Source organism: Rhineura floridana, chromosome 2, assembly GCF_030035675.1.
Source record: "Rhineura floridana isolate rRhiFlo1 chromosome 2, rRhiFlo1.hap2, whole genome shotgun sequence".
Taxonomy (NCBI): Eukaryota; Metazoa; Chordata; class Lepidosauria; order Squamata; family Rhineuridae; genus Rhineura; species Rhineura floridana.
Genome location: NC_084481.1, coordinates 95,045,001 through 95,097,905, shown reverse-complemented (window position 1 = coordinate 95,097,905; position 52,905 = coordinate 95,045,001). Strand labels below are relative to the sequence as shown.

At 41.1% G+C, this 52,905-nt stretch overlaps 1 protein-coding gene across 3 annotated transcripts; it reads right to left on the bottom strand.

The window, feature by feature from the left end:
• Positions 1-3,446: 3,446 nt before the first annotated feature.
• Positions 3,447-37,330, bottom strand: ALDH3B1 (aldehyde dehydrogenase 3 family member B1). Of its 3 annotated transcripts, XM_061609509.1 has the most exons (11): positions 37,224-37,330; positions 23,725-24,073; positions 12,831-12,993; positions 12,575-12,685; positions 11,483-11,603; positions 11,223-11,308; positions 9,297-9,378; positions 8,541-8,927; positions 7,683-7,849; positions 6,384-6,483; positions 3,447-4,677 (listed from the first exon to the last, which is right to left on the bottom strand). In XM_061609509.1, exons 1-11 carry the CDS (start codon positions 37,231-37,233, stop codon positions 4,484-4,486), a joined length of 1,770 nt encoding a protein of 589 aa, XP_061465493.1. In that variant the 5' UTR covers positions 37,234-37,330; the 3' UTR covers positions 3,447-4,483. The 3 variants fall into 3 exon arrangements, with proteins under 3 accessions (XP_061465493.1, XP_061465495.1, XP_061465494.1); XM_061609511.1 differs by lacking the exon at positions 23,725-24,073 and having other exon boundaries at positions 37,224-37,321; XM_061609510.1 differs by lacking the exons at positions 23,725-24,073; positions 37,224-37,330 and adding an exon at positions 14,261-14,408.
• Between the last annotated feature and the right edge of the window lie 15,575 nt (positions 37,331-52,905).

Sequence of the window (52,905 nt, the reverse complement as noted above, 5' to 3'; positions counted from 1 at the left end):
TATAAATATTTATTTATTTATTGGATTTATATTCCTCCCTCCCAGTAGGAGCCCACGATGGCAAATACTTGGGAATATCATAAACAGTGAGGTTAGAAGGAAAGGAAATGTAGAAATTAAAGTTGCTAATATTATATGATTACCGTAGCTGTTCATAAAAAACAACATCTTGGCATTGGTAAACCAATTAATCTGTATAATAAAAGTCCAGTGGCCAATTCAGTGCACAATAGTATTGAACCTCTTGATGAATTGTAAATCAAAGGTTTCACGTTTTAGTTCCTCTTTCAAGTTCCATTATTTCAGTATGACTACCTTGAGGTCAATTACAGGGTGGAAATGTTTTCTGGATATTAGATTTGTAATAGATTTGCAGATTTGTACCCATTTATACTTTTGCATAAAGGCTGGCCTGTTTGTCTTATGTACAAAGGAGAAGGGCATTGTTGGTAGATGATGGCATAGATCACATTGAAAAACAGGTCAGTGAATTCTGATGTTGTGGATGACATTATTAGGTCCTGTGAGTATTGCCAGAGTAGGTGTACACATGCCACATAAGGCCCGTGAGAGGAAGGTGTCATTGTTTAGGATGGACTGTAGATCATTGATAACACTTGAGTGGTTTTAACTGGGAGCAGTTCATGACAAGTGGTGGTCTTGAGTTGTCACTTTCTCTTCTAGGTCTGTCCCATAGTAGATTATTCCTGTGGCTTTATTGACCTATATTTTTTTACTTCATTTGGGTGGGCATTGTACGTAGCTAATCTAACTGAACACAGCTACTGATTTGTAGTGTCGGGGAATTAGGTCTTACCAATGAACCCAAAGCCACTCCTGGGTGATCAAGCCAGGAAATAGCGGGAATGAGCAGAAGGATTGTTGGGACCACACCAAGAAAAAAAAGTTTTAAAAGATTTATTGAAAGATGTCCAATTGACACAGCCAGAGGTGCTCTTGAGAGTCATCCATTGCAAGAATGGTAAAATGCAAAATTAGATATGCCCAATAGTCCTGATCTTTCACAGTCACGCACTCACTCAAGTAGCTGGTGGCCAACCAGTACTGTAGCGAGGAAGACGAGACTTGGAGAAGGAGGTGCACTCATGGTAGGCTGTGGTAGAAAACTTCTCAAATCTTTTGGGGAAGCTGGTATGTGTTTAAGGTCAGATAATGTTGTGATGTTCTTTTGATACCTTCACTGAGTCCTGGTATCTCATCCATCGGTTAGCTGGCGCTTGTAGTGATGTCAGTGTTTTGGCACATCCATGTTCTCAGGACTGCATTTCCTCTTTCTCATACCAACTTGGTGCCTATCAAGGGCGCTGGTCATGGGATCTCTTTTAAGGTGCTCAAGACTTACATTAGAATTATAGCATTTGTTTATGGTTGATGTATTCCAGACACCCTCCAGTTGTTGCTGCCTAATAGCCTTGGGTGCCTCCAAGGCTCCAGTTTCAACCATAAAGAGAAATTCATTCATACCCACACATCCTCTACATGTTATCATAACATAGGCCACTCTATTATCAGTGGCCTTGGGTAACTAGATTTTCCGTAGTACATACATGCAATGCAAGAGACACTGTGCTTTGTTTTGCAAACAAGATGGACAAAGTTATAAACATTCCTGGCTTTAATCTCAAACACTGTAAATCTGACATTTTCATTGCTAAGATAATTTCTTATATATATTTTAAGCATACAATTATAAATGTGTATACAATGATAGAATAACATTTATAGTAAATGCATACCAGAGCAAAAGCATACAGAAATATTCCAATAGCAGTATCAATAATAAATGGGATGAATATAGAAGTGTATAGAGATGTTCACATGTTGATACATATAGGTAATATACAGTAAATATACTTTCATTTGTGTCACTGCCTCTCTGAAAACTTGTAAGGTTAGGCTGAGAGATTGTGACTGGCCCAAGGTCATCCAGTGAGCTTCATGACCGAGTGGGAATTTGAACCCAGGTCTCCCAGATCCTAGTACAACATTCTAATATCTAACCACTACCTGTCTGGCACTAAGTAAGGCCAAATTTGAATGAATGGTTTGAACAAACACTTTTGCTTTCTGCAACATCAAGTGGTGACTTGCATATATGAATAAGCCATCATAGACTTGAGAATATTGGCAGAGCATTTGTATCTTAACAAATACTCAAGACACAATACTGTTCAGTAGAGTTAGTTTACACATTAAGTAGTGAGTCATCAATGGCATGTGTGATCAGTGTATTTGTGATTAGATAGATTAGAAAGGTTTTCATATCCACGCACACACACATACTTTCACTGAATGCATAATAGAGTGTGAGATTGTGCCCAATAGCCACACTTCCCGACAACCACACATTCAGTGTTAGAGTGTATATATGTACAGGTGCATTTTATTGTTTTTGTTGATGTTCTTAATTTTAAGTTGTATTTTAATGTTTTATTATTTGCTCTGTAAGCCTCCCAGGAAGCATGTGTTGATGAGTGGCCATATCAGTCGAGTAATAAATAAATAAATATGCACCTAGAAACTCCTCTGTGCAAATGAGAATCCTAGGTGTAATCGGGGTTCATTCATGTTTATGAAAAGTGTCCTTTCACACTAATGCTAAATGCATAACTTCAAGGGGGTTAGCTAGTAGGCAAACAATCACACTTTTGCACACATTCAGTGAATATGTTTGGGGAGTGTGCGTGTGTTTGAACACCCTGCGGTAAAGTGAGCAGGGAGCACAAATTAAAGACAGTACTAGATGGTTACCCTGTCTCCAGAGCTAAAGGATACCAGGAAAGCCATTGCTCACTCACTCTCTTATACACACAATCAGAATACAGCCCATTCTTTGATGGCTGAGCACTGGTATTGAGGTTACAGCATGGTTAATGTCACAGGTACCCATGAAGCTGCAGAATCACATTTCAGAATACAGAGGAAAAAATAGTATTTTCTTAATAACTATATAGCCATTTGAGTGCTGGAAGAATATGATAACTCTATAACATAAATACTTCCTTAAATGAACACATTTAGTTCCTATGCCACAACTGAGTAACAGCTGCACATTTTTTGTTCTACAGACCAACTATCTGGAAGGGCCCGAACAAGCTTCAGCACATTATTGCATTGCTCTACGAGGGTATCCGTGTGGTAATTTGGTTACCATCTGGCAGCCATTTTTGGACTGCTTTGCTGGAGTAAGTCTGACTTATATCCCAGTGTTCTAGCTGCTCTTGATGAGCCCTTTGTTTTGTGTTTTCCAACACTTTGTTCTCTCCTTATCCCTTTTAAGATTGTAAATATGGATGGAATGGAAATGCTAGGAACCATTTATGATTTCTTTACTCAGTACTGTTTTTTCTGATCTTTGGGGTAGGAAATGACTCTTTAATATGCTAAGTCTATGAATGGCACCATGTAAATAATACAACAATTGGTTAGACTTGATCAAGATCTTTATTACAGAAGCAAACATGTACCTGTAAAATGTTGGGCTATCCAAGTAATGTCAGTCAGGCTGCAATCGTTAAGGCTAATTACTACAAAATAAGCCCATTTGAATTTGGTATGACCCAGAAGTTGAGTACTCATGCTTAGGATTGCCTAGTGCAAATATATTATTATTATTATTATTATTATTATTATTATTATTATTATTATTATATCCTGCCTTTCCTCCCAGCAGGATCCCAGTGCACCATTTATGGTTGGGATGAGGAGTTTGAGTTAAGGATATGACTACAGTACAGAAATAGATGTTAGACAAATTGTGGCTTGTCAGAAGGGGCATATCTGAGGGATTGCACATGGCTGCATGTAGAGTACCAAACTGACAGAAGACTTACCTGTACAAGTTGCATGGATTTAACTTTGAATCTCCTTGGAATTAAATCGGTTTAAGCACCAGCCTCTACATTCACCCATAAATACTTCTATCACAACTTAGAGATTGGTGTACATATATATTTGTGAGGATAACTATTCCAGTGGAACTTGTGCCAGCTTTTACAAAGAAGCTGGTGATCATGGATGTTAAATCAGTAATTGGCTTCATAAAACTATGTTAAAAAGGAAATTAAACCCTGATCTTAACCTAGTGCAAAAGCCTTACAAATACTTGTACTTAGTTAATTGAACTAGGTAGTCCTAACTGGAAAGAAAATCTGTTATAGGAATAGAGATTTGGTGCTGTGCAACCAACAAGTGGTCAAAGAGAGCATTCTAACCACTATCTAAGTATTGGGCCTACCAAGACTGAGACCAAAAGGGAGGCAGGGGTGGGAGAACATGTGGTAAGGAATCAAGATAATGGAGCAAGTTTTTCCCCCAGAAACTAAGAGTTTTTGCAAGTGCCTTTTTAGGAGGTGAGAAGAGATCCAAAATCCAGCAGATGATGAAACAATTTCCCTGTCTTCAGCAGTTAAATTCTTCCTAACAGCTCCTGGGAGCAGGAAGCATATGTGGTTCAGGGAGTTCACAGCAAGGTGCACAGGCCCTTGCGCTTGACTTCGACAAAGGAGAGCAACATTCCCAAGTTTTTCTCAGCATAGGGTGGGTACCGCAGGCAGTTGAGTGTCTCAAAACCGATGCAGCGGGAGAGGCAGCCACGCTGGTTAGTGAACGTGTCAAAACTGAACTTGCCGTGATACTTGCCAAACCCACTGCATCCTGCAAAAGAAAAAGAAAGCATACAGATCAAATCTTGTTCTCTTCCAGTTTGCCACACAGCCTGGGTATAGCCCTTCTATCCATTCATCTAAACAGGGTTGCAGCAGGTGTGCCCATAAAGTGCTCCCTTTTCACAACCTTTGACAGTAATCTGCAAGCCATTTTCAGGGTTTTGTACCTCCTGGGCACTGCAAGACTACCTAAATGGAGTGACTAAAGATAATGGTTGAAGCACACTAAACTCTTGGCCCGGAATAAGAGCAGTCTACCTTTAGCAAAAGGGTACAGCTACCACATACACAGTACGTACTTGGACACTTTGTTTTGATGTTTGGCCAGACTTCTCACTTTATTGTTACCAGTGAAATGGATTCACAGCTTGGAATGTAAAAGCAACTAAGGCTGCAGTCCTATACACCTTTGCCTGGGAGTAAGCCTGCTAGATATATTGGGACTAATGTATGAGTAAGGATGCATATGATTGTGCTGGACATGTGAGACTGACATTCCTTTTGATTAAGTGTGCCATATATGAATATGGAAAGGAAGGAGATGTTACATTCTGGCAGATTTTATTACAAAAATCAAAAACTTGCACCATTCCTATGGAGATGGATGGCTGTCCTGGTATATATGCTGCAAAAGTGTAATGTGAATGTACTTCTGAAACTAGAAGTGGTGGGACCTGCCCTGAACTGAACAGTGACTTTGCCACAATTAGGGCCTCCAAGGAATCATGGACAAAGGTGGGTCATAAGCCAAAATAAACAGATATCCCGGAAGCTAGAAGGGATCAACCAGTTCTAATGGTTATCAGGTGAATACACTTTTCCAAGCACAAACATAGGAGTTCTTGCATCAACCAGTCACCCATGCAGCATTCTGAACTTTGCATATTTAATTTCTGCCCTGGTGGCTGGGACTTGGGGTGTGTCCTCTTAAGCTTTTGGCACCACTTTCTGGGATTTGTCACTAACAAATGAGTGCTAAAGAGATATTCACCTTCCCCCCTCAATGACCTTCATGATGTTTAGGGAAACATCAGCTAGAGATCCTGCTTCCAATAAGCTTGTTGCTTGAAATGGCAAGCTAGGTACTGATTCATACACAGGACTCCTCATACGTAGGCAACCAACAAACATGCCATTTCATGTGAAAAGTCAGATGAACTCTTCCACACTAGGGGATGCGCTGATGAGAGAGGATTCTAGCCTATGAAGGCTTTAATCCTTCCTCCCAAGCATCTCCTGGTTCTGACTGCTGCTACTTCTAAAGTTAAACAGTGAACCTTCTGCCCCCATCCCACCAACAATTAAGTTAGTTACACCAGAAGATTGCTATAATTTGGTTCAGGAAGGCTTCCAAGCCTGCTGCATCGAGCAGCAGGCTGGAGCCTTTCCTGCCAACAAATCTATTCACAAATAAGCAACCCAGACGGCAGGCTGATATGGCATGCTAGGATACTTGTTGGCAGTTAATTCCTTTTTTACATCATGTGCATGGAATCAGCAAATGCACCAAGAGCAATATGGAAACCTTCAAGGACTTTGCCCCTCACCCCAGAAACAATTTAAAGACAAAGAGAGAGGCGGTATATAGAGAGAGCCTTACATGCTACCTCTGGGAAAGGGAGTACCAGATTGGGAGGATGAATGTGCAGAGGTAGGGGACAGAGATAGCAGAGGGGATAGAGGTCTTATTCATACCAATGCCACCAAATGGTAAGGAGGTCAACGTTGCCTGCATCAAGGTATCATTGCCACAGAAGCCACCGCTGCTGGTACAACCCAATACCTGGTTCACAACCTATAGAGAGAAAAACAGCAGAAGAATATCATGAGTCCTGCCCCTGGTAGCTCCAAGCTTAGGGTTCAACAGGGTCCAGTTGTGTAATAAGGGACACTTGCAACAATTTCTGTTCTTCAGAGTTTTTTTTTTAAAAGTAGCTCTCTCATAGGGAGAGAAAATGGTGGGAATACTGGGCAGTGATACCTAGCCACTTTGGCTTGTATGTCCAAGCCCACTTCGCTTATCTAAGGCAAAATGGTACACTCTGGAGCAGTGCTGACATATGAGCTTTTAATTTAAAAAATGTAAGAAAAGCTGAGATTAAAATCAAGTAACATTAAATTTGGATTGGAAAAATTAAAAATCAAATCTTAACAGTTCAGGCCAGGAAGCTCAAAAAGCTTCCTGTTTTCTTACACTGGCATGGCAAGAACTAAAATCTGAAACTCTATTGGAATTGTTTTTAGATGTTTTAAATGTTTTATCATTTGTTTGCCACCCTGGGCTCCTTTAGAATTTATTTGATAAAATAGATTTATTTGATAAATAAATAAAATACTTTTCAAACTGCATACTGGATTACTTATAGCACCACTTCATAGTCCTGTTTGTATACCTGGATTTTTGGTGCATAATGAAAAGCCTGATTGGGCATGTATTCACATCTTCATCTATCACAACCTCATGTTCTATGTCTGCAGTTCAGAGCAAATTCACTCCTGTTTGAATACAGTGCTGACTGGTATGTGGTCACTGACTTTCATGGGACAGATATACTCTAGCTTCCTCCATGCTCAGGCTGCAATCCTATGCATACTTACTTGGAGAATAACACTGCAACCCTCTATGAAAGGCAGCCTTGTACTCAAAGGGACTTATTTCTGCATATATATGTATTGGATTATGCTGCAACTAAGTCTCCTTCAACTCAATGGGATTCACTTCTGAACAAACAATAGGCTGTACATCTATCATATACAAATCTGTCATACGGCACACAAACGCAGGAGGTCCTGCACAAGATCCTACTGCAATCCCTAATGCCGCCGGTGCACTGTTTAAACACTACGGACATGCAGAGAAGTGATGTCTGGAGCTTTTCCATGCATACTAAATGAAAGTTCTTCCAAGGTTTCTAAGTGTTGGCCAGCATTGGTAGAATGACTGCAACTATCCTGACCTTCCTGGATAGGGTGTGCTACAAGCCTAAAACATACCTTGCAGTCGCAGGAGAAGGCATAGACAGCCAGTGGGCGTGGCCTGCAGTTGATGAACTGGATGGCCTCATCCAAGTCTGCTACAGTGACAATGGGCAAGATGGGCCCAAAGACCTCTTCTTGCATGACTGGCTCCCATTCCTTCACATCAGCCAGTACGGTGGGAGCTGTAGGCAGGAGATTACACCACAACATGTTATACTCATATACTGCTCCCATGCCCTTCCATTTAACCAGGGCCTTAGTTTTCTCCAAGGCTCCATTTCCCAATGTGCAAGTCCACAAATGTAGGGCTTTCTTCCTCCTCTGTTAAAATCCTTGCCCAAATAGATTAAGCGCTTTATAGGAACCTTCCTAAAAACATCGTGTTTTTATATTTGTTTTAAACATTTTAGCATGTTTAATTGTTTTTAGATGTTTTTAGTTTTTAATTGGACAAATTCATGGAGAATAAGGCTATCAATGACTACTAGCCACAGTAGCTGTGTTCTAACGCCACCATCAAAGGCAGCATGCCTTTGGATACCAATTGCTGGGAATCACAAGTGGGGAGAATGCTGTTGCACTTGGGTTCTGCTTGCTGACTTCTCATAGGCATCTGGTTGACCACTATGAGAACAGGATGCTGGACTGGATGGGCCTTTGGACCAATCCAGCAGGTCTCTTCTTCAGTTCTTAAATGTTTTAAATAGGTTTTAAGTTTAACTGTATTGTTTTATTGCTAATGTGTTTGCAACCCTGGGCTCCTTTGGGAAGAAGGGCAAGATATACATTTTATAAAGAAATAAAATAAAAATCAAAGAGGGCCTCTCAGTCTTTTTCGCATTCCAGGCCCCCATCACCAAGCCACTTGCTCACCAATGTAACGTTCACACTCATCAGAGTCTCCACCAATGGCTACTCGGCCACATTCCAAGAATGCTCGGACACGCCGGAAGTGCTTATCGTTGATCAGGCGGCCGAAGTCAGGCGATCCCTGGGGGCAGTCACCATAAAATTCACGGATAGCCTGGCGCAGGCAGGGCATCAGCCTCTCCTGTGTTTCAATGGTACAGATCACATAGTCTGGTGCAATGCAAGTCTGGCCAGCATTGAAGAACTTTCCCCAGACTATTCGGTTGGCTGCATTCTGGAAATTGCAGCACTTATCCACATAGCAGGGATTTTTGCCCCCCAGTTCCAAGGTCAATGGTGTCAGGTTTTTGGCCGCTGCAGACATGATAATCTTTCCCACACAGGTACTCCCTGTAGAGGTATGGCAAGATTTAAGGAAGTCACAGAGAGATACAGACCACATACTCTGCACCAAGAAAACCCAAATTCTGTGCTTGAAAAAGAATTATGGAAATAAGTAAATTAGCCTGTATTTCTTTTGTATACTTTATTGCAGTTCCAAGATTAAGGTTTTTAAAAAATGTGGAAATCTAACATTTTAAAACAGGCAACAGAAGTGAGAAAGGGGAAGGACTCGTATTTTGGAACAGGGAGACAGGACCTATAATGACATTGTTTGCTGCAAATTATACGTTTTGCTGTGGTTATTGGGAGTTTTGTGGGTCTTTATGAACTGCATGTTTACATAAGTTAATATATGTTTATGCTGTTAAAGGTCACCTGTAAAGAAAATGTAATCAAACTTGTTCTCCAGTAGTTTGGTTGTTTCTTCAGCACCACCTGTCACTACTGCAAAGGTTTCCTGTGAAATAAGAGAAGTGCCATGTTTCCATTACTCCAACTAGGCCTGTCCACCATCCATAGCAATCACCACCCACAATTCACACTTCTGGTCACTTAGGGGATTGCCATATTAAGTGCAAATGCATAGCCATTAGACATTTTAAAAAAGAAAAGCCACTTTGCAATGGGAATATTTAGAGAACAGAAGAGATGGAGGCAGGGAATGCTGAACCCTTTCCACACCTAATGCTTCTCTATTCTGGATTGCGTACATGTAAACAGACGTTTCCCTGCAGGAGGAAAAACAATTTGTAGTAAGGAAATGGCAACTGTTTGATCCCGTCTAATTTTTTCCCTCCAAAAGCTGCTTTTCATTTTAAAAAAGCCCAATATCAGGGCTTAGCTTTACATACATGTATGCAACATGTCGTTCATTAAAACACGCTTGGATTTTAAGAGGAAAAAGAATGTAGTGTCTGGTCTTCATCTGGTGAATATTTATATCACATTATTCCATAGTGATCTCTTCCCCTTTACATGCAATTCCACAGAGCTCCTAATGTCATAGACATGCATGTCATCTATCACTAACTTTTCTACAGCATTAAATCCAGGAAGCGAGGTGCATTTTTTACTTCAGATAAATGAATTAGCAGTAACTATAACTCCCTACTTAAAATTACTGTGACGTTGAAGCCACACATATCTATGAGAATGCAAAAGGGGAGCAGGGTCAAACCATGTTAAGGGATAAAAAATCTGCAATGAGTGTTCTTGTGTATGTGACCCTTGCTGGCATACCTTCCTCTTTCAACAAGCCTTTTAAGTTGAGACCTTACCCCAGTCTGTGTCTGTGTTGGAATTGCTTTTTAATATGTTTTAAACCTTTTTTTAAAAAAATATTTTAACCTTTTTTAAGGTGTTTTGAATGCTTTAAAAATGTTTTAAAGATGTTTGTTTTAATGTATTTTAAAGTCTGTTTTTAAGATGTTTTAAAGTTTTAGTGCATTTGTTTGCTGTTCCTGCTGGGAGGAAGGGCGGGATATAAATCAAATAATAAATAAATATAATAAATAAATACACATGCCCCAAACTACAAAGGGCAATCAAAATGATCAGGGAGCTGGAGCAACTCCTCTACATGGAAAGGTTGTAACATTTCAGGCTATTGAATTGGGGGGAGGGGGAAGCAAGTAAGAGGAAACATGATAGAGATACATAAAATTAGGCATGGTATAGCAAAAGTGGATAGAAAGAAGCTTTTCTCTCATAATGCTAGAAACCAGGGTCATCCAATAAAATTGAATGGTGAGTGATTCAAAGTACTCATGCATACTCATGCCGCCCTGGGCTCCTGCTGGAAGGGCGGGGTATAAATAAAATAATAAATAAATAAATGTAAACTATGGAATTGGCTTCCACAAAACTGTGGTGATAATGACCAACACAGATAGCTTTAAAAGAGGATTTGAAAAATTCACGGCAGATAACGTTATCAATAGCTACTAGCCATGATGGCTACATATTATATCCAAGTTCAGAGATAGCAGGCCTCTGAATACCAGTTGCTGGAGAACAGCAGCAGGAAAGAGCTTGGAGGTTGGCCACTGTGGAAAACAGGGCTTTGATAAGGCTTTGGTCTGATCCAGCAGAGCTCTTCTTATGTAATGCAGTTTCCCACCATGATCCTCCTGAGAGGTGAGATAAATGTTGACTGCTACACATGCTAACTTTACAGTACCCATCACACCAGGATAGTGAGACAACTGTAATTTTCAGAAGCAGGAAGAACGCGTGTAAGTTGACATCAGTTGTGTTTCGGTGACAAAATAAGACGGATTTGGAAGGGATCGAGGAACTCACCGGGTCAAGATAGCAAGGCAGTGCTTCAGCAAGAAGCCTTTCAGTGTGGCTGGCTAGCTCTGCAGGTTTGACAATTACACAGTTCCCTAGTGGGAGAGAAGAATACATTACCATGATGACACACGATACAAATCTATGATGTGCCTGGATACAAGCAGCTGCAGCAGCCACTCTAAAGAGACCAGTGGAAGAAGAGAAATGGCAGCGGGGATACTGCCAAGAGGTACTAGGTGGAAGACCTCAGGTAGCTTTTCACTCACCAGCTGCAATGGCCCCCACAAGAGGCACCAAGAGAAGGTTGACTGGGTAGTTATAGGCTGCAATGATGAGTACCACACCCAAGGGGTCCTTGCGGATGAAAGCACAGTCGAGCTTGGTGGCCTACAGGAAAAAAAAGACGGGAAAAGTCTGTGGAGCAGAATGAAATATAACAAAGCAGGTTATAGAAATAAAAATGCTTGGTTGGCCTCAGGGTACAGGCCTATTGGTTGTGTGCTTTCCAAATTAATATAGGGACTTGCTAATATGGTTAGCCTGGCTTGCCCTCTCTTTTCTCTATTTTACAAAGGTGCTGCAAAGGCCAAATAGCATTGGAGATGAAAAGCGGTTATATTACAGGGTTATAATACCTTGCTGATTTTTTTTTTTAGTGGCCATGTCTTAATGGCATTATTTCGTGCCTAGCCTAGCAAGACTAGGAAGTATGTGCATCAGATACATCTGATGTAAAAAGGAGCTTCCATTGTTTAGTTGGGATTTGGCAAGGCAGAAGCTGACATCCCTTAAAATCTATGGCTTAGATGACAAGCCTATGTAATATTTAAAGATGTCTTCACACATGACACTAAAAGCATTTTTGAATCTCTTGCACTATATGTGCACAGATGAGAATGCTGGATACAAAAGCAGTAGCTGCTGCTAACAACAGCATATTTTAAATCTGATTGTACATTTTAGCCATTGCAGATTTTACATTCACATTGCAGACTAAGGAAAACAAAGGGTAGTTTTAGTATAATGTGTGGAAATGCACTATAACAGCATAGCTTAAATGGGTTTAAATTGGGGCTTATCTTACTAAACCAGTTGAAAACCTGAGTGCTGGTGGCCCAGGAAGTAAAACGCTGGAGGCTAACTGCTGTATGCCCACTCCAGTACCTTACAAATAAAGTTAACAATACTAAACCAGTTGAAGACTCCTGCCCTTCAAAGTGAGCATCCATAAAACAGTTTTGAAAGAGCACAGCATAGATAAAAGATCTATCTTGAGGTTAATAAGATATCCCCATCAACACAGAACCACCCATTTCCCATATGTTACATTTCCTCTTCTTTCAGCCTGGTCTCCTTACCAAGTTCTTGGAAGTATTTTCATCCTTCATCCAGCAGCACAGGTTGTTAAGGGCATTGTTCACCTCATTCCTAGTGAAGGAAATCTCAGAGAGCTCCGATTCGAAAACGGGCTGTGGAGAGGACACAAAAAAGACGTCAGTGATGTTTGTGCTAGGCTCAAGAGCCACACCACAGAGCAACAGTTTCGATTTCTTTGACCTAGATGAGAGCTGAGGATAGTTCAGTCAGAACCTCTGGCTGGATGATCACACTCACCTTGCACAAGTCTTCATGCAGAGCATGTAGGAGATCTGTCTTCCTCTCATCCAAGAAGCGACCCAGTGCCTCCAGCTGTTCTTTCCGATAGTCCATGGAACGTGTCCTTCCCGACAGCCAGGTGGCACGCAGGCTATCCACGAGGCCAGTGTAGGGGTTCATACTGGGGAGACAGCAGTTCTTATTTATTTATTTGAGGCTCTTGTATACCACTTTTAACTGTATTATCCCAAAGATGATCCAAAGGCTCCAAAATATCCCATCCATGGATCATTTATGTTAACACTGTCGCTTTAGACAACATGCCACATAACTATGTCATCCTTGATGGATGTTTTCCCTTTCTTTGATCGTAGAGCCCACCTAGGGAGATTCATCTCTTGCTCTACAGCTTCTCAGCCTATTATCACAGGAGGAACAAGGTTCACAAAACACTATTGTACCTCAGGAAATGCTCAATGAACCATTTTCCCTTCATGCTGTTGGAGAGGTGTGTATGCACATTGGGCCAGAGGTACAAACAGCTAACCTGGGCTGCAAAAGAGCAACTGGTTTTTAGGAGATACCTCCACACTTTCCTCACAACTGATAGGGAAGAGGAGGAAACAACCAAACAAAGCTACACCAAGGTAGTGTGGGTGCACTGAAAAAGGAAATGTGAGGTTGTGTAGTATAGTGGGAAAAGCAACTACCAGGAGGGCTGAAACCAGACTTAAATGTGCTTTTTATTATGAGAACATTTTGCAAGCTGCTTTCAGAATCTCTCAGGGCTATAAAACTGGATAGAAGTATTATAAATAAATGAAAATAATCAGATCACATTAATTTAATTACTTTTATATCCCGTCTTTTCTCTAATGAGTCCAAGACAGTACACAAAGTTCCACCTCACTTTATCATCATAGGTAAGGTTAGGCTGAGAGTTGGTGACTGGCCCCTAATCAGTGAATTTCAAGGCCCAGCTTTGTTTTGAATCCAGTCTGACCACTATACTAAACTAGCTCTCAAATCCCTTTCCATCCCAACCACCAACATGATTTAGCTGACTCTTTTCACCTTATAAGCACAAATCTTATGGGTAAAAACAGCTACCCCGTTTCACAACTGCACATGTAGGTAAAGGGTCTAAAAGACGGACTAGAATCTACCCAGGTGTAGATTACTCTACCTAGTATAGTATGAGGAAATGAAAAGAGATGTGACACAAGCCTCTTTGTGGAAGAACTGGAAGAAAGGATGTCAGAAAACTGGAAAAGTAACAAGCATAAGGAGAACTTTATGGGTGGGAAGCGGTTAAGCAAAAAGTTTAGAATGCCGCGATCCCGGATCAGGCGTCATTTTGAAGAGGAATAACATAACCTCAGTGAATAACAGATGTTAACCAGCCTCAATAAACGAGCCCTGCAGTCGGAATATCAACCCGATCCTACCCTCTCAATTTCCAAATGCACAACTTTTTCTAAGGACAAGTCCTGTTTCCTCAGCTATCTCCCAAGCCTCCCTTTGAAAAGTCTCCGCCCAAAACCCAGCCAGGCATCTGCGGAAACGTCTTGTCAGACATGCACTGCGAGCGGTTCTCTACGGCTGTCGTGTAATTCTGACGTGCTGTCCTTTCACAGCTCTCCGGCAGCTGATTGGATAGTTCTTGCTGGCAGTAGCCCTGTAACTGGCCATTTTGAACACGCACAAAAGGCGGAAGCGAAAGAGGAATTTCTCCGTCCAAGTTTTCTCCTCTGATTATCTCGACAACCCTTTTGCAATGCAATTTTGCTTCACAGGCTATGAGATAGGATTACTGGGGATTCCCAGAATTTTGGAGGTAGGGTCTGGTGTAGACTGAGAGCTCCTGCATGGACATTGGGATCTCACAGAACTCAATTTCTTAAGTTCTGGAAAGAAGAATGACATGGTTAGAGAAAGCTATTTCCTCTAGATTCCTGGTTCAACTTTTATTATTATTATTATTTAAAGCATCATATTGATTTTCTGGGGTTTTGTTTCTCTTTCAGATTGTGGCTGATTTCTTCTTGTTTATTCAGAAACTAGTTTTGCTGGTTGCCTTCGCTCTGCCAAGTGTGAGCAGCTGAGCTAGCAGTTTTGACCTGCCCTGTTGTTCTTTTTAATGTCTTCTGACCAAACACCTGCTATAATCTCTCTCTGGGATGGAAGCAACTTCTGCAGTTTGTGTTTACATTTAAATCAGGCTTGAGATTGCCTTATCTCCCCTGGAAACCCTTCCTTGACACTCACTCAGTACAAAGAGAAAAAGACCCTTTGTACCTGTTTACATCTGCTCACTAGTTTATTACTGTTTAATTTATTCTAAGGATGTGTCCATGATCAAATGAAACCATGCCCTGATCAACACATATTGTACGTATGGAAGCAGATCAGCTGACTGAGGCATATAGAGCCTGGTAGACCTAGGTAAGGCACATGCAACACAATTGCTGAGTAAACTGCAGGATCTGTTCCTCTTGTGAATCTTTGGTTGCTTAAACCCTTTGGGTTTTTCATGATAGTTGTGGAGAAAAACAAAATGCATTGGAAGAGGTCTGCATGAACAACCATGTCATAACTGCCAAACAGAATGGTTGTGGAGACCAGTTGAAGCAACTGGAACAGTGTGCCTGAGTAGATAAGTAGTGTGGCTTCTTCGCTTAAGGTCCTGGATGCCAACATTTGTTGTGACATTTGCAATCCTGTTGTTGGTTTACTTGTATGTAATAGGAAGGCAGCAGCTTTTCATGCTTCTTGAACAGAATTGGAGTAATGGATGTGGACAGAAAAGAATGGGAAGTTATATAAAATGTACATACCGTGATAATAAGCTTTATAAAATGTACTTCCTTCAAGTCGATTCCGACTTATGGCGACTCTATGAATAGGGTTTTCATGAGGCTGAGAGGCAGTGACAGGCCCAAGGTTACCCAGTGAGCTTCATGGCTATGTGAGGATTCGAACACTGTCGTAGTCCAACATCTTCACCACTACACCACACTGGCTCTAAGCTTTATACATGCCAAAATGACCTGTAGAGAGACTATTTCCTGATGCTACATAAATAAATGTAAGACTGGGTGTACATTGCAACAGAAACTCAACATTTAAAAAGAATGGTTAAACTTCCATACTGTATTCTGACAGCAGCATTCTAAAGGATTCACATGCACACATCCATTAGACATATTTTGGTATGAATTGGATGGTTCAGGCAGGGGCGGCCTGCCTATATAGATGAACTAGGTGGTCACCAAGTTAAGGGGGTGCCAAATTTGAGGGGGTGCCAAAAATACAACAAAAAATACAAATAAAATAATGAAGATGTCATTCTTTCAGTTCTATGTAGCACTAATGAGATTGCTCTGTCCATGCAATCATTTCTGCTTGCCTGATGGAGCAATCTCCTCAGTGTGCTGTGGGGCCAATTGCAGGTGTGTGTGCAAGGGGAGGAGGGGGAAGCCATGTTCTGCTAGAGGGAATCCTTGCAATGACTCCTGCTAGTGGGACAATTAGTTGCATCTATCAGTATTTCAATTCTCATGCACGTGCAATAGGAATATGAATTAAAATTATCATAAAGAAGGTGGTCCATAAAAGAAAGGTAACAGCATTAACCAGGGCCTTTTAAAGGGAGAGCACAGAGGGCAATTTCCCTGGGCCTCACATGTGAGGGGGGCCTCACACATACACTGGACCACATGAACAGTGGCATTGCTGCATTGTTGCCAACTCTTTCTTTCAGAATCCCACTAACTTGAGCACCATAAATCTAATTTTAAGAAATCACAAAACAAACTCTACTGGTGGTCATGTCCTTTTGTCATGACAGCAAGAGCAAGATGGTTGCAGCCACACGCAGGGCTAATAGTAGCAACATTTTTAAAATTATTATATTTGTATCTTGACTTTTTTCCTCCAAGGAAGCCAAGGCAATTAACACTATTCTCCTCCTCTTCTCCATTTTATCCTCACAACAACCTGTCCAGTAGGTTAGTCTGAGAGTCAATGACTGGCCCAAAGTCGCCTAGTAAGCTTCATGGCCAAGCAGGGACTAGAACCTGGATTTCCCCATTCCAAGGCTCTACCCACTACACCACACTGATCTCACATACACTACAGGCCCAGGGTCCTCAAAGCAGAGCCTAAAGGCACCAGTGTGCTCACAGAGACCTACCAAAGTGCCCTCAAGGATCTTTGCTTCATTCACAATGATAAACTATTATGGCCAACAACTTTTCTTTGGCCCTCTACCATTATAACTGGCCACAGAATCGGAAATGGACACTACCAGCAGAGAGAAGAAAGACCATTTAAAACTGTTCCCTTTCTTCTCAAATGAGAACACTAATTAGAACTGAGAGAACAGTTCTAACTGGACAGGACCAGCAAATAGAAGAGACATAATAGTTTTAACTGGACATTATTGGCAGGAGAGCAAGTGGATTCCAAGAAGAGGAGTGGAGATGGCAAGTGAGCAGCTGTACCTGTGCCTCTGTGGAAGAAGGTAGTTACTGTGAGAAAAGAAGAAAATGGAGGATCTAGGCCAAGGGCTGGGGGAGAAAGAAAAATATAAGAGGGGAAGTATGTGCATGTGGGTATGGGTGGTGTACTTTATTTAGAGGTGATTTGGGGAAATGGCATGCCTTCTGGGCAATACATGTTATGTTGGAGTAGAAGACTGTGGATTCAAAGGAGTGGCTTTATGTTTTGGAGCATACATGCCCCATCTCAGCCTTTTACTAAAGTTCTTGGAAAAGTTATTTGTCTTTAGGCCTCCTGTGAAATGAATGTTTTATTTGCAGTAGTAAATTTTCACACACGCCATGGCAGCCATTTTGTGACTGGCTGTATCCTGGCTATGGCAGCACTTTTGTGGCAGTGTCCATGGCATTTCCTCAAAATTCCAGATGTGCCCATGGGTGCACAAAGGTGGAGACCCCATACATAGCTATTAACTTAATTATTGCTTTTACTGTAAAGGCATATATAGAATTCAACTACTCATTCACCTTGTGAATAAGTCACTCCCTCTCTAAATGTGTGCCTTTAAGAGAGATGGTTGATTATTAGTTTTAAAATCTTAACATGAGAGTGACTAGGTGTGAAAGGTTTATATTTGAATGTGTGGCAGTTTGACAATTAGGGATTGTTAGGAGAGTTGGCATTGGATTGCTTGGGTTTGTTCAGTGGTAGAGAGTGTAGGGTCAACGTTGGTTTATTATTTTGGATTTAGATGGTGAAAGGGTGGAGTTAGAGTAGGGTATATTTTAGGTGGGTAGGTCAAGCAGGATCTTAAATTATAAAGCACACAGTAACAAGAAAAGGAACAAAAAACCTGTTTTAAAATCATATGCTTATGAACACAAAGTAATTTGCTCATTTTAAAAGATACATCTCTTATTAAATGTTGTTTTATTTCACACATGGGCTTCATTATGTGGCTATGCCAAAGGTTGATTCAGATCCATGGTATCTATGGTGGCAACATATACCTGAAGGGGCGTTATAGTAACAGGTTACAGGGGCTCAACTCATACCTGTAAACTTTAAAAAGACACAATGTCACAGGGAGTTGAGGCTTGCCTATTTACCTGAATCATTATAGCAACAGAGCTAAGGGAATATAGAGAGGAATCCCTAACAGCATTGCTATATTGGATGGTATATAAGTAGTAGCGAAACTATGTCCCCATCTGCTAACAAGTAAAGTGGATTGGTGAGGGGTGGGGGTGTGACAGGTTCCACTCTACATTCTAGCTGTTGTGTATAAATCTATTCTGAAAATGTTGTGTCTCTGTTTTATCTGATCTCAGAAACATTGGTAGGATGGATGGACAAACTGAATAATTATGCCTCTGTTTAAATAAATACACTATAAAAACTTAAACAGAATACAGGGGCAAAATAATTCCCAGTTTACAAGAAAATGCAGCCTAGATCTGTCCTTGAGGTTTGAGGATAGGGCGCCAATTTCATGGTTTGCCTAGGGCAGCTTGTCTAGGGCCGCCCCTGGGTTCAGGACAAGGAAAGAAGAAATATATTGGCGGAGACAGCAAGTAAAAAACATAGGGGGAAGGGAACTCAGTAAGACATAGTGAATGCGCCTCTGAAAGTCCCCCCCTTTTTTAGAAACAAAACAAAAACTGAGACTTTGATGGACATTGATTGTACATTTTCAAATCATAAATTGCAGATCATAAAGATTAAAAACTTGCCTTTAAAAAAAAGTTAAGCTTTCCAGGGAGGGAAATTCTATTGTAGGGTCTAGAATAGATTTCATCCTGCATGGTATATGTTACCTATGCACAGCCCTGCATATGTTACTGTTTTATTTATAATTAGAGTGCATTAGATGGCCTTTGTAGGATTGGACTATAAGAGTTCTTTCTCAGAAGTAATTCCCATTCAGTTTAGTGGGACTTAAGTTCACATTAGCAATAGAGTTGTATTCAGTTGTAGTCTTACTCAGAGTTAACCATGTGAAGTTTATGAATCTACTCTTAGTAGGATTCCTATTGGATACAACCAACACTTAGGACTGCACCTTTAAAATGTGAAGTACTTGTTATATTACTCATTCTCGCAACCACCCTATGAAGGCAATCATTTTTATTCCCATTTTACAGATGGGAAAATAAGGCTGAAAGAGAGGCACTTCCCCAGGGCTATTTCAGTAAGTGTCTAGCTGAGTGACAGGGCTGCTATGCTTTTCCTGGCAAAAGTTATGTTATGGGTCTGTGGGTTGAGATAGATGACTTCTATGAGTCCCCTTCCAGCCTCAGGTTTGGAATCCTGCACCTGGAGGTGGGCTCTGCAGTGGAGAAACATGCTCCACTGCTCAGATGAGTCTCCTTTGTTAGTCTGATAGAGTGGCCAGGTGGGCTAATGGGCCTATCAAGTTCCCATTAACTGGCGAATGAGCCAGGGAGAACCTATTGTTATTGAAACTCTTCAGGTGAGCCTTCCCCTTCCTGGGGCAAAGAGAGGTTTGTGTTTTGAGTTGAGTCTGAGAAAAGGCTGGGAACTGGAGACACGCAGAGAGGCTGGCTCTCTGCGCCATGGCTTTAGGGTGCCTCCTGTAAGCCTGCTAGAAAATGCAAGATGTATTGGACTGCTGATGCTTTGAATCCCTCCATCTTAAGCTCAGGTTGGAATGCGTGTAAATAAATAAACTATATTTCATAAAGACACCACAGTCTCCGCTGACCTTCTTTCCAAGGAAACCAAATCTTGGGTAAGTGCAGGGACTCCTGGAGATCTCTCGCTGCTCAGAGATTGGGGTGGCGCACAACAGTTATGTGTTTTTTGTATGTCAGGCAGAAGCTAAGTATGAACAACTTTTCCAGTAACAGATATACAATGATGGGAGGAAGTTGCATATGTTGTTGATGATGATGATGATGTTTGCCCCTTACATCACTGTTACAGAACCTCTTTTGGGAGAGGGGACTACATTAACTGTCTGAATCCAACACTTGGCTCTCTTCCTCTTCCCCACTTCCATGAGGGCTACAGGGCTAAGTACCTTTTATTAGAGTCCTATTTAATGTAAGTGGACATCACCAATGGTCAGTATAGGAATCAAATTGCTTTTATAATTGGTAGCAGAAGATGGAGAAGCTCCATACTTTCTGCAAAAACAAGGCCAGGAGCAGACTGTGGTACAGATCATGAACTGGTAATATAAAAAATCAGAGTAAGGCTAAAGAAGAAGAACAAACCAATCATAATGCCAAAATACAATTTAAATGACATCCCAGAAGAATATAAAATTCAAATAAGGAACAGATTTGAGGCTTCAAACTTAGTTGACAGAGAGCCAGAAGAACTATGGAGTGAAGTCAGAGACATTATCAGGGAAGAATGCAAAAAGACAATACCTCTAGTTAAAAAGAGAGCAAGACCTCAACGGATGACTGAAGAAACTCTTAAAATGGTTAAAGAGAGAAGGAAAGCAAAAGGAGATAGAAACACAGTTAGAACCCTAAATGCAACAATACAGTGACCAGTATGTAGGGAAAAGAAAACTATTACAATACTTATTGTATAGAAATAGAAGAGGACAACAAAAAGGGTAGAACAAGAGCCCTATTCCAAAAGATTAGAGAAATTAAAGGGAAATTTAAACCTAGAGTAGGGATGTTGAATAATCAACAGGAGAACACACTGACTGACCAAGATGAAATAAAGGAAGATGGAAGCAATACATTGAAGAACTCTATGAAAGAGAGGCAAGTATGACAGATTCATTCATGGAGGAACCATATGATGAAAAACCAGAAATTTTAGAATATGAGGTGAAAGCTACACTTAAAATACTTGGAAGAAACAAATCACCAGGAATAGATGGCATACCAATAGAGTTGCTACAAGTTACTGAGATGGAATCTGTCCAAATTTTAACAAAAATTTGTCAAGAAATATGGAAAACTAAACAACGGTCTACAGATTGGAAGTGTTCAATATATATATACCAATTCCAAAGAAAGGGGACCCCAGAGAATGCAGTAATGATCAAACGCCTTAATATCCCATGCAAGTAAAGTAATGCTCAAGATTCTACTGTCAAGAATAGCTAACTCTGGTTAAGCTGAAATGGGTCAACCAGAGAGAATTCTGGGAACCTGTGGATCCCTGGGACACCCTACTGGGGGAGATCCACGGCTCAGTGTCAGACAGACAATTTGCAACCTTGCAAGAAGATGCAACTGAACCTTAACTGTTATCCCTTATCGGCTTCCTGAGATCAAAAGTCAGGAAGAGGGGGTGTTGTAGATCAGGACCCCTGGGTGATGCTGTCTAGCCCCCTTATCTTCAAAGGCTTCAAAGGAGTGGATCACGGCAGGGGCGGAATATGGCTATTTGCCACCCTCCTCCCTGTGGACCTAGTAACTCCATAAAAATGAAGGATATTCCTTCAGTTGTTGTTCCCTATTTCCATCTACTAGACTCACTAGAAGCTTTACAGAAAAGAAAAGCTGTTTGGGAACTAGGCTATTCTGCTGTGAGTATATGATCTTAGCTTAGCAAGCTCTTTGTTATATGTTTTGGCTGTATTGAACCTCTCAGCTTTGTTATGCCAACGTATCTCGTGTAGCCCGCCTGAGGGTGATTAGCTTTGAGGAAACTATACCTTTCTTTTCTTTTAAATAAACTACTCTTTTATAAATGGTGTTACTGGCTTGAAACTAATGATTCTAAATATAGTCCTTGATCGCTGAACGCTACTGATTACTGATAATTAGTGTGGGTTAATACCCTTAGAACTCACTTAGCTCTCTGAGATCCCCTTGCTCAGAGAAGGAAGCTGGAAAAGGGTGGTGGCAGTCCTACCATGTAGCTAATCCTAAGGAGGGAGAGTTTGCCTGGAAAGCAGAGACCCAAGGGAGTTGGGACTGTTCTCGGAAGCAAAGAATCTTCCTTGGGGCGCTGAGGACAAGGGACTCCAGGGGGACAATTCTTTGACATCTACAATAAAGGCTGTTACCATATATGGAATGAGAAATGCCAGATGTCCAAGCTGGATTTAGAAAGGGAAGAGGTACCAGAGATCATGTCACAAACATACGTTGGATAATGGAACGGATCAAGGAATTTCCAAAGGAAATCACCCTGTGCTTTATAGATTACAGCAAAGCCTTTGTGTAGATCATGAAAAACTATGGAATGCTTTAAAAGAAATGGGAGTGCCACACATCTGATTGTCCTGATGCACAACCTACACTCTGGACAAGAGGCTGCTGTAAGGACAGAATATGGAGAAACGGATTGGTTCCCAATCAGAAAGGATGTGAGACGGGTGTATTTTATCACCCTATTTGTTTAATCTATATCCAGAACATATCATACGGAAAGTGGGATTGGACCAAGATGAATGGGGTTTGACAAGTGGAGGGAGAAATATCTATAATTTAAGATATGCAGACAATACCATACTCTTAGCAGAAACCAGTAATGATTTGAAACGAATGCTGATGAAAGTTAAAGAGGGAAGCACAAAAACAGGGCTACAGATGAACTTCAAGAAGACTAAAGTAATGACAACAGAAGATTTATGTAACTTTACAGTTGACAATGAGGATATTCAACTTTTTAAGGATTATCAATACCTTGGCACAGTTATTAACCAAAATGGAGACAATAGTCAAGAAATCAAAAGAAGGCTAGGACTGGCGAGGGCAGCTATGAGAGAACTAGAAAAGGTCCTCAAATGCAAAGATGTATCACTGAACACTAAAGTCAGGATCATTCAGACCATGGTATTCCCGATCTCTATGTATGGATGTAAAAGTTGGACAGTGAAAAAAGCGGATAAGAGAAAAATCAACTCCTTTGAAATGTGGTGTTGGAGGAGAGCTTTGCGCATACCATGGACTGCGGAAAAAATAAATAATTGGGTGTTAGAACAAATTAAACCAGAACTATCATGAGAAGCTAAAATGATGAAACTGAGGTTATCATCCTTTGGACACATAATAAGGAGACATGATTCACTAGAAAAGACCATAATGCTGGGAAAAACAGAAGGGAGTAGGAAAAGAGGAAGACCAAATAAGAGATGGATTGATTCCATAAAGGAAGCCACAGACCGGAACTTACAAGATCTGAACAGGGTGGTTCATGACAGATGCTCTTGGAGGTCACTGATTCATAGGGTCGCCCTGAGTCATAATCGACTTGAAGGCACATAACAACAACAACAAACTGAACCATCTGACTGTAAAGTAAATATGCATAGAATTCAGGTGCATGTGTGACTTATTCATATATCTTCTTCAGACTTTGCAGTTTTAACTAAGTACTGAAGACATATTTGAATTGAACCGAAAAAAATGGTCAAGTAATCCTGAGAGATCTTTCCTAACCTGACCACTCAGTGCCTATACCTTACCTAGATAAGTCATCGTCCTGGTTGCCTTGACTTTGGCAAGGAATTTGTTGAATATTATGTTGTTGTCTTGTATTCCATTGTCTTGCAGAGCTATTCTGCTGCTTGTCATCACTTTGGCTAGGTATGTCGGGAAGCTTGTGTTGTTGTCTTGTACTTTGCTCTCTTGCTGAGGTACCGTTCTGCTTGTCTTCATTTTGGAGGGGAACTTCCTGGAGTTTGTGTTGCATTGTTTGCTCCCCTGCATCGGTAATGTTCTGCATATTTTCACATTCTTTGGAAACTTCCTGAACTTTGCGTTGTTGTCTTAGGTCCCACTGTCCTGAGAATACACTTTGCATTATTTCTCCAGCTAGAAAGAGATAAGAAAGTACAGTAAATCAAGTATGCTCTCTGGCTTCTGGACATTCCTTTGGTTTCGGATTACCTGATCCTCTGGAAAAGGGGAAGGTGTTCTATTCTTGCAAGGGGCTGGCTTAAGTAGATCTTGGTTTGTATTGGTGCTACATGTATGGATACAAAATAATCCCAAATTCTCAGGAGACAGTTGCAGCTTCCCCTGCTTGGTGTCTTTTTATTTACTGTGTTTCTGAGTCACCCCATAATCAGGGTTATGCATATTTTAAACAAATAAAAACTGTCATAAAAATAAACTGAAACAATTTAGTAATAGTTAATAATTAATAGTTAATAATTACAAATATAATTACAGCACAACACTAAAATCCTGAAAACTAGTTCATGAAAACTATAGTGCAGCATGTTAAGACACCTCATAGGGCAAAATACAGTAATCAGGTTAATAGCAGAGACTCAAAACATGAATATCAAGATGGACAAATGATGTTAAAACAACATTAAAAACAAGGAGAAATTAAAGGGTTTCACCAAACAGACATTAATATGGACACTAGATGAGCTTCTCCAGGGAGAGAAGGCAGATTTCACAATTGGGGGGTGGGCATCTTCTCTCTATCATTACCCAAAAGCCAACAGTGTATGTTTGGGTGGCAAAAAAACAGGGCTGGCAAGTGGACCTAGCATTACCATGCTGGCTAACAACCTTGCTTACTGGAATATCCTGCACTGCACTTTTCTGCCCCTCATCTCTTCACATGTACTGTCAGTCACATTCTCGTCTAACCCTGATGTTCTTCCACCAAGCAACTAGGTGTGGCTCCTGCCTGTGAGAGAATTTGACATGGCGTGTGTGCGCTCTGCCTCCTTTTCCACAGGCCAATTAACATCCAGTTCCAAATGTATGACATATTCTCAACCTCACAAAAACTGTAGTCAGTGCAGACATTTATTCTGGATTGACCAACCAAAGTATTTAAAAATCGGATCAAGGATGGTAAATGAATGTGCTGCCTTCAAGTCAATTCCGACTTATGGCGACCCTATGAATAGGGTTTTCATGAGGCTAAGAGGCAGTGACTGGCCCAAGGTCTCCCAGTGAGCTTCATGGCTATGTGGGGATTTGAACCCAGGTCACCCAGGTCGTGGTCCAACAACTTAACCACTACACCACACTGGCTCTCAGCTCAAGGATGGTACTCGTGGTAAAAATGTGTCAAGCAGATGTCAAAATGGCTGCATTTGAGGGGCAATGTAGCAGATATTCAGGAGTGCACAAAGTTTTCCAGGGGAAGCCAGATCCCCCCCCCCCCGTCTATAGGAGGCCAGCTATGTGGACTGCTGAGTTTAAACATGTTCCTCTCAGCAGTACAGAGGAGCTACATTTGGAATGGGCACAAGCGCCATCTAGGGCCACATTCACACCATACATTTATTCCACTATTATGCCACTTAAAACACCTTCCCCCAAAGAATCCTGGGAAGTGTAGTTTGTGAAAGGTGCTGAAAGTTGTTAGGAGACTCCTGTTCTCCTCACAGAGCTACAGTTGTCAGAGTGGCTTAACAGTCAGCCCCTCTTCCCAGAGAACTCTGAGAATTGTAGCTCAATGAGGGGAATAGGGATCTCCTAACATCTCTCAGCAGCCTTCACACATTACACTTCCCAGGATTCTTTGACGGAAGCCATGACTGTTTACAGGGCTGGCAGCAGGCATTACTGGATCCCTGGGACTAGTCCCAGGCCTGCATCATCATGCTGCCCAACACCCCAACACTTGAAATTCTTCCAAGCGACACAGAAAGTGGATTAGATTGTGAAAGACCAACCCAAATTGTGTTTGCATTTTTACAAATTTATAGGGCAGTACAATATCTCAGAGAGGCTGTCAGGTCTCCTGCTCCACTGGTGCATTCACTATGGCTGCCCAATTTCCCTGCTTTTTAAAGTTTGATGGAAATATCTGTTGGCTATAGGTACGTTCTTAAACCGCAAGCGTTTTTTGCCTATTAGTGAATTTCTCTGCTTTTTGATCCGGGAGGTAAGAAATGGGATCCTGTGCAAGTTTGCTGAGAATGGATTGATCATTTGCATGCTTGTTGAGTTCAGTGGCATTTACTCCCCTGCAATCATGCTTAGGATAGGTGAAACTGACCACGTGGGGATGGGGAGAGACTGCTGTTGTAGAAGAGATCATGATTGTTGTGGCAAGTATTTGACTATTTTCCAAATATTATGTGCTATTTCCTTTTTTACATGTGTCTCTTTATTACTGAATTGTTAGGGGGTGTTTTATGGCAGATTATTCTTTTGTATTTATATATGAAATCAAGGCAAATTACCAAATTTAAACTTTAAAAAAATGAGATAGAAATTCAGCAAAGAAATAAAGAAGATACCAAAGGAGGCCTGAATTCTACGAGGAAATTCAGAGATAATGAGTGAGTCAATGGAGAGGAGAGACATGTCATCTCCCACAAAGCTAGAAGAGAGGAATGGGTAAGAAGTGGAATCCAGATTAATAAACAACTTTTAAACTGAGCTGCACATAGCATCTGAGATAAACAGGTATCATGCCCCCCTCAGAAGACTCAACAGATGAAGGGGAATGAGAGACTTCAGACCCAGGGAAAGGGATGAGCCAAGAGGCAGATCAAGACCCTTCACTTTCAGACAAGGAGTAGGTCCCTGTTGGAGCCATCCTGTCAGATTCAGAGAGTGACCAGAAAGCTATGCTGATCCCAGCAAACAGGAGATGCCAACAGGTGTTGGAACAACAGAGGCAGTTGACCCATTTAAGAACCACAAGCTCTCGAAAGAGGGAAGGCTGATTGCAAACACATGGCCTCAGACCCTGAGCTTAAAAGGCTGTGAGTGGCTTGGAGCTCTTGCTGGAAACAACATTGACCTTCCGTGTCACCTTGTAGCCAGCCTGGTTTGTGATTCCATGTCTTTGACCCTGCCCTGCCTAATTGGATCTGCGGTACTTGACTTTGGACTCCTAAGGACTTGTCTGTTCTACACTCTCTTGGCTCTTCCCACCCGGTATTTATGCCTGTTGTAGTTGCCGGCCTCTTTTCCTCAACACAAGCAGATTTACAGCCTGGCTGCTGGCCGTTATCTGCTAATTACTATAGCCATAAACTATTTCACTTGGTGGGCAGAGACTGACAACAGGATTTGCGTGTGTATTTACTGGGGTTTTTAATGGCAACACAATTCTAACCATGTCTACTCAGACATAAATTCAATTGAATTCATTGGGACTTATTCCCAGATAAGTGAGGTTTAGACTACCGCCTAAGGCAACATCCACACCATACATTTAAAGCACTTTTATACCACTTTAACAGTCATGGTTCCTCTAAAGGGAATCAACCTCCAGGCTGGATTACTGTAATGCGCTCTGTGTGGGGCTGCCCCTGAGGTTGGTCTGGAAGCTGCAGCTGGTGCAAAATGCAGTGGCAAGACTGCTCACCGGGGCAAGGTATCGCCAACATGTCATCCCACTGCTGAAAGAATTGCACTGACTGCCCATTTGCTACCAGGCCAAGTTCAAGCAAGGTTCTACTTTTGGTGTGCAAAGCCCTATACAGCTTAGAACCAGGATACCTGAAAGACCGTCTTATCCCATATATATCCAGTCAATCACTGTGCTCTGCAGGTGAGCGCCTCCTGCAGATACCATCTTATCAGGAGGTCCATTCTGCACAACATAGGAGACGGACCTTTAGTGTGGTGGCACCTACCCTGTGGAATTCCCTCTCCTTAAATTTTAGACAGGCGCCATCTCTGTTATCTTTTCGGATCCTATTGAAGACTTTTCTCTTTCAACAAGCCTTTTAAGTTGAGACCTATCCCAGTCTGCGTCTGTTGGTATTGCTTTTAATACGTTTTTAAATCTTTTTTTAAAAAACAATATATTTTTAACATTTTCTTTTAAGATGTATTCAAAGCTTTAAAAAATTTTTTTTTAAATTATTTTGTTTTAATGTATTTTAAGGTTTGTTTTTTATGATGTTTTAAAGTGTTTTTAGTGCTTTTGTTTGCCACCCTGGGCTCCTGCTGGGAGGAAGGGCCGGGATATAAATCAAATAATAAATAAATAAATAAAATAAAGAACCCTGAGAACTGTCATTTGTCAAAAGTGCGGAGAGTTGCTAGGAGACCCTTCACAGAGCTACAGTTCCCAGGGTTCTTTGGGGGAAGCCATAACGGTGAAAAGTGGCATATAAGAGTGCTTTAGATGTATGGTGTGGATGTGATCTTAGTCACGCTTAGATCAGAGCCATTAACTTAAGTCCAGTTGATTTCGATGGTTTTACACCAATGGGGAAAGTCTGGATTCAACCCTTTGTCATTTCAAGTGTTTTCTAAAAAGACAAGCTTGAGTTTCCTTCAAAAACTAGCTTTTTTTCCATTATGACTTCACAAAGAGTTTGGAAGCTGACATGTAGTGTATTTCCATAACAGCTCAAAAATCAAAGAACAAGTAAAATATGAGCCAATTTCTGTCGTCGTCATCTCCTCCATCCCCTAATGCTGACTTGTGAGCTGATCTGCTCTCTGTGATCTATGTTTTGATTTGGCATTCCCAGCCGGTCTCTGTTTTCCTGCCCTGCAGTTTTATTTCTACAAGAAAGAAGTGTGCCGGCTATACTGGTTGCTAGTTAAATATAGGGAACACACAGAATGGTCATTTGAAGGAAGTCTTGAAATGTGTGAGCCCTATGGTAAAGTCCCTTGTATGAGTCAGCATGCCTGGCTAATCAGAGTTTACTGGAATTTGTTCTAGGCTAATTACAGTAGGCTCACAATTTGGCACTCTGCCCTTCCATCTCCTTACAGTTGGAGCATGGAGATGTGGGACTTGGATCCTGACTCCATGGTCCCTTAGTGGAGGCTTGATCTCTAAATTCTGAGACTCTTGACTTCTACAAGGAACTATTTACTTGTACACATAACAGCAATGTGCAAAGGACCCTTATCTGAAAACCAGCATCCTGCCTGAAGGGAATGGAAAAGGGTGAGGCCTTAGTAAGCCTTCAGGCATCTGCTTGTTAATTAGACTGGCAGCAAACAGTCCTAGCTCTGTGTTTAAAACAAGATCACTGTCCACATTATGTGTCACACGGACACTAGCCTGCTCAGATTTTCAGATTCTTATAACCATATCTGCCATAGAACTGGCCAAACTAGTCTTCCTGAGGCAACAAAGCATGTATGAAGGAAGTGCCTAGCTGGGTCCCTCCCCAATTCTTGGACTTCTAAGGCCCACAAATTGGTGTTGACTCCTTCCATTCCATCTCTCTCACATGCAGTCATAATCATGTCACTCCTTCCTTTTCAAGATCTACTGTTTCTTCTCTGAATCTACTGATAAGGACCTTGTCCATCCTTCTGGTAATCTCTCCCCTAGATCAATGGTTCTCAGTGTAGTTGAACACTGCTTCTGATAACCTGAAAACACCACCTTCCTACTATATCTTCCTCTGTAGTCAGTTGTGAATGCCATGTTTTTCTTCTGTCACCATGACCCTGTCATCTCTGGTTGTTGAACCACAGTTCCCAGCCTCCCTGATCATTGGGTGTGCTAGATAGGGGAACAATAGACAGTGTAACCCAATAACATCTGGAGGATCACAGGTTCCCCATCCCTGCCTTAAACTGTTCCCCTTAACAATATCAAGGCTCTAGTCCTTACTTTTAAAGTTCTCTATGAAGTAATGCATACATTTATCATTATTGTATTGAAAATGCCTCTGGGTTGCCCTTCATCTGCAAAGATTCTAGGGTGGTGTACAAAAGTAAAGGAACATAAGCATCCAATATGCACGTTCATCACTCAGTTATTTAACTAAACACATTAACTGTCTTCACTGAAATTGAGAGTTCTGTCTCTGATTATCAATCTAGGGTGGCTGATTCACACATGGAAGTGAGTAATCACCTGCTGTTACAAAACAAACGGAAGAAAACAATGCATAATTAACTTATGGAATTCATTGTCACAAGATACTATGATGGCTCCTACTTTGGATGGCTTAAAAAAGGACTAAGCAAATTTGTGGAGGTCTGGTCTATTAATGGTTGTTAGTTATGTTAGCTAAATGGAGCTATGATGTTCAAAGGCAGTATATCTCTGCTGTATACCAGAGGCTGGAGACACTGATGCTAAACAGGCAGCGATATCACCGCTATGCTCCTTTCGTGCTAGCTTCTTTGCGTGTTTGATTAGTATTGGAAGCAGAGTATCAGACCAGATAGACTTTGATCTGATCCAGCAAGGCAATACTCAGCAGGCCATGAAAACGCCTGGATGACCTTTTCCTCCAATCTCATTTGCTACTGCCCCCTTTGTTTCCTTCTCATGCAGTGCTTTTGGCATACTATTCTTTATGGAATCTAGTTGGTACTTTTGTACTTACAGAAGGACCCAGCAGAAGTTTCTGCTAATGAAAGATGAAGGGAGATGATTTTTTGCTGGTTCACGGTTCCCTTTTCAGCCCACCACCACCACCTTCTACCCTATTCTGGAGGGTCACCCAACCCTCTGAGACTGCTTTTCAGAGGGCACTGTGGACTGTAGAAAGAGGGGGAAATAAGCCAAAATTGCCTCTCCTCTTCTTCCCTTAGCAGAAGCACCCATTGGATCAAGCATCTTGCTGTATAGATGTAGGAAGCTGCCTTATACTGAATCGGGCTAGTGGTCCATCTAACTCAGTATTGTCAGTACAGACTGGCAGTATCTCTTCAGGTTTCAGACAGGGTTCACTCCCAGCCTTACCTGGAGATGCTGGGAATTGAACCCAGGACTTCTTCTGCATGCAAAGTAAATGCTTTGCTACTAAGCTATAGTCTTTCTGTGGGTGCAAAGGCACCAAATGGATTTTACACCAAAAACCTGGCAGTTTTCCAGTGTTTTTAGAGGTCTTCCTTGGGTCTGCTCCCCGAGATCCTTTTAACTGAAGATGCCAAGGTTAAACTTGGAACCTCCTGCATGCCAAGATGTTCATCCAGTGAGCTTCATCGCCCCAAACTGTGTTCCTTAATATATCATATAATGATACACAAAGTTGATGCTAAACATTAAAAAGCAGTACTAATGTTTAGCTGATTCTCTGCTTCATGCAGAAACCAATGTCCTCTAATGTTGTTGCCTCTTAGCAGGGAACAGCAATTGCTCCAAAGTGTGTGAGCAAAATAAGAGGAAGAAAGATCTGATGGAGAGCAACATCCAAGCTGAAAAAAACAAGCCTTCTCCTAACAACTTGGCTTTATCATCATTACCCAACCATCTAAAAGGAAGAGAGATGCTAAGCAGAGCTTTTTTAAAAAAAGAAAGGAAAAGTCACTCTGTGTGTGTGTGTGAGAGAGAGAGAGACAGAGAGAGAGAGAGATTCTAGGATATTGCTGGTTTTTGAATGGTAAGAAAAGCTTGTTTCCATCTGTGAAGAGAGATCTTGGGAGAGTTGCAGTGTCATACATCCCAAGTGCCTCTTTGAGGTCTCATTACAGTGATAAATCTAGATAGAAGATTTCTCTCCTCTCAAAACTCAAATTCAATCATTTTGTGCTGTGATTATACTTTTAGGCACAAATGTTTCATGTAGCTTTACCCAATAGGTTCCCTGTTCAGAGTGTCATACTGGGATTATTCTGACATCACTGCCCTTATTATAACATTGGCAACATCACATGACTTGCTAGGAAAGTGGTCTCCATGTTACAGAACCATTTCCTTCATATTAAAAACATTAGTGAATATTTTGTGGAGAGTAGGAGTGGGATCTGTGGGATTTCAGAGGAGAGACTGGACTATGTAATTTACTTTTCACATTGTTACCAGTCACTTTTACATTGTCTAACATAATACTGTACAACTTTGGTATGACTTGAATTTTTGGACTACTCAAATGTTCTTTCTGAACTTCCCATTTTTTCCTGTAACTGTCCATTTTGGGTCTGGTTGCCTATTAAAAAAAGCCCTGATTTAAGAAGCAGCAGCAGCAGCAGCAGAACAAGCATGCAGAAAGAAAGGTAGATGGAGCTATGCTGATGCATGTCTCATAATCTTCCACCATGAGGCAGGACCCTGCAGGTTTTTATGTTGCTTGTTTTACATCCAGTTTTATAGCTGTAAATAATGTAGGTGATCAAAGGGCTGTCATAATTAGGCACACAGGATTGCCGTTCATCATTCTCCAAAATGTCCCTCTGGCTCACAGCATTTATGATGTACAACAACCTGTTTTCAGCTGAGCTTTAGCAAATGCGAGAGGAAGTGGATTTTGTTTTTATTTATGTATGTGAAAAACCTTTGGGAGGACTTTGACCTTAAAGGTGCCATAGAAAAACTTGAAGTAAATAAATAAAACAAAAATAAATAAAGCTGCTCTGAAATCAAGGGCATTCAGGATCACACACAAACCCAAGTCAAAACAGCCGCACACACAATTATTACAAAGTCCTCAGGTAACATTGGGAACATGGCCAGTGGTGCAGACAGCATTAAATAAACAGAAATTTCATTTTTCTGGAGCATCTGTGCCTCATTGTGAAAGAGGCAACAGTTTTATGGCTTGTCAGAAGTGTGTCAACAGGTTCTTTCCACTACTTTGCTAGCTTAATGTATAGTTATTTCCCAAAAGAAAGAAAATAGTATTATTTTTTCACTCCAAGCTGTCTAGTAATCTAGGTGATTGTGTGTGTTGCGTACAAACTGTGGGCCCATGTCAAAGCAAGGTTGCACCTTGGTTAGCACAGCAGTGGGAACTCACAAGTTGGCTTTGTATTTACTGGGGTAGTTTTTATTACCCTAGGAAAAATTAATGTACCCCAGTGTAAGGCATTAGCACTTTCTGCTTTAATTCTGTTCATATACTACATTTTTAGTACAGTACATATTAAACTTCTGATTGTATAAAATGACAGATTCATAGATTAAACAAAGTTTTAAAACATTAAACAAACATCTTTTCCCTTACTAAAAATGAAAATATTTTTTGTGGTTCATTGGACTTGCTGAACTCTGTTGCTGGTGTTTATTTGTTGAAAGATATTTATACACTGCCTCTTAACTGCAGAGATTTACAAGGCAGTTTACAAACAATATAAAAATTGTGTTTTTATGTTGTCAAACTAGACAGCATAAGAAACAGGAAGCTGTATGGGAATCAGTTTGTTTAGCTTAAACAGAAATGGAATCTTAATGTGTAAATTGGCATTTGTTTAAGCTAATATGGATTGCTAAACAAACTTCCACAAACTTTTTTCTGTTTGAAGTTTATTTTATTTATTTATTATTTGATTTATATCCCACCCTTCCTCCCAGCATGAGCGCAGGGCGGCAAACAAAAACACTAAAAACACTTTAAAACATCATAAAAACAGACTTTGAAATATATTAAAACAAAACATATTTTAAAACATTTTTTAAAAAAGCTTTGAAGACATCCTTTAAAAAGGGTTAAAAACATATTGTTTTTTTTTAAAAAAGGTTTAAAAACATACTAAAAATCAATTCCAGCACAGACGCAGACTGGGATAAGACTCAACTTAAAAGTCTTGTTGAAAGAAGAAGGTCTTAAATAGGCGCCAAAAAGATAACAGAGATGGTTTATTTAAGGGGAGGGAATTCCACAGGGTAGGTGTGCCACACTAAAGGTCTGTTTCCTATGTTGTGCAGAATGGACCTCCCGATAAGCTGGTATCTGCAGGAGGCCCTCACCTGCAGAACGCAGTGATCAACTGGGTATATAAGGGATAAGACGGTCTTTCAGGTACAGTAGGGCCCCGCTTTACACCGCTTCGCTTTACAGCGCTTCGCTAATACAGCGGTCTCAATTAGATGCAATTAGACTAAAGCCCACTCATAGGGCACTTGTTCCGCTTTTATGGCGGTTTTCACGCATCGTGCGCCATTCTATTCAATGGGTTCCGCTTTACAGCAGTTTTCGCTTTACAGCGGGGGTCTGGAACGTAACCTGCTGTATGAGTGGGGCTCTACTGTATTCTGGTCCCAAGCTGTATAGGGCTTTGTACACCAAAAGTAGAACCTTGAACTTGGCCAGAAGGTAATGGGAAGCCAGTGCAATTCTTTCAGCAGCGGAGTGATATGTTGGCAATACCCTGCCCCAGTGAGCAGTCTCGCCACCTCATTTTGCACCAGCTGCAGCTTCCGGACCAACCTCAAGGGCAGCCCCACATAGAGCACATTACAGTAAATCCAGCCTGGAGGTTACCAGTGCATGGGCAACAGTGGTCAGGCTATCCCAGTTCAGAAACAGCCACAGCTGCCTTACCAGCCAAAGCTGGTAAAAGGCACTTCTAGCCACTGAGGTCACCTGGGTCTCTAGCAACAAAGGTGGATCCAAGAGCACCCCCAGACTATGGACCTGCTCTTTCAGAGGGAGTACAGCCCCATCCAAAGCAGGCAACTGACCAGTTTATCTGAGTTCGAGAACCACCAACCCACAGCACGTCTGTGTTGCTAGGATTCAGACTCAGTTTATTGTCCCTTATCCAGCCCACCACTGGCAGTGGTCCAGGGCTTGTACGGCCTCTGCCGATTCAGATGTTATAGAGAAATAGAGCTGGGTATCATCAGTGTACTGCTGACACCTCGCCCCAAATCTCCTGATGACCGCTCCCAAGGGCTTCACATAGATGTTAACAGCATGGAGGACAAGATGGTACCCCATGGCACCCCACAGCACAACTGCCAGGGGGCCAAAAGACAATCACACAATGCTATTCTCTGAAAACAACCCTGGAGATAGGATCGGAACCGCTGTAAAACAGTTCCTCCAATACCCATCTCACCCAGAAGGATACCACAGTCAATGGTATAAAAAGCCACTGAGAGTTCAAGTAAGAGTAACAGGGTCGCACTCCCCCTGTCCTTCTCCGAAGAAAGGTCATCCATCAGGGCGACCAAGGCCAATTCAGTCCCATAATCAGGCCTGAACCCAGACTGGGATGGGTCAAGATAATCTGTTTCATCCAAGAGTACTTGCAATTGTTGCACCACAACCCTTTCAATCACCTTCCCTAAAAAGGGGATATTTGCGACCAGTCGGTAATTGTCACAGACCAATGGGTCCAGGGTGGGCTTTTTCAGGAGCGGTCAGATCACCACCTCTTTCAGGGTGGCTGACCACCTAAGCAGCACACTGGTCAGCAACTATTTTTGCTGAAGGACCATTTCAGCCCTATTTTCCCCTCCTGAAAATGGCTAGCTGCCACATCCCATTGTCACACATGATGCTTCTTCACACCCTCTTTCCCCCTGGGGAAAGATATCAAATGGCTTCACCCAGGAGACCGGATTTCGCCCACAGACCAGTTGCTTATCTCAGCAAATAAGTTCCATTGAACCTGGACAGCAGGGTTGAAAGACCAGTTGCTCCACACACACACGTTATTAGACTACACTGCTCATCTTCCCTCACCATTGGTCCTGCTTGCTGGGGTTGATGGGAGTTGGAGTCCAACAACACTTGGAGGGCCACAGGTCCTCCATCCTTGCTGTATGCTTTCTATTTTTTTAAAAAATTAAAATAAGCAGATCATAAATTACTGGAAAAGTATTATAAAACTGCAATAATGTTTCCATTGTGTAGCAAGGAAATACTATAATTTTGTTTCTTCCCCCCAATTTTCCTGGTAAATATAATGAAAAATGATAAAACCCAGTAAATACTAGTTCCCTCACCCCAGAAATTGTTGGTCTTGCTCACAGCGGAAGCCTTGTCTGATGTTGCTGACAATGGACTTTTGGTCTAGCACTAGATTTGTCTTTCTGCCTAGAAAAGGTTACATCCAGACCATACATTAGAACGCATTTATGCCACTTTGACAGTCATGACTTCCCCCAAAGAATCTTGAGAACTGTAGTTTACTCCCAACAGAGTTACATTTTTCAGCACCCTTAACAAACCGCAGCCCCAGGATTCTTTGGGGAGCAAACCATGTGCTTTAAATATATGGTGTGGAGGTGACCAGAGAATAACAGCATTCACCCTTGGTGGGTTTCAGGTCTTATTCATCTCAGGAATTTCAAATATTTCACAGACAAAATTCTCCTCAGTGCCCTGAGTTAAAGGAGTCACATTAATGTCATCTGAAGGAGAAACAAAGGCACAGCACTGTAGCAAAAGACAGCATATATGGGCTGTGGCTCAAAGTCACTGGTGCTCAGTAGATTTCTGAACTTTCCTTTGTTAGCAATAGGTTGCCCAGAAGACCTCATGTGGCCAGAATTTGGCAGAGTGCATTCATGGGGGGTGGGGGAAGGGCAGCATCTTGTGAACTTCAGTGATCCCTGATCGCTTTGATTCCTGCTTGCCTTGATCCTAATACAGACCAGACACTTTTACCTTTCAGACTTCCTATACGGCTTTGTAAAACTTTGGGCTGAAATACCTGTTATTCCCAAATCAGTAGGTAGGTTCCTCTGTGTTCTTGATATATTCCTGTGACCTTTTCCTTTGTAGAGAAACCTTTAATATACCGTGCCATCATTGCCAACAAATTATAACCACCTTTAGCGTAAGTTGCCTTGGGGAAAAAATAATTTGAAGGGTGGAATAAAAATCACTTAAACAAACAAATTGCCTTTGACTCACACATTTTGATGCCTTGTTTCTTTGTACTTCATCCCTGACAATAACAGTCACATGTTCTGGCCAACTGGTTGCTGGCCAGATGTCCTTAACATTTTCTTAAAATCCAGCCCAAAGCTCAAGCCACATATCAACATTTCCTTGCAATACTTATTTTTACAATGATCCTGTGAGGAAAATTCTTTTTCCTGTTTTACAGATGGAAACTGGAAGCTGAGCTAACACTCAGGTCCTTGCAGTGAGTCCCGTGGCTAGGACCAGGATTGAAACTGGCATCTCTCAGGTCCAGTGCAAGAACACCAATAACCTATTTCTCTAACCCATTCTGTACACAACATCTCCAGAGCCACTGACAACACCCACTGTGTGCCAATCTGAATTAATTTATCGCATATGCAGTCAGAACGTACTGCTCCCCTTGCCCTCTCAAGCCAGCCAAATTCTTTGAAGCTCTAGTTGGGCTGGAACTAGCATCTCTAGAGGGACAAGTCTGGGTATCTCCCAGCCTACATTTGTAGTACCTCTTTCCATTGCTGATGTTGTAATCCTCAGCCTGTCCTTCTACTTCTTTACGTCTGGCTGGCTCTGGGTGCTACTGGTGGGTGGAAGTCTCAGCACTTTATTTGTTTCTTTGGGAACTGCCTTTGACTCAGCACATTTTTACTACTTTTTTCCCCCTGCATTTCATCTCTAGCAATGGTGATTGGGTGCTGGCCAAGCCACTTAGGAGCTGATTGGAGCTGAAGGAGGAGAGGCGGGGCTTCTGTCAAAATCACAAGGATAAGAAGGGGATATTTAATGCAAAGGATATGACTGGCCGGGTGGAGATAACCCGGGCACGTGGAGGCTGAGCTGTTCTTACGGAACTCCGTGGACAGTGCCAAGAAAGCCAGGAGAACTCAAGTAAAGGCAGCAGGATCCTAAAATAAGAAGGATCCCCTTCCTCTCAGACACTATTATTTTATCCGCAGGGCAAGTTTTGAAGTGTGTGAACCAAAGTAAAAGAAATACAGATTGTTCCCCCTCCCCACATACACATACAAGTTTGGAAGGTGATTTTCTTTGCCCATTTCTCATTGTGGTCCAAGTGATAGTGCTACCCCTTTTGTGGGCCTCTGGCCTGGAAATTACTTTCTCCTTGGCGCACACTGTTCTTTGGGATGCCTCTTCAGCCCTTCATTAGCCACAGGAGGCAAGCATCTTGGAGCAGATACTCCTTCTGGCACATGGAGATTTTGGATTGTCATCATCATCATTATTTGGGGGGATACTGGAATGAACTGGGTCCTTGAAGCCTCACACTCCAAATCATCATAATCCTGTACAACACACAGAAACCCTGCCTGCTCACCATCCCACTGCACACCTGATAATAATTAAGCTGCCGAGATGGTGTCATCTTTCAGCACATAATGAGAGAGTTTTAGAGTCTTAGGCTTCTTGAAAAGAACTCTTAATGAGCATCCTGTGCTGGAGGCAACAGGCAGGGCTGGAAAGCCTTTGACACATTTACTGTGTACAGCCATATTTAAAACCACAAGGATCTATCATAGCTTTTCCAAGAACATGTGGCACTTGGATAGCGCATGATGGGCATGATATCTAAGTTGAGGAATGTTTGCAAATTGCAGGATCACACTTTCCAGGTAAGCTGAGGTTATCTTGAATGAAGAAAAAAAAGAACACAAACTCTGGCAAAAGAAATGCAAGAAGACAATAAGGGATGCTAAAAAAGAATTTGAGGAGCACATTGCTAAGAACATAAAAACCAACAACAAAAAATTCTATAAATACATTCAAAGCAGGAGACCATCTAGGGAGACGATTGGACCCTTGGATGATAAGGGAGTCAAAGGTGTACTAAAGAACGATCAGGAGATTGCAGAGAAGCTAAATGAATTCTTTGCATCTGTCTTCACAGTGGAAGATATAGGGCAGATCCCTGAACCTGAACTAACATTTGCAGGAAGGGATTCTGAGGAACTAAGACAAATAGTGGTAATGAGAGAGGAAGTTCTAAGATTAATGGACAATATAAAAACTGACAAATCACCGGGCCCGGATGGCATCCACCCGAGAGTTCTCAAAGAACTCAAAGGTGAAATTGCTGATCTGCTAACTAAAATATGTAACTTGTCCCTCGGGTCCTCCTCCGTGCCTGAGGACTGGAAAGTGGCAAATGTAACGCCAATATTCAAAAAGGGATCCAGAGGGGATCCCGGAAATTACAGGCCAGTTAGCTTAACTTCTGTCCCTGGAAAACTGGTAGAAAGTATTATTAAAGCTAGATTAACCAAGCACATAGAAGAACAAGCCTTGCTGAAACAGAGCCAGCATGGCTTCTGCAAGGGAAAGTCCTGTCTCAGTAACCTATTAGAATTCTTTGAGAGTGTCAACAAGCATATAGATAGAGGTGATCCAGTGGACATAGTGTACTTAGACTTTCAAAAAGCGTTTGACAAGGTACCTCACCAAAGGCTTCTGAGGAAGCTTAGCAGTCATGGAATAAGAGGAGAGGTCCTCTTGTGGATAAGGAATTGGTTAAGAAGCAGAAAGCAGAGAGTAGGAATAAACGGACAGTTCTCCCAATGGAGGGCTGTAGAAAGTGGAGTCCCTCAAGGATCGGTATTGGGACCTGTACTTTTCAACTTGTTCATTAATGACCTAGAATTAGGAGTGAGCAGTGAAGTGGCCAAGTTTGCTGACGACACTAAATTGTTCAGGGTCGTTAAAACAAAAAGGGATTGCGAAGAGCTCCAAAAAGACCTCTCCAAACTGAGTGAATGGGTGGAAAAATGGCAAATGCAATTCAATATAAACAAGTGTAAAATTATGCATATTGGAGCAAAAAATCTTAATTTCACATATACGCTCATGGGGTCTGAACTGGCGATGAGCGACCAGGAGAGAGACCTCGGGGTTGTAGTGGACAGCACGATGAAAATGTCGACCCAGTGTGCAGCAGCTGTGAAAAAGGCAAATTCCATGCTAGCGATAATTAGGAAAGGTATTGAAAATAAAACAGCCGATATCATAATGCTGTTGTATAAATCTATGGTGCGGCCGCATTTGGAATACTGTGTACAGTTCTGGTCGCCTCATCTCAGAAAGGATATTATAGAGTTGGAAAAGGTTCAGAAGAGGGCAACCAGAATGATCAAGGGGATGGAGTGACTCCCTTACGAGGAAAGGTTGCAGCATTTGGGGCTTTTTAGTTTAGAGAAAAGGCGGGTCAGAGGAGACATGATAGAAGTGTATAAAATTATGCATGGCATTGAGAAAGTGGATAGAGAAAAGTTCTTCTCCCTCTCTCATAATACTAGAACTCGTAGACATTCAAAGAAGTTGAATGTTGGAAGATTCAGGACAGACAAAAGGAAGTACTTCTTTACTCAGCGTATAGTTAAACTATGGAATTTGCTCCCACAAGATGCAGTAATGGCCACCAGCTTGGATGGCTTTAAAAGAAGATTAGACAAATTCATGGAGGACAGGGCTATCAATAGCTACTAGCCGTGATGGCTGTGCTCTGCCACCCTAGTCAGAGGCAGCATGCTTCTGAAAACCAGTTGCCGGAAGCCTCAGGAGGGGAGAGTGTTCTTGCACTCGGGTCCTGCTTGCGGGCTTCCCCCAGGCACCTGGTTGGCCACTGTGAGAACAGGATGCTGGACTAGATGGGCCACTGGCCTGATCCAGCAGGCTCTTCTTATGTTCTTATGTTCTTATCTTGAAGCAATGTATTCCTGGAGCCATGTGTAAGGAACCAATGTATTTCAGTGGATGTTCTCTGTCATTTGTTTTAGTATGTCCCAAATTCATCTTCAAATTTCCCACCTGGAACCAAGATTTATTTGTTTGTTTGTTTGTTTATTTATTAGCTCGGTCTTTCTCCCAAAAGACTCAAAGACTAGAAAAACTAAGAAGTGCTTCTTGGCATTTTATAAAATTAAGCAGGACAGGAGTACATTATACAATGTAGATGCACGCTATGTGCTTATCACAGATGGCTCTTTGCAAAGTTTCTGTTCCTTTTCACACCCTCACCCCTGGAAATTCCCAAATCTCTTTGTCCATTCCTCCTCTCTATGGTATCAAGCACTTTCCTTTGCACATAAGTCTGGAAGCCACTGAAGGTAGGAATCTTCCTAAAGGTAACGACATTGAATAGAGGGGAACAGGACACATCATGATCAGTTTTCTGTTTACATTGTTATTTCCTATCACGCGTCCCATCCACACCTACCTTGAAAATCCACATTTTCACTATTCACTTGGTCATTGGAGAGTCCCCACCTGATCTGTTTGTTCATGGTTTTCAGTATTAAGAAATGCAGAGTTTATGCATCCATATGTGAATTTTAATTTATTTCAGTTTTTTGCCAAGCTCCGTCTGTCACTCCTCTCATATGAGCCAATTGGTCCACAAAATATGATGTGTCCTAGCTCCCTGCAAGCTGTGCTGAAGCAGAATAACAGGTCATGGCCATGTTCATGCACATTTGTTGACTGAGCGGAAGAGTGCGAAATTTTGAATTTACTGTTATGGAAGACTTGTTTTCAGTGGCTGCAATGGAGTTCATAGACTTTTTGTCTCTTGTGCAACTTAATTTACAGTTGTTAATAGCCTGCCTTGTGCAGCTGAATGATGTTTGCCTTAACTTTATGCGGGCGGTACAAGAAGGGGAAGAGAATCAGGAGCGCTTAGTTGTGTCCTTAAAACAATACAGAAATTGAATGGCTTTTCTGAGGTGTAAGCAATGGCAGAACAGCAAAAAATATAGTTGTAGACTTTTGCATATGTTTGCTAGGATGGCACATTTTATCCTTCAAAGAAATATCCTGCACAGTATTTGAGTGAGAGATCATGCAAGATCCTGGTGGGAGACTGAAGTTCTGCAATATTGGGATCATAATCTCTGGGTAGCCAACTTTCATATGACCGGGGTAACATTATGCAAAATTGTGGGTCTACTTTGTCCTCATTTTGAACGACAGGAAACTGTAATGTATAATGCCATTCCAGTGTGAAGAGTCTCACAATTACAATATGGTGGCTAGCAACACTGGAGTGCTATCAGGAGGTAGCAGTGAACTTTGGAGTTGGAAAGTCTACTGCTGGAGACATTGTTGTGGAGGTCTGCCTGGCCATGGAACATGTTCTTCTGTCAAGAACAGTTAATCTTGGAAATCATTGGGAGGTACTTTTTTTTTTTGCTTTAAAAATCATATTTCGCACATTTTCACAAATATATGAAAATACACCTCTAACAATGTGCACTTTTGATATTTCATATTATGGACAGCTTCTAGAAGATGGGATTCTCTCAAGCAGTGGTCATTGTCAACAGATTTCACATTCCCATAATGGCTCCAATGGGTCAGGGGGAGGAATATATAGACCACAAGGGTTATTATTCTATTTTATTGCAAGGGACTTGTGAACATACTGGACATTTCATAAATATTGAGGTTGGGTGGAATGGTAGAAACCATGGTGCCTTCATTTTTCAGAATTCAGCAATATATCAAAAGGTGTATCAGTATACCAAAAAGACGACTGTACACGTGGACATCACCTGATGGTCAATATAGGAATCAAATTGATTATATAATTGGAAACAGAAGATGGAGAAGTTCCATACTTTTTGCAAAAACAAGACTAGGAGCAGACTGCGGTACAGATCATGAACTGATTGTATCGAAAATCAGAGTAAAGCTAAAGAAGAATAACAAAGCACCCATAATGCCAAAATACAATTTAAATGACATCCCAGAAGAATATAAAGATCAAATAAGGAACAGGTTTGAGGCTTTAAACTTAGTTGACAGAGAACCAGAAGTACTATGGACTGAAGTCAGGGACATTATCAGGGAAGAATGCAAAAAGACAATACCTCTTGTTAAAAAGAGAGAAAGACCTCAATGGATGACTGAAGAAACTCTGAAAATGGTTAAAGAGAGAAGGAAAGCAAAAGGAAAAGGAGATAGAAACACGGTCAGAACCCTAAATGCAACTATACAATGACTAGTACGTAGGGACAAAGAAAACTGTTACAATAGTTATTGTATAGAAATAGAAAAGGACAACAAAATGGAAAGAACAAGAGCCCTATTCCAAAAGATTAGAGAAATGAAAGGGAAATTTAAACCACAAGTAGGGATGGTGAATAATCAACAGGGGAACACACTGACTGACCAAGATGAAATAAAAGGAAGATGGAAGCAATACACTGAAGAACTCTATAAAAGAGATGCCAGGATGACATTCATTCATGGAGGAACCATATGATGAAGAACCAGAAATTTTAGAATGTGAGATGAAAGCTGCTCTTAAAATTCTTGGAAGAGACAAATCACCAGGAATAGACGGCATACCAATAGAGTTGCTACAAGCTACTGAGACGGAATCTGTTCAAATTTTAACAAAAAATTGTCAAGAAATATGGAAAACTAAACAATGGCCCACAGACTGGAAGCATTCAATATATATCCCACTTCCAAAGAAAGGAGATCCCAGAGAATGCAGTAATTACCGAACTATTGCCTTAATATCCCATGCAAGTAAAGTAATGCTCAAGATTCTACAACAAAGGCTCTTACCATATATGGAGCAAGAAATGCCAGATGTCCAAGCTGGATTTAGAAATAGAAGAGGCACCAGAGATCACATCGCAAACATACGTTGGATAATGGAACGGAGCAAGGAATTTCAGAAGAAAAAAACCCTGTGCTTTATAGACTACAGCAAAGCCTTTGACTGTGTAGATCATGAAAAACTATGGAATGCTTTAAAAGAAATGGGGGTGCCACAGCATCTGATTGTCCTGATGTGCAACCTATGCTCTGGACAAGAGGCTACTATAAGGACAGAATTTGGAGAAACCGATTGGTTCCCCATCGGAAAGGGTGTGAGACAGGGTTGTATTTTATCACCCTATTTGTTTAATCTGTACACAGAACATATCATACGGAAAGCGGGATTGGACCAAGATGAAGGAGGTGTGAAAATTGGAGGGAGAAACATCAATAATTTAAGATATGCAGACAATACCATACTCTTAGCAGAAACCAGTAATGATTTGAAACGAATGCTGATGAAAGTTAAAGAGGAAAGCACAAAAGCAGGACTACAGATGAACTTAAAGAAGACTAAAGTAATGACAGCAGAAGATTTTTGTAACTTTACAGTTGACAATGAGGACACTGAACTTGTCAAGGATTATCAATACCTCGGCACAGTCATTAACCAAAATGGAGACAATAGTCAAGAAATCAGAAGAAGGCTAGGACTGGGTAGGGCAGCTGTGAGAGAACTAGAAAAGGTCCTCAAATGCAAAGATGTATCACAACACCAAAGTCAGGATCATTCAGACCATGGTATTCCCAATCTCTATGTATGGATGTGAAAGTTGGACAGTGAAAAAGGCGGATAAGAGAAAAATCAACTCATTTGAAATGTGGTGCTGGAGGAGAGCTTTGTGCATACCATGGACTGCAAAAAAGACAAATAATTGGGTGTTAGAACAGATTAAACCAGAACTGTCACTCGAAGCTAAAATGATGAAACTGAGGTTATCATCCTTTGGACACATAATGAGGAGACATGATTCACTAGAAAAGACCATAATGCTGGGAAAAAACAGAAGGGAGTAGAAAAAGAGGAAGACCAAAGAAGAGATGGATTGATTCCATAAAGGAAGCCACAAACCGGAACTTACAAGATCTTAACAGGGTGGTTCATGACAGATGCTCTTGGAGGTCGCTGATTCATAGGGTCGCCATAAGCCGTAATCAACTTGAAGGCACATAACAACAACAATCAAGCAATAGATGCAGGAGTCTTCATGCCAGGGAACCCTACAATCACTATAAGGGGAGTGCAGGTGCCTCCACTCATCCTGGCTGATGCTGCCTACCCAATGCACCTGTGGCTGATGAAGCCCTATGGTGGACATCTGGGCAATTGCAATATGAGTTTTAATCGAGTGTTGAACCACTACAGCAATGTGATGGAAAGAACTTCTGGTCGTTTGAAATCACACTACTCGCCTTCCTGTTGCCGAGAAGAATTTTGTGTTATGACTTCCTGTGTTATCCTCCACAACATTTGTGAGAGCACAGGACATGTTCTACATGAATTATTTGACAGAAGACTTGGAACTGCCTGCATTTGAGGAGGAATGTCACAGACATGATAATACCAATGCTTGCAGAGGAAATCAGGTTAGAGCTGCTATAGTCCAGTTTATCATGGACAATAACTTGTAAATGAATGGCAGGGCAAATTACATCTTGATTTTGTTTTCTTCTGAAATGTTGTTATTGTATTGACCAATGTGTATATTTCAGGGTTAACTGAATTACTTGAAAACTTGAATAGCTTGAAAAACAATTTTTACTTGTTTAATCATTTTTCATTGTTCTCACCCATACTACACATTTAAAGCACTGCTATGCGAATCATTGATGTGTTGTTTGTTTGCTTGTATTTTTGCTAAATTGAATGTATAATTATTTGTTTCTGTGTATTAAAAAGTCTTTATACACACAAATATGATTTTTTTACTGGTTTCACCATTATGTTTAAACCAGACCCGAAAATAGTGGGGGCTCATCTCTAGGAAGGTAAGTGTTCTCTATAATTGTGAGCCGCAGAGACGCTCTAGGCAATGAAACAGCCACTTTTCAAAATGAATGCAGAGCGCTTATGCTGAGTCTGAGAGAACAGAAAGGTGCACTTTTGCTTATTTAAAATTTCAGTTTGGCAAAAAGGCGATGAAGGAATGCTTTACACTCCAGTGAGAAAGAGAAAATATTGGTGTTCAGAAGAGCTGCAACTTCTTTCTCTTATTCAAGATGCTGGTAGAGCGGAACAATTAATGGGAAGCACCCCCTTATTAAGAGCACCAATTTTTAGGAGGGTGGCATGCAGGCTTTGTGAGGCAGGGTACTTTGCACACCCACCCAGGTGCAATCACGATTCAAAAGACTGAAATCAGATTTTTTCCACAGCAATGGAGAGATTTAAAGGAAAAGTTCAACACAGAAAATAACACTTTATTTCAAGCAGATTTACAGGTTGTGGAAGGAGGGAGGGCATCCTTCATGGGAGTATTGCCAGCCAGAAGGTAAGTACTGTTATGGGTCTGGGGGTTGAGATAGATGATTTCTGTGAGTCCCCTTTCAGCCTCTGATTTGGAAACCTGCACATGGAGGTGGGCTGTGCAGCAGAGAAACCTGCTCCACTGGTTAGATGAGTCTCTTTTGTTAATCTAATAGAGAGGCCAGGTGGGCTAATAAGTGCTCATTAACTGGTGAATGGGCCAGTGAGATCCTAGTGTTACTGAAACTCTTTGGGAGAGCCCCCCCTTCTGAGACCAAAAAGAGAGGTTTGTGTTTTGAGTTGAGTCTGAGAAAAGGCTGGGAACTGGAGACACGCAGAGAGGCTGGCTCTCTGCGCCATGGCTTTAGAGTGCCTCCTGTAAGCCTGCTAGAAAATTTAAGATCTATTGGACTGCTGATGCTTTGAACCCCTCCATCTTAAGCTCAGGTTGGAATGTGTGTAAATAAATAAACGATATTTCATAAAGACACCACAGTCTCCGCTGACCTTCTTTCCAAGGAAACCAAACTCTGGATAAGCACAGGGACCCCTGGAGATCTCTTACTGCTCAGAGATTGAGATGGCACGCAGCAGTTATGTGTTTTTTGTATGTCAGGCAGAAGCTAAGTATGAACAACTTTTCCAGTAACAGATATACAATGATGGGAGGAAGTTGCATATGTTGTTGTTGATGATTTTTGCCCCTTACATCACTGTTAAAGGTACAGAACCTCTTTTGGGAGAGGGGATTATGTTAACTGTCTGAATCCAACACCTGGCTCTCTTCCTTTTCCCCACTTCCATGAGGGCTACAAGGCTAAGCACCTCTTACTAGAGTCCTGTTGAACGTATTGAACATAAGTGGACATCACCAAATGGTCAATATAGGAATCAAGTTGATTATATAATTGGTAGCAGAAGATGGAGAAGCTCCATACTTTCTGCAAAAACAAAGCCAGGAGCAGACAGTGGTAAAGATCATGAACTGGTAATATCAAAAATCAGTGTAAAGCTAAAGAACAAAGCAATCATAATGCCAAAATACAATTGAAATAACATCCCAGAAGAATATAAAGATCAAATAAGCAACATATTTGATGCTTTAAACTTGGTTGACAGAGAACCAGAAGAACTACGGAGTGAAGTCAGAGACATTATCAGGGAAGAATGATTTATGATATATGTAACTGTAATTTTAATTGTTATATGATTTTGTGATTTCATGAAAATCATAGGGGTGCGGGGAGGAAGTGCTGGTTTGCTATGCATAAAAATTGCATGCATAGGACATGCCTTAGATGGTTGTTTTTTTAAAACACATCTTCTTTTACTTGCTTTGTATTTTCAAATGTGGGTTTTCCTGTGGTGGCTTATGGGTTTGTAATGTGCATTGTACTCATAGAACATACGTGACAAAAATGTAAACCACACACCTGTTATATTATGGGAGATTGCACATTTCATCATCTGATGAATACACCTGCGAACATTGCTATTATATCAATGTCAATACTCAAACTCACAAGGTCCACACAGACAACCAGTCTAGAGGATGAACAAAGCAGAATGCAACTGCTTGAAATCAGAAGTGCCACTCACAGTGAGCTACATTACAATTCCACACATGTATTATATTGTGAGCTCTTCTTGTCCTCAAAAAACTGAAGAACTACTTTAACTATATGCTTTGCATGAAGTAGTACTTTCTTTTTTCAGTCCTGAATCTTCCAACATTGAGCTTCATGTGATGTTCACGGATTCTAGTGTCATGAGAGAGGGATAAAAACTGTTCTGTATCTGCTTTCTCCATGCCTGAAATAAATGAATAAACTTAAATAATGTCACCTCATACATGCTTTTTCTCTAAACGACAATTCCCTAAAATGATGCACGTTTTTCTCATAGTGGAATTTGGTTTCCGATTAAGGTCTCTCTCACACCAAACTAATAAATAATACTTACAGTTAAGGTGCATGATGTTCACAGTTGCTGTATAAGTAAAACCAAATAGATGATAATAGGCGACAATTTAGTAACTGTGGGATACAAGACAGATATGCAGTTCTAATTAGAATTAGAATTGCGGCTGCAGGCTGTTGAAGAGGACATGAGAAAAATGGAAGACATATCTCTTCAATGAATCAACAACAGGCTTGAAGTGATGGAGTCTACTTTTTTTCTCAGCAAAGCTCCGGTGCACCACTAAGAAAGGTTTTTTTTTTTTTGGAAACATAAATAGCATTCTGTTTTTATCCACATCTGCAGTCTAAACACAGGTGTGTTTTTATAATGCAAGCCAAATTTAAATAATGCCTTTATAAAGCACCTTTTGGCACAGTTTGCTGTCCAGACCTTTCATGTTTTAAGGAAGGGTTGTTATTATGTTTCTGGGTTTGGTTGTATATTAATTCATTTTGCTTCCCCCCCCCCATATATATAATAAATACTTCTGCATCTGGGAGCACAGGTGCGCTTAGCCTTTTTTAATGCCAGCCAAATGTATGTTCTGCTGTTATACAGCACTTTTAAGAAGTGTGCTGCCCACACCCTTTATATTTTAAAGAAGGGTTATTATTTTTCTGAATTTTGTTGAATGTTATTTCATTTTGGTTTATCCCCCCCCCAATTATATATATATAATTTGTACTTCTGCATCTTGAAGCACAGGTGTCCTTTGCCCTTTTTTGTTTACAGCCCAATTTATGTTTTGCTGTTATACAGCATTTTCTAGCAGTATTCATCGTCTGCTGCCCTGAGCCTTCAGGTTTTAAGGAAGGGGTTTTTTGGGGGGGGGTGATTTTGAAGTGTATTTTAAAAAGAGGATTTAATTTAATAATGTTTTCACATTATTTATATGTACAAAATTAATACCTTGTTTGTTTTTTTGTTTCAAATTTTTGCTTTATAGTAGCGTAAGTACTGAAATGCATGGCTCTTGTGGAAAAAAACCAAAATAAATGCAAACAAGTAATATTTTTATTACTTTGTCCAAAGTTATTAAACTTGTGTTCTTCTGTTATTTTTTACAAGCAGTGAAACATGCACAACAGTTTTTCAGAACGTTAAAAAGAAATAGCAATACATGTTTCCATAAAGTAATGTGAAACACTTCTGATTTCAACATAGAACATATTTTAACAATGAAATAAAGCTTGAAACATCTACCATTTTTTAAAACACACAGAAACATGCATAAACAACACATGGGCTATATAGTAATGGATAACAAACACACCGTGGTGGCCGACTCATTTTTGGGGTTGAGGTAAGTGGCTGCAAGATGAGGGCTGATAATTCAGATGAACACACTTCTGTAGTTGTACCTTGTGAGTGATAGGACTTGGTGGTGGCCTAATTTGTGAAAGTGCAAATGCCTTGTCTACATTTATAGCAGTTTCATAATCGGAGTCACTACTTGCACTGATGAGGGCCTGATAAGAAGGGCACGGATCAAGACTGCAGGTAGTTTTCAGATGCCCTTGTTTTCCTGTCCTAGCCCAAAAGCAGGCTTGTTTGCTCTTCTGCATAACTGATTGCTTTGGAAACGTGGTGGCTGAGATAACTCCAGCAGGGACTCTCTGTTTCTCTTCCCCCCTTCCCGAACCCAAATTCAGATGTAATTCTTGCAGAATCATTGTTTTTCTCCTGAAAACTATGAGTTATTGTATTAAGATTTGACATAATGCCACTAATGGCTGAGACCATCCATTCCATACTCTGGGGGTATGTTGTGTTCTACACTCTTCCTCATGTTGTGTTCTACACGCTGGTTAATAGTGGCAAATTGTTATTTTCTCTCAGTAGTGAGATGAATTATTCCTTTTCTGTTGCTGCAGTAGCTCTTTTCTGCAAGAGTCCCCTTTTACCTGTTTCAGTATTGACATGAGTGCCTCAGCACATGCTCCTTTGGGTGTCTTTCATCGGAGTTCAGCAAGGCAACGTGGCAGTGAAAGGGTCTCTGTTGGGTTGTGCACTGCTGGGTCTGTTGGTTTTATCAAATTTGATGTTAGTGCTATACTGCAAAAGGATGCTCCGCATTCATCCATCATTTTAACTTGTGCATAAATAGTCTGAACTTGCATTAATAATATCGTTGGGACAGGCAAGTAAGGACAAGTATCATTTTAAGTTAAAAACCAAACACCCCAAAAAACCCTACCTGCCGACATTGAGCAGAGGATATTCCTCAACCTCATGGTCAGGTCCAGTTCCATTAGTTTCCAAACCTTTATGAGAAATGGAAACAGAACATGGAAAAAAATTAAGCTTTTCTTTTTTTAAAAAAACCCATATAGAATAGACAGAAATCCCTAGTGCTAAGTATTTGCATAAATCATCGTGGAGGGAATATTCTGTTTTGGGAACAAGTGTTGCCTATGCATGCAGAGGAGAGAATGCACCACTCAACAACATTAAAAGCCTTAACCAGATGAGTCATTATTGTAGCAAAGCAGTGGATCCCCGCCTGTAACATTCTGCCCCCAAAATAAGGTAGGTTACTATCCATAGCCCACAAAAATGCAGGTAATCCAATTCTGATTAGAATTAGGGAAACAGCCGTGAAATATTTATGAGCAGAAATATGACTATTACTTACCCTGATGCCGTGCGTGCACCTCATCATCAGGAGGTAGATCTTCAGCCCCTCCATTACAATCTGTTCTGAAGAAATGTGTTCTCTCCCTGTAATTAAGAAGGCATAAGAACAAGAAGTGTTGAAACAATATATGTGGCAAGGAAAACATATAGTTCCCCCAGTAGTAGGTGGTAGTTCAGTAAAAAAGGAAAAAGTATAGGTTGGCACAGAAGGGACATTTTTTATAGTCATGACTGCAAGTGGGTTTCTAAGCTCCTTGGTTGGGGGTGGGGAACCAAGTGGCACAGCCCCTCTAACCGAGCAGAAAGACAGTGGTACGGCCTTCATTTACAACTGGAAATAAAACTTGAAACTTAATGGAAAACACACTTACCTGAGTAATTACATTCCTTGATGTCACATAAATTTATAGTTCTCAGATCATTGGGTCCGGAAGCTGCTGGCAGGACTGCTGTAGCAGGACTTGCTAATGCAGAACCAGGCAAATTCATAACTGAAAATGTACACTGCTCCACACCTTTACGGTTACGAACATTCATAATCCTGGACACTCGAATTGGTGTGACAATCCCATCTAAGCATCCCCTCTAAGGATTCTGTGTAATTGTTCATAGTATGGGCAAGTGGTTCTATTATTTCCAGATTTGGCATTGTGGGCTATGACCCATCGATTCTCTCCTCTGAGTACCTTTCTTCTGTTTCTGCACTTGTGAGCTGTGCAGATGTGTCCTCTACTTGCCATCTGCTTTGCAATGTTTTCTAAGGTGTCGATATTTCTGTGGCTACTTCTAGTTGACCTTGTATTTTCGATTCCCCCCAAATGTCCAATAAATCTAACACCTCACAGGTATGCTAAGAAGGAACTCTGGCTGCACCAGAACGTTCCTGACGGCTAAATTCAGAAGAGGCAACCTGACACTGTGCCATCTTCCACTCCACTCCTTGCAAACCAGCAACTCAAAATTGCATTCGTAGGAACAGTGTTATGGTCACAAAAAATGAGAGTGGTAAGAGTTGCTTCTGCACAAATGCAGATTTTGCATATGTGCAGAAATACTGATTCACACATAGACACCTACACATTTTTGCATCTGCGCAGAAACATTGGCTGTTCCGCTAAGTCCACCCCTTTTCAGTGATTGGTCAAGAATGGTCATTTACTTTTTGTGCACTTTTTCAGAAGTGTTTTTTAATTCCCACGCGTGCGCAGGTTTGTGGATGTGCTATTGGGTGGGAAGAAGATAAGGGGCGTGGCATATAATGGAGGAACACCCATGGACCGCCTATTGCAGGAAAGTCCGCAGCATTGCATGCGAGCCCACAGACATTAATGCGATTGATTATTGCTTTGGGAAAGCATATTGGTTGTTCGGTGGTATTTCAAATGTGGATTTGTGAGTGCAACAATCTGTACTAGCTTGCAACGTCATATGGATGATGGTGAATTAATGAGGACACAAAGCAGTTACATTGCAGATTATACAGGTGTATGGACAGACCCACCACTATGCAAAAAAGCGCTCAGTGTGCTCAACTTAAGAAACAGGTAGATTGGGACAGATAAATTTTTCCTGGGATAAGGTAGTATAGACTGCAGGCTAGGATCATTTGAACAGTACATTTCAGAAGTCCATTATTTCAGTATTACAAAGTCACGTGTTCAGCCATTTTTTTCTTCCTTGCATCTTTTAAAACATAAAGCAAACAAATGTCCAAAATGGTCCTTAATTATTGTCCTCTTCTGCAATCATTTAGTTTTTGCCTGCAGTATAAATAACAATCTGTAATATGCATGGATGATGTCATGTATGAATGTGTCGTATAGGTTACTGCTGCATAACCTTATAAGGAGCCTATATTGTAAAGATGATACAAAGCCAATTGATATTTTCTGACAAGACAGATTTGACCCATATTATATTACCCTGTGGCGAATACAGATCTGACAAACTTCTTGCCTTCTGAATGCTTTTTGTAAGCAACAAGCTGTGGCTGAACAGACTCTGGATAACCATTCCAAAATGATCCCTAGCTATCAAGCAGCCTATATAAGCTTATCATGGAGCAAATGCTTTCAAATCTCGAAACACTGACCCAAACCAGCTTATTATTTTCTTTGTTAACAAGGCTCTTTTTGAGGCAACTTAAACTGTTTAAATAAAAGTGGTCTTTACTTGGTGGGTCAGGACCCACTACTGGGTCATGGCCTGATCTTTACCACCATAATATGTATGGTAAGAGAGAGAGAGAGAGAGAGAGAGAGAGAGAGGGAGGGAGAGAGATGAAATGGTTCCCCAAATGCATGTTTCGATTGAAGATGGGCTCCAAATCTGAAAAGGCTGAAGACTACTGCGATCTCAGGTAGCTTTTCTATAATAGTAGGATGTATATTCAGCACATTAGAAGATGTGTGGCTGAAATAAAGAAATTAAAAGTTGCTTTTGTAGTCTCAAGGGGTTATTCTTGCAACACAGAATCTTGAAAGGCAAGGTTTTAATTATGG

What these genes read in the sequence shown, in the direction of transcription:
- ALDH3B1 (XM_061609509.1), bottom strand. An exon ending in CAGGACGATGACTTATCTAG is followed by an intron (nt 12,994 to 23,724) that starts GTAAGGTATAGG and finishes CTGTCTCCCCAG; the next exon opens with TATGAACCCCTACACTGGCC. An exon ending in TGATTACATTTTCTTTACAG is followed by an intron (nt 8,928 to 9,296) that starts GTGACCTTTAAC and finishes ATACCTCTACAG; the next exon opens with GGAGTACCTGTGTGGGAAAG.